This window comes from Callospermophilus lateralis, chromosome 7 (genome assembly GCF_048772815.1).
Source record: "Callospermophilus lateralis isolate mCalLat2 chromosome 7, mCalLat2.hap1, whole genome shotgun sequence".
NCBI classification, from domain to species: Eukaryota; Metazoa; Chordata; class Mammalia; order Rodentia; family Sciuridae; genus Callospermophilus; species Callospermophilus lateralis.
The window spans coordinates 9,462,749-9,527,259 of NC_135311.1; the positions used below are offsets into that span (position 1 = coordinate 9,462,749).

At 40.7% G+C, this 64,511-nt stretch overlaps 3 protein-coding genes and 1 pseudogene across 3 annotated transcripts; 3 read left to right on the plus strand and 1 right to left on the minus strand.

The window, feature by feature from the left end:
- Positions 1–11,859: 11,859 nt before the first annotated feature.
- Positions 11,860–15,715, plus strand: LOC143403466 (antigen-presenting glycoprotein CD1d-like). The gene is made up of 6 exons (XM_076861516.1): positions 11,860–11,944; positions 12,237–12,503; positions 12,773–13,051; positions 13,530–13,808; positions 14,703–14,805; positions 14,903–15,715. Exons 1-6 carry the CDS (start codon positions 11,884–11,886, stop codon positions 14,922–14,924), a joined length of 1,011 nt encoding a protein of 336 aa, XP_076717631.1. The 5' UTR covers positions 11,860–11,883; the 3' UTR covers positions 14,925–15,715.
- Positions 15,716–30,761: 15,046 nt separating this feature from the next.
- LOC143403531 (antigen-presenting glycoprotein CD1d-like) lies at positions 30,762–33,802 on the plus strand. Its single transcript, XM_076861584.1, has 6 exons — positions 30,762–30,822; positions 31,107–31,373; positions 31,642–31,911; positions 32,391–32,669; positions 33,581–33,683; positions 33,781–33,802. Exons 1-6 carry the CDS (start codon positions 30,762–30,764, stop codon positions 33,800–33,802), a joined length of 1,002 nt encoding a protein of 333 aa, XP_076717699.1.
- A 14,129-nt stretch (positions 33,803–47,931) lies between these two features.
- LOC143403532 (antigen-presenting glycoprotein CD1d-like) lies at positions 47,932–51,339 on the plus strand. The gene is made up of 6 exons (XM_076861585.1): positions 47,932–47,992; positions 48,285–48,551; positions 48,820–49,089; positions 49,916–50,194; positions 51,118–51,220; positions 51,318–51,339. Exons 1-6 carry the CDS (start codon positions 47,932–47,934, stop codon positions 51,337–51,339), a joined length of 1,002 nt encoding a protein of 333 aa, XP_076717700.1.
- Positions 51,340–57,717: 6,378 nt separating this feature from the next.
- Positions 57,718–58,836, minus strand: LOC143403810 (GPN-loop GTPase 1 pseudogene; annotated as a pseudogene).
- Positions 58,837–64,511: the final 5,675 nt, after the last annotated feature.

Consider the following 64,511-nt stretch of genomic DNA (forward strand, 5'->3'; position numbering starts at 1 on the left):
CAGAGAATTCATGACTGCTTGGAGGGACAAGCCTCTAAGAAATTAAAGTCTAGAATAATTCATGAAGAACCAAAGACAAAGAATCAGAAAAGATGGTTTTAAAGATGGATCCCTGATAGGTCCAGTCCCCACATGAGCTGGAGCTTGAAAACTAGAAAATGGCTCCTTTGGTTTATTAGCGGGGACATCAAAGGCAAGGTAAGGTTTCAGGGATGGAGTTTGCTTTATGGTGTCTTGCAGTCAGCAGGTTGATCGGCATCTTGGCAGGTCACATCCATCTCAGAGGTGATGTGTGGCTACAGCAGGTCACCCCATCTCTGGTGCTGTGTGGGACCAGGCAGAGCAGAATCGGGCTCACAATGTGACTGGGAAGTCTTTCACAGAGGAAATGTCCACTGAAGTTCCCAAACCAGGTTCTCCTATTCACTAGGCTGTGATGTGCGACAGTCCACACATAGCCCACGGACAGCTCTCAACCAGGTTAACTGATCGAAAATAAACTGATCCTTCTTGCACATTCAACTTTGGGTCTAATATTTATGTTCATTACCTGAGGGATTTTTGTGGGATTGCTGAGCATCATATTACAGTATATGACTGCATCTTGAATAAATTAAAACCCCTAATTCTGGAGCCAGTGTGTTTTGAGACAATTGCTATGTATGTGTGGGACTTATTTGAAGTCTTGAGATGGGTTTAGGATCTAATGCTGAATTCTGAAACTCCTAGGCCTCTAATAATCTCAGTTTGAGAGATGACAATAGAGGGAATTCACAGCTCAGAAGTAGACATACAGGAGTTTACAGATGGAAGAAACAGAGGATCCAGGCAGCCTTGTTAGAACTTTCTGAGATTAATTTCTGTTAGTTACAGGAAAATAACTAGAAAGGGAGGAAATGAGAAGTTAAATATTGAGCCTGTATCTATAGATTCTGCATTTCATCAATAGTACCACAGCATGGTCCAATCAGCTTGGTGAGACTAGGGCTCTGCCCTGGAGAAATTTCCACTCAGAAGTGTGAATTTGACTCCTAATGAACAGTTTTTAGTGTTTGAAAATTTACATGTTTTGTGCTGTGTTTCAGAATTGAAAGGACCAAAGCCCATAAAGGAGAAGTGGGAAGGTGAGTTGGTTTCTTACCACCATGTTCAAAGGGAACCTGACCCAGATTATGTAGTTTTTGCGGCCTAATCCTAAACAAGGTGGTGAGTGGGTATAGAAATGTGACAGTTGAAGTTTCCGTGTGACCTTGGGGATACAGGAGAAACGCCCTTGTTTTGGACTGAGAGCAGCTGCGGAGGCAGAGGGACCCACAGCCCCTCTCACCCTCACCCCCCCCCCCCGCCCCGGACTGGGAGAAGCAGAGATGAACTCAATCCTTCCACCAATGTTGTGCCTGTATGCCTAGAAAAACCACACAGACCTGTTTGAAAGAATATTTGCTAGAATTTATTAGGGTATTTATTCAAGTAGAAAAGATAAACATGTGCAAATCAAAGATATTTTCCTTTTTAACTACAACCAACTAGAACTAGAAATGGGAGTAAATAGTGCATTCAGAATTGAAAAAAGAACACTTCATAATATATTTCATATGAATAGTACAGATACATATAAAAATGATTTAGTTCTCTGAAGGATGAAAAAAATGTTTGAGTTAGTGAAAAGATGTACTCTATTCTTGGGTTAGAACACTTAATTATAATAAAATATTAATTAGCTCCCCAATTTTTCAGTTAAATGACATTTAGGCAGCATTAAAATGGCTCCAAATATGAAAAAATTTTAATGATGGGGTCAGAGTATCTGCCATTCAATATCTTAAATCCAGAGGAAACTTTATCAAAACATTTTGGTAATAAGATAGAAATGGACAAATAGAAGAATTGAGGAGTAAAATATAATACTGAGAAATAGATCTGACCCACTCATTGCCATATATCCAAAAAGATCTAAGGTCATCCCACGATAGGGACACAGCCACATCAAAGTTTACAGCAGCACAATCCACACTAGCCAGGTTGTGGAACCAGCCTAGATGCCTCTCAGCAGATGAATGGATTAAGAAAATGTGATATATGTACGCAGTGGAGCTTTACTCACGGTAAAGAGGAATGAAGTTCTGGTATTTGCCAGTAAATGAATGGAACCGGAGAGGATCAGGCTAAGTGAAATAATCCAGATCCATAGAGTCAGGGGTTAACTGTTCTCTCTCATATGCAGACCAAAATAAGGGGAAAAAGGGATGCAGATCCTATGAAAACAGAAGAAAGAAAAGTGGAGTAGAGATAGAGGATGGAGGAGAAGGAGGGAGGAGGGACGGAAACTGTGAAGTATGGTGGAATGAAACTCACCCAACTCTTCTATGTACCCGAGGGAGTATACCGGAGTGATTTTCACCTTTATGTACCCACCTATAATTCACTAATAAAAATCTATAATAGATGGAAGACCAGTAGAGTAGAGGAGGGGGAGCAGGGGATGAAGAGCAGAGGTAAAGGGGAAGTACTGGGGACTGATTTGCAGCAAATTGTACTCCATGTTTGTATAATTATGTCAAAATAAACCCCAATATTATGTATAATAGTAATGCAGTAATAAAAAGATTAGAAAATAAATGGATCTTGCCACAGTGAGAATTAATCTGTATATTAGAGGTGATTTCATATAACTGTAAAGAATAATGAACGGCTGAGCAGTATCCAGCTAGAAAATGAAATAATATTGGATACTTGGTCCACAGGGAGCTGCCTGGTATCTCCCTCCGCCATGATTTCATTGTATATTCTGAGGCCCTACAGAAAGCATCTCTGAAGAGGTCATGGCAAGGGCAGGACTTGACCTCTGGTCTTGGCCAAACCTCTATTGGCATCGCTGGACTGGGTCTACTCTTGACTTTTACAGGGAATATATTTCTTGATGATTTGGGATGACAAGCATTGTAGAAGCTGAGATGAAGGAGAACACTGTGGTTATGTCCAACTAGAGAGGTATTTGGAGCAGGTCCACCAGGAGAGCTTGGAGGAGAGAAAAGCACTGGGAAGGTGCCCTTTGCCCTCAGTACACACCACGGAATACCAGCTTCACCCAGGAGGGCAGTCGGTTCCAAGAAAGCAAATTCACTAACTTTATGGAAATGCACGTGGTCCACACTCTAAGGACAAACAAAATTATTTTCTGGGTACAGCAAGAATTTATACATGGAATAGACGCACATGTTAAGAAACTGGACTTCAAAATGACTGCCCAGAATTGAATGAAAGTTTTGCCACTTACTAGGCATATGACTTTGGATAAAGTCTTTATGTGCTAAATTCTTCACCTGTGAGTTAGGAATGATTATAGCTACTATGTCATAGAATTATAACAAGAATTAAATGTGATGATCCATGACAATGGTCACTAAGAAGCATGACTATTGATATCTAAAATTTTATGATCAAGTTAAAAAAGGCAACATTGGTTAATTCCATGTACAAGGTAAAAAATATTTTTAATAATTAGAATTTATTTTAAATGATGATTACCTAACTCATGGAAACACCTCCACCCTGTTCCTACTCCTCTCTTTGTTCCCTGGTTGGCTGGTGCTTGGGAGCAAATAATAGCTTTCACAATTCATCTGGGCAGCTCTTTTCTAAGAATGTTGATAATTGAAAGTACAGCACTTAAACCTCAGGGCTTTAATGACAAATGCCTTTATAATTCACAAGCATGGAACTTTTCTTCTGTGAAGCTGCATATATATCCTTTTCAACAACGTGTAGTAGAAATTTGTTGCAGACATAGCTAACACTGCATCTGGAGAGAAAACGTGAAGAAGACAAAGAGAAAAATCACATCCTGAAGATAACAGAAGAGAAAGGGGAAAACACTTGAACTGCTGTCCCCCACCTGCACGGGCAGCTGAACTTAGGGTGGCTCCTGTGAATTTGCAGGGACATCAAATAAAACACCGGCACAAATTACCTTTACGCGAGCTTTAGGATGGCTTCTCCACTCTCGGCCTCAGGTCCCCAAAAGGGAGAGCAAGAGAAAGTCGAGAGCCTGGAGAGAGAGGGAGCATGTTCAGAAGTGGGCTTTTATTGGGGGTAGGGGGGAATGCTTGTTCTTAGAAAGTTCTATCCCAAAAAAGGCCGGAAGGGGCAGGGTTACAAGGGAGAGGTGAGTGTAACTCAACCACAGGGGTGACACCTACACCTGAACGCTCACGAGCTGGCAACACCCCAGTCACCTCGAAATGTAATGACTGGCCAGAGCCTCCTGCTTCAGGACTGGAGGGCGTGGGTCATTCAGAGTGGCTCCCCACATTGTCCTCTTTGTGAAATGCATTGAGAACCACTTTTGAGCTACCTACAATATTTATTTTAATCTGAGGGCCAATGAAATGTATGTCTTATGAGAATGTCTTTTAACCTTTAAGTGATAGGTTAACATACTGTATTAGTTCTTGATTTACTGTAGGTAGGTTGAACATTTTGACATGCATTTATTAGCCAAAGTATTGCTTTTATGGGAACGTTTTTCTTGCCTTCTGCCATTTTCCATTGGGTTGCATGTTAGTCTTATTTATTTCAGTTGTTTCAGCTCTTTTATGTTGTTTATCCACCTTATTTTTATTCATTTTTAGTAGCTCTATACATAGTAAGGAAATCATTGCTTTTATGTAAAGAGATTTTAATGTTATGTAGTTCAAATAATGTCATGACAGTTTCTAAAATAAAAGTCAGGGCAGCATCCATATGTTGTTAAGGTCTGTAAAATAATCTTGTGTGTGTGTGTTTACTATGTATGCTTTTTTAATTAAATCATCAATATCCCCAAATAAGTACTTATACCCAACTAAAAATAGAGAAAAAATAAGTTTTATTTCCATTAAAATAATAAAAATTAAACTTTCTTTTACTTTTACAAAGTATGAAGTATGGAGACTAAACACCCACCAAACTGACATATGATTGTATACAATAATAAAATATTAATTTATAAAAAATAAAATGACCAGGAATGGTGGAAAATGCCTATAATCCCAGAGGCTTGGGAGGCTGAGACAGGAGGATCAAGAGTTCTAAGCCAGCCTCAGCAAAAGCCAGGTGCTAAGCAACTCAGTGAGACTCTGTCTCTAAATAAAATATGAAACAGGGCTGGGGATGTGGCTCAATGGTTGAGTGCCCCTGAGTTGAATCCCTGGTACCAAAACAAAACCAAACCAAAACAACATCAACAACAAGAACAACAAGAACAAAAAATGAAGCAATATAGGAACTCTTACCTTATAGTGTAAATATAAGTAATTGCAGATGTATTAAAGACTTGAAAGTTCCAAGTACACATATGATACACACATTCCAACACAGGAACTCAGAGCCTATTCTATCAAGTTTATAAATGTATTTTTAAAAATGCAAAAATGAAAAGCAATAGATGGTATAACTCAACTATAGATTGGGCAAAAATATCTATACTGGAAATGACAGTGCTAGTTAATCTTATCAGTGACATGGTTTGTCACAAACTTATAAGACACAATGCAAACTGAAAACAAGAAATGGACAAAGAATGAAAAGATAACTCATGCAGAAAAATCCCAAATGGCTAATAAACATAAGGTAAGATGATCATCCTCATTAGCAGTCATGGTATTTTGAAAATTAAAATGTTAAGTGGGATGTTCATTTTAATTTATTAAATTGACAATACTGAAGAGGGATAATACATTAATACATGGCTTTTTAAACAGGAATTCGGAAAGCTATTTGGCAAAATTCTCTGATCCCTCAGATGAAAAAATTGTATATTTGGAAACACATCATATTGAAGGTAAAGTACCAGAATTTGAGGATATATGTCCAAAGATGAATATTGCAACTCTTTGTGTATGCACGTATGCATGTGTTTTATAGTGGCAAAAATAATGGAAATAGGCATTAATTAGGACTAGGTGGTGTTTCTGCACCTAGTCCTAATTACATCAGAAACAGACCAATAACAGGATCTTAAAAATACTAAGTTTCTCTTTCATATACATAATCACATAATCGCAGTCCAGTGGTGGTACTCAAAGGCTAGTTCCATGGGCTTTCTAGGGAGCCAGGCTTCTTCAAGCTCAGTGCTCTGTTAGTTACAGTTATGCCTCAACATGAAGTTTAATCCATCATGAGGGCTTCTGCTAGCATGAAAGATCAGTCCATTTCCACTTTTAATGTGAGTTATTAGAAGCGGGACACAAACAGCGTAAACATGCTTTTGGTCTGAAATAGTCATAGGCCAATATCTATCTCAGGAGGGGCTGGGTTTATAATATTTAATTTGGTGATAATATGCGGATCCAAAAATGATGTTTTATTTATATATTTTTTTCTGTTTTAAAAATTTGTTCTAATTGGTTATACATGAAAATAGAATGCATTTTGACACATCATACATAAATGGAAAATAACTTCTCATTCTTCTGGTTGTACATGATGTGGAATCACACTCATCATGTAATCATGGTGCACATAGGTAATAATGTCTGATTCATTCTACTATCATTCCTATCCCGTACCCCTCCACTTCCTTCAGTTCTCTCTGGCTAATCAAAGTACCTCCATTTTTCCCTAGTCCATTCACCCCTTATTGTAAAGAAGCAACCACATATCAGATAAAACATTTATTCTTTGTTTTTTGGGATTTGCTTATTTAGCTTAGCGTGATATTATATGGTCCCATGCATTTACCTGAAAATGCCATAATTTCATTCTTCTTTAAGGCTGAGTAATATTCCAATGTATATACATACCACAGTTTCTTTATCCATTCACCTATTGAAGGGCATCTATGTTGGTTTCCATAGTTTACCTATTGTGAAATGAGCTGCTATTAATATTGGTGTGGCTGTGACACTGTAGTATACTGATTTTAAGTCCTTTGGGTACTAACCAGGGAGTGGGATAGCTAGGTCAAATGGTGGTTCCATTCCAAGTTTTGTGAGGAATCTCCATACTGCTTTCCATGACAGTTGCAACACTCACAGTTTGCAGTTTGCAGTTCCACCAGCAATGCATGAGTGTAACTTTCACCCAACATCCTCGCCAACATTTATTGTTACTTGTATTCTTAATATTTGCCACTGTGACTGGAGTGAGATAAAAATCTTAGTTTTGAAAAAAATGAGTTTTATAACTAATGAATTTGGGGAGGCAACTAGCAGTCTCTGTTATCAGGCAAACCACAGGACAATGGGAAGCCATTGAAAGAAAATAGTGAGATTCATTAATATTGACATGGTATTTCAGTTAAAAAAAGAACAAATGATCTTAATAGATACTCTCAAAAGAAGACATGTAAATGGTCCAAACTGTGCTCAACAACATTATCCATCAGAAAAATGCAAATAAAAATTATAACACGACCTCCTCTCAGTTAGAATGGCTACATCCAAAAATAACTAACAAATAAATAAATGCTGGCAAGGATGTTGAGAAAAACAAACTCTTATTCACTTTTGATGGGAATGTAAATTAAAGTAGCTACTAGAGAAAACAGTATGGCATTTCATCCAAGCACTAAAACAAGATCTACCATACGATTTAGTCATCCCATTCCTGGGTATATATCCAAAGGAAATAGACATACCAAAGAGTTACCTGCATACTCATGATTATTTCAGCAACACGCATGGTGGCTAACATGTGGAATTAGCCTACTTGTCCATCAGTAGAAGAAAGGATGGGAAAATGTGCTACACATACAATGGAGTATTGTTCAACCATAAATAAGAATGGGATCCTGTCATTTGCAGTGAAATGGAAGGAACTGGAGGAAGTCACATCAAGCAAAACAAGCTCAGGTATAGAAAGACAAGTAGTGCATATTCTCTTTCACAGGTGGAAAGTAAAATATGTTAACATGAAGGTAAAATAGTGATTAGTAGAGGTTGGGAATGGAGTGTGTGGGGGAAAGGGGCTAAATGGAGCTTGGATAGTCAGGGCATGCTGTTTGCATTTGTGATGGTATCATACTGAACTCCATTAATGTGTATTATTAATACAGGTTAATACAACTTTTAAAACCAGAGATTATTTCAAGGTAACAAATTACTGCATTGTTGGGAGCTGCCCTGGATGCAGACGCCTTTACGCCCTAATGTATGGGTTCTGAACAATTATTGCATTCAGTCTGGCAGGGTAGTCCCAGGATGCAGTCATGTGGGTGTTACTTCAGTTTGGATAACAGGGCGTGGCTCCAGGAGTAGACGTCACCAGTCACCCCTGGGGGTTGAGTTATACTCACCTGTTCCTTTATAATCCTACCCCTTTGCCCTTTTGAAGATAGAATGTTCCATGGACCCTCCCCTTGTGTGTCCCCTATATAAGAATAAAAAATTCCAGTGGCTCTCTCTCTTTCCACGGACCGTAAGGTCAGAGAGCCATCTTGGACTTTGAAAAGGTACTTCTGTGTGTCTGCGTGCTTTCTTTGTCAGTTTTCTTAAGTTATTGGAATAGTCAGATTTTGTGAACCCAGCATTAGCTCACCAGCTAGGATAGATGGTGATACTGCATCTCCCAGGTTTCAGAAGAAAGTTGTGGAAGTTGTTATAGCCAAAAAGTGTCTGACTCAACCTACCTTTGGAAAAAAAATTTCCATAAGTCCAAATAGCCATAACTGGATCTGAGGTTGTGCAGCTAGGAATTATTTATTAAAAAAAACCAAAAAAACCAACAAAACAAAGCAAAACAAGAACAACCAAACCAAATAAAAACAAAAACAACCCACATTCTTGTCTTTACATATAAGAGAATTTTTGCATCAAAAGTTTGACATACAGATAAATTAAAGAGAACTCTTCAAGTTTTTAAGTGGAGCTCGTAAATTTGGAGAATGAAGTTAGGTGTTGTACCATGATCCACACAACCGCTTTTCTTTTCCCGTCTCTGCCCACAGTTTCCTTCCCATCCACAATGTGGGCTATTTTGAACTTTTATTTAATCACTTAGTCCTCTATTTGTTAAACAGATAAGTTTTCTGTGTTCTTTCAAGCTGTTTTGGGACATTCCTTATAGTAAGGGAGGTGGGTTAGGGCGATCTCCGGGATCCCAGCTCAGGGTGAGGGGCAGACGCTTGTTCTCTGGGGACACAGGGGTACGGGAGGAAGGGACGTATTCATGTTGTCAGATGGGAGGAAGTGGAGCCAGGAGATGTGATCCTTACATGTGCTGTCCCTCCACTGACAAGAGCACACAGAAAGACACATGAATGTTTCTATAATGACAGGCTCTGCAGGTGCTGGGAGGAAAGGTTTGCAAAGCAAGTTAGGAGCAAGGAGTGCAGGTGGGGCTGGCCTAGTTCTCCTGCCTTTGCTCACAGTCTGGGAAGCTCAGAAGACTCCCCTGAGAAAGTGACCTCAGAGCCTGAGGTCAGAGTGGAAAAAACTAGGCCCAGGAAGTGGTGAGGGGAGCAGAGGGGACCAAGTTCCCCAAACTGAGTCAACTCTTTGTGCAGAGGCTTTTGGCAGGAAGATGCTGGGCATATGAGAAAAACTGAAAGTGTATCATCATGAAGTGAGACTGGGGTGCAAGATGATGTTCAAAGGTTGAGCAGGGGAGGGCCACGTGCTCTCGTAGGCCATGCCATTGAGTTTTGCTCTCCTACCTAAGACAGCTATTTCCAGGGACTCGGCAAAACATTAGGGTGGTGATGAAGGTGGAAGGTGGAGAAAGAGAGCTGTTTAAGAGCTATGTAAAGTGGAACCTCGCTGGTAGTGGGTGGGTCAAAAGATGGGGGAGAGGGGTGTCAGGATGCTGCTGAGGCTCTGACTGATTAAAGAAGGGATCACTGTCCAGGGGATCAGGACTCCAAGCCACTGTGTCTGTCACAATTTCTTGTTTTCACTGTGAGAAGTGGTACCTGGCCCTCCAGGTTTACAGACACATTTGAATCTTATGTCTTGTCTTTAGGACAGAGGCTCATATTAGGAGAGGGAGGGAGCAGGAAGGCAGGAGAGGAAGCCAGTAGGTAGAGAGGACAGGCAGGAGGGGTGAGAGGTGAAGGGCAAGGCAGGGGTACTGGCATGACTAGGAATATTGCTCTTTGAGTTCCAGAGCATTGTGGTCAAGTGAATAGTGCTACGAAGGGAGTCACGCACATTTTTTGGTTTCTTATCTTTATACTGCACTATAATTCATTCAGTGTGCAATATTGTGTGTCTAAAATGTACACCGATTAATTGAAATTACTTAATTGCTTAATTCTACTTATGATCATGGGAACTGATTGATCTGTGCAAGCTTGCCATAAATGTGCAATTTTTACAAAGCTGTTATCTGGGAAACACAATAAAGTGACATGCAAAAAAAAATGACATGGGATATGTGCACTCGAAAGAATCTTAGTCAACCTAATGCAATTCCCTTGATATACTCTCACAAGGATTCGGGTCCTGAGGAGGGGCCCCCCCAAAAAGTGACACAGGTCCTGAGGTTCCTTGATGTCATGGCAAAATAGAGTTGAAAGACAGCACAGATTGACTTCATTTTATTTTTATTTTTTAGTTTTCGGTGGACATAACATCTTTATTTTATTTTTATGTGGTGCTGAGGATCGAACCTAGCACTCTGCGCATGCCAGGTGAGCGCCTTACTGCTTGAGCCACACCCCCAGCCCTTGATTTTATTTTGAGAAAGAAAGCATTACACACTCTGACAGGGTAGAGTATAGGTGCTGGTGAAGAATGTGCTAGATACATCTCAGTCAGAAGTATTTATATATGAAACATCTGTAGTACAGGGACATGATCTAAGAGGGTGGTTTAGTCCTGCTTTGCGACAGTAAGTGGAAGGGTTAACAATTACCCAGTAGGGGTCATTTTCTTTTCTGATTTATTTTTGAAGAAAAATCGCTTTTTGCAATGATTCATTGTTCTGCATGTGAACTTAAATATTACTACACTGGTGTACCATTGAGGGTTTGATGCAGAGTATGTCATATAGATGACTAATCAATTCTCAATGTATGAGTGGTAAGAATATCTACTTCTTGAGCAAAGGCATTTCTCAGACCCGTTTTTTTCTTGTGGGTCCAGGTCAGGAAAGAAGTTATTTAAGGTCCTGTGGGTGAGGACTAACAACTGCTGGAGCAGTGCTGTTTGTAATCAGAGTACGTGAAAGAGACTTTGAAACCTGTACTTTTAATCCAGGGTGAAAGTGGACTTTAAATCCGAACCTTAAATCCGGGCCACTCTTGATTTTTATCCCCTGTCTCCTTTTTACGCATCCTGTCTTCTATCCTACCTCAGGACACTGAGAAAATTGGTTTTAATGTGGTAGTTTATGGACAATGTAATAGATTCACTTGTAGATTTTTTTTTTTTGAAGACTTAAAAGTGTAAAACAAATCAAAATCACCCATAGTCTCTCCACCTGGCGACCCCCACCGCTAAACCAAATTCTTTCATATATATATATATATATATATATATATATATATATATATATATATATATATATATTGGCACTGTCGCAGTGGTAAAACAGATACACCTAATGTCCTCTTTTAACAGTTAGGTAACAGTTTAAAATTTTGCAAGTGCTGTTTCAGATTCCTTCTGCATTGAGACAGATCCTGAGAGAGTGAGTTGGTTGTGAAACCAGTGAAGTGAGCCACAGCTTCGGGACTCCTCCATTCCAGCCGGGACTCCTTGCAGATGGAACCCAAAGGGACGAGGGGGACAGTCTAGCAGAAGAGTAAAACGTACCCCAGCAGGAGCGGGGCGGCTGCCTGAGCTGCACATGGGACTTGGCTGGGGTCCCCCCAAAAGCGGAGCGCAGGAGGCTGCTGGGGGCGGGGCGTGGAGGGCAGCGCCACGGGAAGGGCGGAGCCCGCAAGGTCCCAGACTCCGAGGCATGGGCTGCAGCTGGTTCCTGCTGTTGTGGGTGCTCCCCCAGGCGTGGGGAAGCTCTGAGGGTGAGTGGCCCAGGGTGCCCGGGTACTGACTCTAAAGGGCGGAGAGAGGGCGCGGGCTTGGGACTTAGGGAAAGGCTCCCCTGGACCAGGGGATGAGCCCTGGGCGGCGGAGCCCGGAGCGCACAGATGCACCAGAGATCATGGGGTCTCTGGCTCCTGATGCGGTAAGGCTCAGGGTCAGCGCACCCAGCTGACCCTCCTGGACTCACCTTCTGCTGTTGTTCCTTCCTCTCCCTGTGCTCTCAGCCCCGCGGGCAATTCGCTGTACTTACCCAGTCTTCATTGTTCCCAGTCCTGCGAAGGAGTGTCCTCTTCCGCTGTCTCCAGATCTCCTCCTTCACTAACAGCAGCTGGATGCGCACTGACGCCTTGGCCTGGTTGGGGGAGCTGCAGACGCACAGTTGGAGCAACGCCTCTGACACCATCAGCTTTGTGAAGCCCTGGGCCCAGGGCACCTTCAGCAGCCAGCAGTGGGTCCACCTGCAGAATATATTTCGGGTTTTTCGAAGCAGCTTCACCAGGGACATACAGGAATTCGCCAAAATGCTGTCCTTAGAGTGTGAGTTGAGGGCATGGGATCCTGGGCAGGCGCCACAGTGAGAGAATGGACATGGAAGTCCTGCTGGGAGAGGGGATGAGGTTGTCTGCTTTCTCTCCCTCTGAGGACTTGCACTTCTGCCTGGCCGGGCCCCAGTTTCAGGCATCAGGCCACCCACTCTCTTTTCCTTCCACTGTGGGTCCCCTGGGTAACCCCAGTACCAGTCTCTTCTCCTTCTTCCCTTTCAGTCCTTGAAACCTCATTTGAGTTTTGCACGTTTCTCTCCACAGATCCCATGGAGCTGCAGCTGTCTGGTGGCTGTGAGGTGCACCCTGGGAACGTCTCAGAACACTTTCTCCGTGTAGCATATCAAGGAGAACATATCCTGAGTTTCCAGGGAACTGCTTGGGAACCTGCCCCACAGGCCCCACAGAGGGTAGATTTGGTCATCAAAGTGCTCAACCAGGACGAAGGGACAAAGGAAACAGTGCAGTGGCTCCTCAGTGACATCTGCCCCCAATTTGTGAATGGCCTCTTAGAGACAGGGAAGTCAGAACTGGAGAAGCAAGGTCAGCCTTCTGTCCTCTCCATCTATCCTACTTTTAAGCTTCAAGTAGGTTTTGCCATCCCAGGGTTTGCTTTCATTTAAGCATCAGACAAAGAGCAGGACATAGAGGGGATGGATAAGGCATGAAGTATTTGTTCATATCACCCAGTGTCACTGGGTACCTGCTGGGTTCCATGAGTTGAATTAAATCAAGACTGTGGGTCAGAATTGATTCAGACAGTGTTTGAGACATGCTGTGTGCTCCAGCTGAGCTCAGGGTGTTAGAGTAGGGAGGTGAGGCATTTATAGGGCACTGGGATCAGGGGAGGGGAAGGAGATGAGGGATGGGTCTCCTGGGCAAGATGTCACAAAGGGATCAAAGCTACCTGGAGACTTCACCTCCAGAAGTGGACCTTGGGGAGCATGAATCTGGGAGGAGGCCTGGGACCTCTGATGCAGAGTTCTCACCTTATGGTTTCCTCATCCCTTATTGGACACAGTGAAGCCCAAGGCCTGGCTGTCCAGTGGTCCCATTCCTGGGCCTGGGCGTCTGCTGCTGGTGTGCCACGTGTCTGGCTTCTACCCAAAGCCCGTGTGGGTGATGTGGATGCGAGGTGGGCAGGAGCAGCTGGGCACTCAGAGAGGTGACATCCTGCCCAATGGTGATGAGACGTGGTATCTCCGAGCAACCCTGGATGTGGCAGCTGGGGAGGCGGCTGGCCTGGCCTGCAGGGTGAAGCACAGCAGCCTAGGAGGGCAGGACCTCGTCCTCTACTGGGGTGAGAAAGGGCTGGGGCTGTGTTGGAAATGGAGGCAGGTGGTTCTCAAGCGTAGAGGGAGCGACTGTGAAGGATGGAGTTGGCACACCAACTAGGAGGGCTAGAAGGATGGATTCTAGACACAGTAAAGAGGAAAATAGGACTGAGATCTAATGTATTAATACAAGATGAAATGGGATTGATAATCTTAGAGATCTGGAAGTTGTTGGCAATTAATGAATCCCTGGAAGCTGGGCATGACAGCACTCATCTGTATTCCCAGCTTCTGGGGAGGCTGATGCAGGAGAATTCCAAGTAGTTGGCCAGCCTCGCCAAATTAGGGAGACCTTGTCTCAAAAAGTAAAGGCTAGGGATGCAGCTCAGTGGTTTGTCCCAGACTCTAGGATTCAACCAGCAGCACTGCATATAAAATGAAAACAGAATCTGGGAAGATTCATTTCCCAGCAGAATGGGGATCAGGGACTTATGAAAAGCAGATTAACAAGGAGAGCTGTGGTTTACTGAGTGCTTCCTGCGTGGGGACCTGGCCACTCTGCATCCAGTGCTTTACCTGAGCATCACCACTCTCCTTTGAAGCAGTTACTGTTATTCTATTTTACAAATGAGGAAATTGAGGCTGAGATAGGTTAACTACCCAGAGTCTCACAGAAGGTGGAAGAGCTGGATATTGATTCAGGTCTGCCAGGCTACACAGCTTCACCTGTACCCTACGTTATTATATAGTGAAATGAACTGTAGTGGAGGTGCCTAGACCCTGTGAAAGGGTGGGGAGTCGAAACTTCTGAGGAATAGAAGTTGATGCTCTAAATGGGGGGGGGGAGGAGAAAGGCAGCGCCTGGCCCCTCACATGTGCTAGACCAGGGAACTTGATACAAGGTCCTGTGTCCCCTGCAGGTGGGAGCCACACCTCTGTTGGCTTGGTCATCCTGGCGGTACTGGCTTGCCTGGTGCTGCTCTTTCTGCTCATTCTAGGCTTCTATTGGATCAGGAGACGCCGGTGAGTCTCCCCTTCCATCTGCTCCTTCCCTCGCTCTCTCTCCTCCCTCCCCTGTTCCTGTTTTCTGAATGGTGTCTCCCTTTCTCTTCCCTCACAGCTCCTATGACGACATCTTGTGAGTCTTCTGGACACCTGCCTGTCTGAAGCCCAAGACCTCAGGTCCCCAGAACTGCAGTCTTTGCCTGCTTAGGAATGGAGGATGAATGGAGAGTTAACCTGGAGAAGTTAAAAAGAAAAGGGTCATCCACATTCTTTTAATGTTTATCTAAAGAGTTCGAGTCCTGTTTCTTGTATGACAAGTTTTTAAGCCCAAGTGATTCTGTGCAAAGAGGAACACCAACTCCTCTGATGACCTGCTGGCAATGAGCAGGTAAGGGCTGGGGTAGCAGTGCCCTGGTTGGCCATGGAGTGACAGGGTCTGTCCTGAGCTGGGAAACCGTGTTCTTTGTAAAGGTGGTAGCCGCAGTGGCCAGCTGTCAAGTACCAAGTCAAATTCAGTCTGATTGCAGCTTATGTTTCTCCCGAAAACTGGAAATCTAGATTTCTATGTGACAGGTGATTTAAAAAGTTAACTTATCTTTGGACAAAATATTCTTTGTGATAAATAAGCATTGCTGACTGGTCCCATCTCGGGTGCACACAGATCAAGTCTCCTTTCCTTCTTCAAGATCCATTTCAACACCCATTTACCAGGAAATATTTTCTGAATCATGAAGAACTGACCCATATCTGTTTTCCTGAGCACACTCCTTATAAAATCTTATTAGTGTTGCTAACAAACAAATAAACTTGAATAAAATAAACTTAAAGTGTAATTTAAATACAAGAAGGGGTTCCTATAGTTCAAGGAATTATACTAATATCTACACCCATGCAACTACTTTCCCATCTTCCCAGATTTCACAGAAACTTTTCCGTTCCCCAAAGTTTCCTTGTTAATACCAGCATGAGTTTGTGTTGATCTACATTCTACTTCTTTTTGTTTTATCAGTCTGATGTTCCGCCCATGAAAATGATCTATTGGTTATTTAAAAATACATTGTGTGTTGGACTGGGGATGTGGCTCAAGCGGTAGCGCGCTCGCCTGGCATGCGTGCTGCCCGGGTTTGATCCTCAGCACCACATACAAACAACGATGTTGTGTCCGCTGAAAACTAACAAATAAGTATTAAAATTCTCTCTCTCTCTCTCTCTCTCTCTCTCTCTCTCTCTATATATATATATATATATATATATATATATATATATACACATATACATATATAATATCTTTTTAAAAATATATTGTGTAATTATCAAATGTTTGCTGTATTTTATGGGTATTTTAGTCATTGGCTTTCTGTTTGATTCCCCAAATATATTTTGTGTGGTTTTAATCTTTTGAAATCTATTGGAAGTTGTTTGCTATCTGCAGTCTCTCTCTCTGAATATTCCATGTGCACTGCAAAAGAAAGTGTTTCTGTTGTTGAGTGGACTGCCTTATAAATGTCGGTTATATTGTTCTCTAAATCTTCTATATCCTTACTAATTTCCTGTCTACCTGTTCTGTTACTTACTGAGATATGAGAGTTGAAATCTCCAATTACATTTGCGGATGTAAATGTTTTCCCTTTCATTTCTAACTTTTTGTTCTATTTGCTCCAGTTTTTTAAAGTTCTGTTATTAATATAAAATTAGTTTTTTTTTCTGGTGGATTGACCCTTTTATCATCATTAAATGATTTCTTTTACATCTGATATTTTTTGTCCTGAATTCTACTCTGACATTAAAATAGTCACTCTTTCTTTCTTTTTAAATAGATGAACACAGTACTTTTATTTTATTCATTTATTTTTATGTGGCACTGAGAATCGAACCTAGGCAAGCGCTCTCCCACTGAGCCCCAACCCCAGTCCTCTTGCTTTCATTTATCAGGTTTTGTTAAGTGTATCTTTTGCCATCTTCTGCTTAACCTATCTTTGTTCTCTTTACTTAATTTTTCATTTATTTAATATTTCTTTACTGATATACATGACAGTAGGGTGTAATTCAACAACACACATAAAATGATTTTAACATTTTCCACTTAGGATCCCATTATTGTGGTTGTATATGATGTGGGGTTACATTGGTCATTTAATCATATATAAAGATGGGAAAGTCATGTCAGATTCATTGTACTGCTGTCTTTGTTCTTAAAGTGTGTTTTCTGTAGACTGCAGAGAGTTGTATTTTACATTTTTATTTTATATGACAATCTGATTTTTAATTGATTGTTTTCACCATTTGCATGTGATTTGTGTTATATTAAAGCAATATAATTTGGGGTATGGTTTAAGTCTGCTGTCTTGCCATTCTTTTCTTACTTGCCCCACGTTTCTTGTTCTTTTTTAGGATTTTATTTATAACCAAGAGTAGCTTTTTGGCTATGTATTTATAAGTACATCAGCGCTCCAGCATTCAATATAATTTTTTTGGTTGTATCACAGGCTACTTTTGTTATCTTAAAAATTTATTTATTTATCTTAATTTGTTATACATGACATCAGAATGAATTTCAACTCATAGTACACATATAGAGACAATTTTTCATTTACCTGGCTGTACGCAAAGTAGAGTCACACTATTCGTGTCTTCATACATGTACTTAGGGTAACGATGTCCATCTTATTCCACCATATTTCCCACCCCGAAGACTCCTTCTTTCCCCCTCTCTCCCCTTTGCCCTATCTAAAGTTCCTCCCATGGTCCCCCAACTCCCATTAGGAATCAGCATCTACATATCAGAAAAAACACTGGACCTTTGGTTTTTTGGGATTGGCTTATTTCACTTAGCATGACATTCTCCAACTCCATCCATTTACCTGCAAATGCCATAATTTTATTCTCTTTTAATGCTGAGTAATATTCCATTGTGTATATATACCACGGTTTCTTTATCCATTCATCTATTTAAGGGCATCTGCTATTTTGCTGAATTCATTTATTAGTTCTGGAAGTTTTCTGGTGGAGTTTTTTTAGATCCTCTAAATTGAGAATCATGTTGTTGGCAAATAGTGATAGTTTGAGTGCTTCTTTTCCTATTCATATTCCTTTAATTTCTTCTTCTGTCTAATTGCTCTGGCTAGAGTTTCAAGGACTATGTTGAATAGAAGTGGTGAAAGAGGGCATCCCTGTCTTGTTCCAGTTTTTAGAGGGAATCCTTTTAAATTTTTCCCATTTAAAATGATGTTGGCCTTGGACTTAGCATAAATAGCTTTTACAGTGTTGAGATATGTTCCAGTTACCCCTTGTTTTTCTACTATTTTGAACACAAAGAGGTGCTGTAGTTTGTGAAATGTGTGTCTGCATCTATTGAGATGATCGTATGATTCTTGTCTGTTGATGTGATAAATTACATTTATTGATTTCTGTATGTTGAGCCAACTTTGCATCGCTGGAATGAACCCCACTTGATCATGGTGCACTATCATTTAAATGTGTTTTCTATGAGATTAGCCAGAATTATTGAGAATTATTGAGAATTTTTGCATCTATGTTCATCAGGGCTATTGGTCTGAAGTTTTCTTTCCTTGATATGACTTTGTCTGGTTTTGGTATCAGGGTGATACTAGCCTAATAGAATGAGCTTGGAAGGGGTCCCTTCTTTGCTATTTCATAGAGTAATTTTAGGAGTATTGGAATTAACTCTTCTTTGAAGCTCTTGTAGAACTCAGCTGTGTATTTGTCTGTTCCTGGGTTTTTCTTGGTTGGCAGGCTTTTGATGGCATCTTCTGTTTCATTGCTTGAAATTGATCTGTTTAAATTGTGTATGTCTTGACTCAGTTTGTCCATACCATATGTCTCTAGAAATTTGTTGGTATCTTTGATATTTTCTATTTTCCTGGAGTGTAAATTTTCAAAATAGTTTCTAATTTATCTTCTGTATTTCAATCGTTGTATCCATGATATTTCCTTTTCCATATTTTCTTTTTCCTCATGAATTTAAGTAATTTCAGTTTTCTCTCTCTTCTTCATTAGCATGGCTCATGGTTTATCAATTTTATCTATTTTTTCAAAGAACCAATTTTTTGTTTTGTCAACTTTTTGAATTGTTTCTTTTATTTCAACTTTATTGATTTCAGTTCTGATTTTAATTATTTCCTGTCTTCTACTAATTTTGGTATTGATTTCTTCTTTTTCTAGGGCCTTGAAATGTAATGTCAGGTCATTTATTTGTTGACTTTTATTCTTTAATGAATGAGCTCAATACAATGAACTTACCTTTTAGCACTGCCTTCATAAGTCCCAGAGATTTTCTTATGTTGTATCATTGTTCTCATTTACTTCTAAGAGTTTTTTTTTTAATCTCCTTCATGATGTCTTCTGCTATCCACTTGTTATTCAAGAGTATATTATTTAGTCTCCAAGTGTTGGAGTAGTTTCTATTTTTTCATTTTAATATTGATTTCAAATTTCATTCTATTAAGAAATTTTATACAATGCAGGATAGTATCTCTATTTTTATGTATTTGCTAAGATATGCTTTGTGGCAAAACATATGTTCTGTTTTAGAGAATGATCCATGTGTTGCTGATATAAAGTGTATTTTCTTATTGATGGATGATTTCTATAGTTTCTTTGTTTAGTTTTTGTTTGGAATATCTATCTAGTGGTGAGAGAGGTGTGTTGAAGTCATCCGGGGTTATTCTGTTGTGGTCTATTTGATTCTTGAAATTGAGAAGGGTTTGTTTAATGTACATAGATGCTCCATTGCTTTAGGTATACATATTTATGATTGTTATGTTTTGTTGTTGTATTGTTCCCTTAAGCAGAGTGAAATGTCCTTATTTATCTCTTCTGATGAACTATGGATGGAAGTCCACTTTATCTGATGTGAGGATGGAAACCCCTGCTAGTTTACGCAGTCCATGTGGGTGATATGTTTTTTCCCATCCTTTCACCTTCAGTCTGTGGATATCTTTTCCTATGAGGTGAGTCTCTTGAAGGCAGCATATTGTTGGGTCTTTTTAAAAAACCCAATCTGCCAGACTATGTCTTTTGATTAATGAGTTTAGGCAATTAACATTCAGGGTTATTATTGAGCTATGATTTGTATTAATTTTGGTTTATTTCTGTTTTTTAAGGTGACTTGGTTTTTCCTTTGGTTAACTTTTCCAATGTAGTTCCACCTTCTGCTGATTTTCATTACTTCTCATGGAATATTTTGCTGAGAATATTCTGTAGTGCAGGCTTTCTAATTGTAAATTATTTTAACTTTTGATGATCATGGAAGGTTTTTATTTCATTATCAATCTGAAGTTTAATTTTGCTGGATATAAGATTCTTGGTTGGCACCCATTTTCTTTCAGAGCTTGGTATATGTTGTTCCAGGATATCCTAGCTCTGAGGTTCTGGGTTGAGAAATTTACTGAGATCCAAATTGGTTTCTTTCTATATGTGTACAATAGAAGGTACTTTTCTTTTGTGGCTTTTAAAATTCTCTCCTTATTTTGTATGCTAGGTATTTTTATTATAAATTTCTCTCCTTATTCTGTATGCTAAGTATTTTTATTATAATGTGCATTTGTGTTGATCTGTTATAATTTTGTACATTTGGTGTCATGTAAGCCTCTTGTATTTGATTTTCCATTTCATTCTACAGATTTGGGAAATTTTCTGGTATTATTTCATTGAAAAAATAGTATACTTCCTTGGTTTATATCTCTGTTCCTTTCTTTATTCCAGTAAATCTTAAATTTGGTCTTTTTGTGTTATCCTATAATTCTTAGAGTTTCTGATCATGATATCTTACCATCTTCACTGTGAGGTCAAGTTTATTTTCAACACTATATATTATGTCCTTATTGTCTGAGGTTCTATCTTCCAAGACTCTTGGTGATGATTTCTCGTGAATTTTAATTTGGTTTATTTTTTCCTTCATTTTGAGAATTTCTGTTTGGATTTCTTTCAGAATCTCTTGAAATGAAGGTTACTAGTGTTTGGAGGGTTAGTCTTGGATGTGGAACTCCTGGAGATAGGGCATAGCAATTGCTAGTCGCTGTTGTAATATTGAAGCCCAGGAATCTCCTTCGGGGTCCACTTGTGGGTTGTAGGAGCGTGGTCTTAACTTGTAGACCCCTCAATTCCTGGTCTGTAACTTAGTTTCTAAACTGTATCTCTCACCCCTATGCTTTTGACTTCCTAATCTGGAATCTGTCTCTCTGGAGGTCCTCAGGGTGAGCACCAGCATCAGTGTGCCTGCTGTGGAGAGCTGTTCTGTATTGTGCAGATGAGGACCAGGCACTGAGAGCAGCAGGCCAGCCATGTAGCTGGAAGTGCTGAGCCAGGTTGGTGGCTAGAGTGCTGGAAGACTGGTGATTGGAGAGCCAGAGGGCCCTGTTGATTGCCAAACCAGCAGGACCAGGTGATCAGTGGATGCTGGATTGGGGAGGGAGCTGGGGACTAGGCTGGTGTTGGGTTCCAGCAAGTGTTGCTGCATTTGGCCTTGAGAACCCTGTGGGAGCTGGGCTGGTTGGGTGGGTGAGCCCGGATCAAGATGTCCTCACACTCTCTTCCACCCTAGCAACCCTGTGCAAAGTCTTCATCTGACTCTACAGCAAGATGGTGGAGAGATCTCACATGTAACCAAGGCTGCAAGGACCTTGGTGGTGGTCATCCATGCCCTGGCTGTTGTCCCTAGATGGAAGTGGCTGTGTCTCTAGCTGGTGGCAGTAGCAAACCTGTAGGTGCCTTGATGTTGGGCTTCTAGGCCCCAGCTGTTATCCCAAGATGGAAGCTGCCCCAACTAAAAATGGCAATGGTGGCAGTGGAGGTAACCCAAGATGGTGGCAGAAGTGTCCCAAGATGGAGACAACAGCTTTCAGAGATGAGGCAGTGAGGGTGGGCTGTGGGATGGTGTTGGATGGTTTGTACAGAGATACAGCTCTGTGGCAGTCAGTGCTGCCCTGGGCACCTGCCTCCAGGCCCTGTCTGGTGTCTCAAGGTGGAGGTTACCATGTTGAGGGGTCTATGGGGGCTGCTTCAGTGTGCCAAGAGTAGGTGGCTGGAGGAGTCCTGTGTTGGTAGATGGGGATCCTGTGGTCTGAGCTCCTCACCCATCAGTGGGCCGGAAGATCCGCATAGGGAAGGGGCAGCCATATGTTTTCCTTTTAAATATGAAATTAATTTACAGTACTTGGTCTTCTTCTTGCTCTATATAGTTACCTTTAAAGTAAATTTTAAAAAAATAAGAAAAAATATTTAATATTTACTGATGCATTTACCATTTCTGACATTCTTCATTGTTTTTTTTTATAGATCCAAGATTTCCTCTAGCACCCTTTTCCTTCAAGTTGAATAAATTCCTTTTGAATTTCTCATGTACCTGTGTGGGCAGAAAATTCATTCAGTTTTTAGTTTTGAAATACTTTGTTTTTCACCTTAAGTTTTGATAGATATTTGCTGGATATAGAATCCTGATTTGAGAGTTTTTAAAAGCACTTTTAAGATGTTATTTGTCTAACTTCTGGCTTGCATTGTTACTTACAAACTGTTCTCATTTCCTCCCTATATATAAGGTATATTTCACCCTGAAGGCTTCAAAATTTTGCTTTTTAACACTGTTGTTTATCAAGTTAATTTCATTGTTTCTATGTGTGTTTGTGTTTGTGTGTGTGTTTGTATGGAGAGAGAGAGAGAGAGAGAGAGAGAGAGAGAGAGAGAGAGAGATTGTTGAGCTTCTTGCTTTTAGGCCCCACTTGCAAATATGGTAAACCTGTTAGACCACTTGACACTTTACCTAGCTCTCTGAGACTCTGGACTTAAATCTTTATCTCTCCAACTTAGTGAGAGTAACTAGCCCTGGCAGGGTTTCTTTGTGAGTTGATTTGAAAATTGTCCCCAAGTGGAAAGAGGAAGGAAACTTATGTGATTTTGTGGAATATGTTCCTGTATTTTGTTCACAGTCCTCACTTTCTGTTTTTCCCAGTATTTGGAAATACGAGTTTCCACATACTAGTCTTTTCAAACGTCCACAAAATTTTTTTTTTTTATTGTATGGAATGCTCCATACAAGTTGATCGTTCATGATGAGATAAAAGAAATCTCACCCATCTTTTAAAACTATATATTTCTGTTACTTCTTTACATGTGTTTTTTGTCTTATCCTGAACAACAGGCCCATTGTAGAAATCTTTTTATGGATTCAGTGTCAAATGCTCTGAGATCCTGCATATCCACGGAGATGACAATATTGATTGATTCCTAAAGTGTTTGGTGAATGAAGAGGACAATAAGAACACGTCCCCTTATTTCATTTTCCTCCTTACCTGCTAATGAGAATGAGTTTCCTTTAAGAAGCAGGCCTGGTGCTGCCAGTATTGTAATGTCCAGTGGCTTATCTTTGGAACACAGGGTGGACATTTGAATGCTTCCCTGATGTGCTTGACAGAATCAAACAGGAGGTAGCTGTGTCCTGTGTGAGGATATCCTTTAGCCCTCAGAGGGCCGAGGGCATGAGAGGGCATGAAGACGAACAACGAATTGACACCAGGGTGTCAGTGACAATAGGATGTAGAGAGCAATGGTGGAAGGCCACAAGAAAAGTTCAGGCCATGGAAACTGAGAAAAAAATCAGGTAATGTTCCCCCAGAATCTGCCAAAATACTCCAATTGGCAGATGAAAATGAAAGGCAGGAAAGTCAAGTAAGGAAGGAGCAAAGGGTACTTCACAGCCAGAAGCTACTCAAGGATTATTGAAAGCTCACAGAAAATATGTGCTTTGAAAAGTATTTGCATTTGTCAGCTTTTCATAGCTTTGATCCAAGTACCCGACCAGAGGAGGAAAGTTCATCGTGGACTTATGGCTGCAGAGGTTCCGTCCATGGTTGACTGTTTCCATGAATCTGGGCCTGAAGTGAGGCAGAGCATCATGGCCAGAGGAGGTGGTGGAGAAGAGCAGCTCAGCTCACAGACTGTCAGGAAGCAGAGAGAGGGGGGGTCAGGGGCCAAGGCAAACTCAGAGTCTTCCAGCCTCACTGCCCCACCTCCTCCAGCCATGGCACCTGCCTACAGCTACCTGGCAGTTAGCCCATTCCAACCAGGAAGGACGATTAGGCTAGAGCTCTCAGAGTCCAATCATGTCACCTTTGAATATTCCCACATTGACTCAAGAGCTTTTGAGGGACCCCTAATATACACCCATAACATTTCATCCTTGCCCATGGCAGTGCGTGTGGCCTCTCCCCAGCCCACAGCTTTCCTCCCCTGCCTCGTTCTTCTGTGGTGTCCCACTTCACCTCAAGCCCCTAAAAATGGGATCACCACAGCATGGGGGAAACCTCTGACGCCATAAGCTCAAAACAAACTCTTCTTCTTCTAAGTTGTTCTGGTTAGTTATTTTAGTCACAAAGAGCTGACCAACACAGCTTTCCAATAAATACATATACATTTTTAGAAAATACAATTCCTTCTCTGTTTCTTACTACTGTAATAAAGTAATGGATTTACTGATTCTAGACTGAATCACTAGAAGTTCCCGGATGCCCCTTCACTGTTCTTTGTCTTTTTGCAGAAACTAAATGCGATTATTTTTATTTTATGAACAGGGAAGCAGGCCAGTGTGGGCCTTGGTGCTCCCTGTTCATAGTTCTCCTGTGCTGTTTTGAGTTCAGTGGACATCAGAGATTGGCCATTCATCCAATGGATCCTGGGAAGTTGGCCATTTTCATTTTGGTTGGTTTGTGTTTATTTATTATTTAATTTTTATGCCTGCCCTTCTGGAAAATTTCTAAAGTCATGTTGCTAGATAATATTTTTGCATTTTAGCACATGCTTTTATTTCTCTCATTGCATTTTTTCTCTTTCCTTCCCTTTATTCATGAAAGTTACACATTTCTCTTTGCTTCAGGGGAAGATTGTGGCAGGAGAGAAAAGAGAGATAGCGTCCCAATCATTCTGTTATGTTTTCAAGGGCTTCTCTAAGCAGTGAACATGGGACATAAAGGCATGGACAGAAAGTGTTGTAGAATCTAGAAATGGGAAGTAATTTTTCCAGAGTTTGATTTTTGTAGTTGGGAAAGAGATGTTTTGGGTTCTAAGAGAAGAAGGAGGCTGTCTCCCTTATCTCCAAGCAGGAATCAGGAAGTTTTGAGTTAATTTCTTACCACCACGATCAAGGGAACCTGCCCCAGATAATGCAGGTTTTGTAGCATATGTAAAAGAGCCAACCACAGTCAAGTGGGGGTTCATCCCAGGGATGCAAGATTGGTTCAATATACAAAACTCAATAAACACAATTCATCACATCAATAGACTTAAAGATAAGAATCATATGATCATCTGAAGAGATGCAGAAAAAGCATTTGACAAAATTCAGCACCCCTTCATGTTCGAACATTAGAAAAACTAGGGATAGTAGGAACATACCTCAACATTGTAAAAGCTATTTATGTTAAACCTGAGGCCAAAATCAATCTAAATGGAGAAAAACAGAAAGCATTCCCTCCCTAAACTGGAACTAGACAGGGATGCCCTCTTCCACCACTTCTGTTCAAAATAGCCCTTGAAACCTATCCAGGGAAATCAGAGAAAAGAAAGAAATTAAAGGGACACAATAATAAAAGAAGAGCTCAAACTATCCCTATTTATTGACAACGTCATTTTTATATTCAGAAAACTGAAAAACTCTTTGAAAAAGCTCCCCAATGAATTCAGCAAAGTAAGAAGTATTAAAATCAATATCAGTAAATCAGTTGCATTTTTATACACCAAGGATATATCAGCTGAAAGAGAAATCAGGAAAACTATCCCCCTTACAATAGTTTCAAAAAACAATTTTTGGAATCAACTTAACAAAAGAAATGAAAGAATTTTATATGAAATTTAAGAAGACCTCATAAAATAGAAATCTCTCCCATGCTCCTGGATAGGCGGAATAAATATGATCAAACTGCCATACTACCAAAAATGTTATACAGATTCAATGCAATTCCTATAAAGATCCCAGTGACTTTCTTCACAGAAATAGAACAAGCAGTCATGAAATTCATTTGGGAAAATAAGATACCCAGAATAGCCAAAGCAATCCTTAGCGCAAAAAGTGATGCAGGAGGCTTCACAATAGCAGACATTCAATTATACTACAGAGCTATGGTAACAAATACAGCATGGTATTGGCACCAAAAATGACATGAAGACCAATGGAACAGAATAGAAGACACAGAGACACACCCACATAAGTACAGTTGTGTCATACAAGACAAAGGTGCCACAAATGTACATTGGAGAAAAGATGGCCTCTTCAACAAATGGTACTGGGAAAACTAAAATTGAACCCCTGTATCTCACCCTGAACAAAACGCAACTCTAAGTGTATCAAGGAACTAGGCATTAGACCCGAGACCCTGCACTTACTAGAAGAAAAAGTAGGCCCAACTGTCATATGTCAACCTGGGAATCAAATTCCTTCACAAGACCCCTAAAGTGCAAGTAGTGAAATAGAGAATCAATAAGTGGGATGGTATCAAACTGGAAAGATTCTTCACAGCAAAGAAAAGAATCAACAAAGTGTACAGAGATCCTACCTACTGGGATAAATCTTCACCACCAATACCTCAGATAAAGCAATAATTTCCAGGATATACAAAGAACTCACAAAAGATTAACACCAGGAAAGTAAATGACTCAATCAATCACTGGGTAAAAGAACTGAACAAATCCTTCACCAAAGAAAAGATATGAATGGCCAAAACATATGAAAAAATGTTCCACATCTCTAGCAATTAGAGAAAGGCAAATTAAAACTACACTGAGATTCCATCTCACTCCAGTCAGAAAAGGCAGTTATAAAGAACAATAAGTGTTGGGAGGATGTGGGGAACATTGTTGGTGGGATTGCAAATTGGTGAAACCATTATGTAAAGCAGTACGGAGATTCCTCAGAAAACTTGGAATGGAACCACCATTTGACCCAGTTATACCATTCCTTGGTATATACCCAAAGGACTTAAAAACAGGATACTACAGTGACACAGTGATATCCATATAGTATCTCAACTCACAATAGCTAAGCTATGGAAACAACCTAGGTGTCCTTCAAAAGATGAATCATTAAAGAACATATGATATGTATATATATACATATATAGGTGTCCTTCACCTATAGGACAACCTAGATGTCCTTCAACAGATGAATGATTAAAGAAAATGTGATTATATATATATATATATATATATATATATATATATATATATATATATAAATTATTCAGCCATAAAGAAAATGAAATTATGGCATTTTCTGGTAAATTGATGGTAATTTATTAGAGAATATCACGCTAAGTGAAATAAGCCAATCCCCTCAAACCAAAGGCTGAATGTTGTCTTTAATTTGTGGACACTAACCCACAACAAGAGAGGGTGGGGAGGAGGAGAATAAAAGTCCACTGGATTAGACAAAGGGAAATGAAGGGAAGGGAGGGGAGAGGGGAATAGGAAAGAGTAGAATTAATCAGTCATAACTTTCTTAGCCTTTTATTTGCACACTGTATATGATCACAAGAATGTAAACCTAAATAGAATACGTTATACTCTAGGTATGTGTATTCTGCCAAAATACATTCTACTGTCATGTATAACTAAAAATAGAAAAAAACACAGTTTTTGTGGCCTAATCCTAAACAAGGTCATCAGCTGGCACAGAATGTGACAGTTGAAATTTCCCTCTGACTTTGAAGTCTCTGGGGATTCAGGAGGTGCACCCTTCTGTTGGACCAAGAGCAGCTACTGAGGCAGAGGGACCCACGGGAGAAGAGATGAACTCAATCCTTTTCACCAATGATGTGACTATGTACCTAGAAACAAACAACCCTGTTTGAAAGAACATTTGCTAGAATTTATAAAGGTGTTTATTCAAGTAAAAGAGATAAACACATATAAAGAAAGCATGTGTTAACTACAACTCGAAATGGAAATGGGAATAAATGATGTATTCAAAATCCAAAAAGAGAAAGAGGATACTTAGGAATATATTTCACATGAATAGTACAGACATATCAAAAACCATATAGTTCTCTGAAGGATAAAAACCATTTTGAATTAGTGAAAAGATGTATTCCTTTCTTGGTTTAGGACACTTAGTGTAACAAAATATTAATTAGCTCCCCAATTTTTCAATTAAATAGAATTTTAAGTAGGATTAAAATCGCTCCAAAATAGGAAAAAAAAAATAATGATGGGGTCAGAGTGTCTGCCATTCAAAATACTAAACCCAGAGGCCACCATATCAAAACATTATGGTAATAAGATGGGAATGGACCAATAGACAAATTAAGGAGTATAATATAAAACTAAGAAATAGATCTCAACAGCTCCTTGGCACATATCGTAAAGATCTAAGGTCATCCTACCATCACGATACAGCCACACCGATGTTTATAGCAGTGCAATCCACACCAGTCAGGTTATAAAACAGCCCAGATGCCTGTCAGCAGATGAATGGTTAAAGAAATCATGGCATATGTACACAATGGAGCTTTACTCAACCATAAAGAAGAATGAAGTCATAGCTTTTGCCAGTAAGTGACTGGAACCAGAGAGGATCAGGCTAAGTGAAATAAGCCAGACCCATACAGTCAAGGATCAAGTGTTTTCTTTCCTATGCAGAAGCTAGACCAAAATAAGGGGGAAAAAGGGGAGGGGGAATCCCATCAGAAAAGAAGAGAGATCAATAGATTAGAGATAGGGGATGGAGGAGAGGGTGGAGAGGCAGAAAATGTGAAGAATGGTGGAATAAAACTGATCAATGGTCCTGTGTACAGGAGTGAACGTACCACAGTGAATTTCATCTTCATGTATACCTATAATGCACTAATTAAAAATTAAACAATAGATAAGACAAATAGAGTAAAGGAAGTTGAAGAAAGTAAAGTAAAAGGAAGACTGGAGGGAAGTACCAAGTCCAGTGATACCAGTAGAGGTTTGGCTCAGACCAGAGGTAAAGTCCTGCCCTTGCCATGACCTCTTCAGAGATGCTTTCTGTAGGGCCTCAGAATATACAATGAAATCATGGCGGAGGGAGATACAGGGCAGCTCCATGTGGACAGAGCTTCCAATATTGCTTCATTTTCTAGCTGGATACCCAGCTCAGCTGTTCATTATTCTTTGCAGTTATATGAAATCACCTCTAATACACAGATTAATTCTCACGGTGGCAAGATTCATTTCTTTTCTATCCCTTTTTTTTTTTACTGCATTACTGTTATACATAATATTGGGATTTATTTTGACATAATTATGCAAAAATGGAATTTAATTTGTTCCAATTCAGTCCCCAGTACTTTTCTTCTTACGTCTATGCCCAGTACTCTTCCCATCCACTATTTGGGCTATTTTAAACTCTCATTCAATCACTCAGTCCTTTATTTGTTAAACAGATAAGTTTTCTGTGTTCTTTCAAACTGTTTTGGGACATTCCTTATAGTAAGGGAGGTGGGTTAGGGCGATCTCCAGGATCCCAGCTCAGGGTGAGGGGCAGATGTTTGTTCTCTAGGGACACAGGGGGTATGGGAGGAAGGGAAGTATTCATGTTGTCAGATGGGAGGAAGTGGAGCCAGGAGATGTGATCCTTACATGTGCTGTCCCTCCAGCTGATTGACAAGAGCACACAGAAAGAGACACACACATGAATGTTTCTATAATGACAGGCTCTGCAGGTGCTGGGAGGAAAGGTTTGCAAAGCAAGTTAGTGAGCAAGGAGTGCAGGTGGGGCTGGCCCAGTTCTCCTGCCTTTGCTCACAGTCTGGGAGGCTCAGAAGACTCCCCTGAGAAAGTGACCTCAGAGCCTGAGTTCAGAGTGGTTATAACAGGAAGCTGGTGAGGGGGAGCAGAGGGGACCAAGTTCCCCCAAACTGAGTGAACTCTTTGTAGTACAGGGACATGATCTAAGAGGGTGGTTTAGTCCTGCTTTGTGACTGTGATTGGATGGGTTAACAATTACCCAGTAGGGGTCATTTCCTTTTGTGATTTATTTTTGATGAAAAATGGCTTATAATGTTCCCCTGGGGAGTTTTCATTGTTCTGCTTGTGAGTTTAAACATTACTACACTGGTGTAACATTGAGGGTTTGATGCAGAGTATCACATATAGATGACGTAATCAAAGCCTCAAAGTATGAGTCGTAAGAATACCTACTTGTTGAGCAAAGGCATTTCTCAGATCCGTTTTTTTTTATTGTGGGTCCAGGTCAGGAAAGAAGTTATTTAAGGTCCTGTGGGTGAGGACTAATAATGGTTGGAGCAGTGCTGTTTGTAATCAGAGTACGTGAAAGAGACTTTTAAACCTGCACTTTTAATCCATGTGAAATTGGATTTTTAAATCTGAACCTTAAAGCTGGACCACTCTTGATTTTTATCCCTTGTCTACTTTGTACCTATCCTATGTCTTTTATCCTACCTCAGGACACTGAGAAAATTGGTTTTAATGTGGTGGTTTATGGACAATGTAATAGATTCACTTGTAGATTTTTTTTGAAGACTTAAAAATGCAAAACAAATCAAAATCACCCATAGTCTCTCCACCTGGCGACCCCAAGGGCTAAACCAAATTCTTTCTTATTCTTTTTTTGGCACTGTCGCAGTCCTAACACAGACGCAACCAATGACCTCTTTTAACAGTTAGATAACAGTTTAAAATTTCGCATGTGCTGTTTCCTATTCCTTCTGCATTGGGACAGATCCTTAGAAAGTGAGTTGGTTGTGAAACCAGTGAAGTGAGCCACAGCTTTGGGACTCCTTGCAGATGGAATCGCTAGGGGCGAGGGGGACAGTCAAGCAGAAGAGTAAAATGCACCCCAGCAGGAGCAGGGCTGCTGCCTGAGCTGCACCTGGGACTTGGCTGGGGTCCTTGCCAAAAGCGGAGCACAAGAGCCTGCTGGGGGCAGGGCGTGGAGGGCAGCTCTTTGGGAAGGGCGCACCCAGGAAGGTCCCCAGACTCCGTGGATGGAGTGCAGGTGGTTCCTGCTGTTGTGGGTGCTCCCCCAGGCGTGGGGAAGCTCTGAGGGTGAGTGGCTCAGGGTGCCCACGTACTGGCGCTAAAGGGCAGAAACAGGGCTTGGGTCTTAGGGAAAGGCTCCCAGGGAGCTGGGATGAACCCTGGGCCACGGATCCTGGAGCACACAAATGCACCAGAGATCACGGGTCTCTGGCTCCCTGCGTGGTGTGGGTCAGGGTTGGTGCACCCAGCTGACCCTTCTGGACTCACCTTCTGCTTTGCTTCCTTCCTCTCCCTGTGCTGTCTGCTCCGTGGGCCATTAGCTGTACTTACTCAGTCTTCCTTGTCCCCAGTCCTGCAAAGGAGTTTCCTCTTCCACTATCTCCAGATCTCCTCCTTCACTAACAGCAGCTGGATGCGCACTGACGCCTTGGCCTGGTTGGGGGAGCTGCAGACGCACAGTTGGAGCAACGCCTCTGACACCATCAGCTTTGTGAAGCCCTGGGCCCAGGGCACCTTCAGCAGCCAGCAGTGGGTCCACCTGCAGAATATATTTCGGGTTTTTCGAAGCAGCTTCACCAGGGACATACAGGAATTCGCCAAAATGCTGTCCTTAGAGTGTGAGTTGAGGGGATGGGATCCTGGGCAGGTGCCACACTGAGAGAATGGGCACGGAAGTCCTGCTGGGAGAGGGGATGAGGTTGTCTGCTTTCTCCCCCTCTGAGGACTTGCACTTCTGCCTGGCCGGGCCCAGTTTCAGGCATCAGGCCACCCACTCTCTTTTCCTTCCACTGTGGGTCCCCTGGGTAACCCCAGTACCAGTCTCTTCTCCTTCTTCCCTTTCAGTCCTTGAAACCTCATTTGATTTCTGCACGTTTCTCTCCACAGATCCCATGGAGCTGCAGCTGTCTGGTGGCTGTGAGGTGCACCCTGGGAATGTCTTTCTCCATGTAGCATATCAAGGAGAATATATCCTGAGTTTCCAGGGAACTGCTTGGGAGCTGGCTCCACAGGCCCCACATTGGGTTGATTTTGTCATCAAAGTGCTTAACCAGGACGATGGGTCAAGGGAAACAGTGCAGTGGCTCCTCAGTGACATCTGCCCCCAATTTCTGAATGGCCTCCTAGAGACAGGGAAGTCAGAACTGGAGAAGCAAGGTCAGCCTTCTGTCCTCTCCATCTATCCTACTTTTAAGCTTCAAGTAGGTTTTGCCATCCCAGGGTTTGCTTTCCTTTAAGCATCAGACAAAGAGCAAGACATAGAGGGGATGGATAAGGCGTGAGGTATTTGTTCATATCACCCAGTGTCACTGGGTACCTGCTGGGTTCCATGAGTTGAATTAAATCAAGACTGTGGGTCAGATTTGATTCAGACAGTGTTTGAGACATGCTGTGTGCTCCAGCTGAGCTCAGGGTGTTAGAGTAGGGAGGCGAGGCATTTATGGGGCACTGGGATTCGGGGAGGGGAAGGAGTATCAGGGATGGGTCTCCTGGGCAAGGTGACCCAAAGGGATCAAAGCTACCTGGAGACTTCACCTCCAGAAGTGGACCTTGGGGAGCATGAACCTGGGAGGAGACCTGGGACCTCTGATGCAGAGTTCTCACCTTATGGTTTCCTCATTCTTTATTGGATACAGTGAAGCCCAAGGCCTGGCTGTCCAGTCGCCCCATTCCTGGGTCTGGCCGTCTGCTGCTGGTGTGCCACGTGTCTGGATTCTACCCTCAGCCTGTGTGGGTGATGTGGATGCGAGGTGAGCAGGAGCAGCTGGGCACTCAGAGAGGTGACTTCCTGCCCAATGGTGATGAGACATGGTATCTCCAAGCAACCCTGGATGTGGCAGCTGGGGAGGCGGCTGGCCTGGCCTGCAGGGTGAAGCACAGCAGCCTAGGAGGGCAGGACCTCGTTCTCTACTGGGGTGAGAAAGGGCTGGGGCTGTGTTGGAAATGGAGGCAGGTGGTTCTCAAGCATAGAGGGAGCGACTGTGAAGGATGGAGTTGGCACACCAACTAGGAGGGCTAGAAGGATGGATTTCAGACAGAGTAAAGAGGAAAATAGGACTGACATCTGATGTATTAATACAAGATGAAATGGGACTGATAATCTCAGAGACCTAGAAGTTGTTGGCAATTAATGAATCCCTGGAAGCTGGGCATGACAGTACTCATCTGTATTTCCAGCTGCTGGGGAGGCTGATGCAGGAGAATTCCAAGTAGGTGGCAGCCTAGCCAAATTAGGGAGACCTTGTCTCAAACAGTAAAGGCTAGTGATGCAGCTTAGTGGTTTGTCCCAGACTCTAGGATTCACCAAGCAGCACTGCATATAAAATGAAAACAGACTGTTGGACAATTCATTTCCCAGCAGAATGGGGATCAGGGACTTATGAAAAGCAGGTTAACAAGGAGAGCTGTGGTTTACTGAGTGCTTCCTGCGTGGGGACCTGGCCACTCTGCATCCAGTGCTTTACCTGAGCATCATCACTCTCCTTTGAAGCAGTTACTGTTAATCTATTTTACAAATGAGGAAAGTGAGGCTGAGATAGGTTAACCACCCAGAGTCTCATAGAAGGTGGAAGAGCTGGATATTGATTCAGGTCTGCCTGGCTACACAGCATCACCTGTACCCTACGTTATTATATAGTGAAATGAACTGTAGTGGAGGTGCCTAGACCCTGTGAAAAGGTGGGGAGTCTAAACTTCTGAGGAATAGAAGTTGATGCTCTAAATGGGGGGAGGAGAAAGGCAGCGCCTGGCCCCTCACATGTGCTAGACCAGGGAACTTGGTACAGGGTGGTGTCCTGGGCTGACACACATCCTGTGTCCCCTGCAGGTGGGAGCCACACCTCTGTGGGCTTGGTCATCCTGGCGGTACTGGCTTGCCTGGTGCTGCTCTTTGTGCTCATTCTAGGCTTCTATTGGATCAAGAGACACTGGTGAGTCTCCCCTTCCATCTGCTCCTTCCCTCGCTCTCTCTCCTCCCTCCCCTGTTCCTGTTTTCTGAATGGTGTCTCCCTTTCTCTTCCCTCACAGCTCCTATGACGACATCTTGTGAGTCTTCTGGACACCTGCCTGTCTGAAGCCCAAGACCTCAGGTCCCCAGAACTGCAGTCTTTGCCTGCTTAGGAATGGAGGATGAATGGAGAGTTAACCTGGAGAAGTTAAAAAGAAAAGGGTCATCCACATCCTTTTAATGTTTATCTAAAGCGTTTGAGTCCTTTCCCTTGTATGACAAGTTTTTAAGCCCAAGTGATTCTGTGCAAAGAGGGGCACCAACTCCTCTGATGACCTGCTGGCAATGAGCACGTATGGGCTGGGGTAGCAGTGTCCTTGTTGGCCATGGAGTGACAGAGTCTGTCCTGAGCTGGGAAAACATGTCCTTTGCAAAGGTAATAGCTGCAGTGGCCAGCTGTCAAGTGCCCAGTCAAACTCTGGCCTGATTGCAGCCTATGTTTCTCCCGAAAACTGGAAATCTAGAATTTTATGTGACAGGTGATTTAAAAAGCTAACTTGTCTTTGGACAAAATATTCTTTGTGATAAATAAGCATTGCTGACTGGTCCCATCTCGGGTGCACACAGATCATGTCTTTTTTCCCTTCTTCAAGATCCATTTTCAACACCCGTTTACCACGAAAAATTTTCTGAATCATGAAGAACTACCTATATCTGTTCTCCTGAGCACACTCTTTATAAAATCTTATTAGTGTTGCTAACAAACAAATAAACTTGAATAAAATAAACTTAAAGTATAATTTGAATACAAGAAGGGGTTCCTATAGTTCAAGGAATTATACTAATATCTACACCCATGTAACTACTTTCCCATCTTCCCAGAGTTCACAGAAACTTTTCAGTTCCCCAAAGTCTGTGATTTCTCCTTGTTAATACCAGCATGAGTTTGTGTTGATCTACATTCTACTTCTTTTTGTTTTACCAGTCTGAGAATTTTTTATAAATGAAATGGAATATTTCTGTTCTTCACTTGACACAATGTGTGTTGAGACTCATCCATGTTCCATTTATCAATAGTTCCTTCCCACATACTAATACTTATGGTTTAAAGGAATCACAAACTTTGGTGGTTTATAATGCTGGCCCATCAGGAATGAAGCTGCTCTGAACATTTATGCAGAGTCTTTGGGTGCACTTGGTTTTCCTTAAGTCAAGAAAATCCTGAGAAGTGGAACTGTAAAACTGAATAGTAAATGTCTTTCGTTTTTTTGATCTATTGGTTATTTAAAAAATATATTGTGTAATTATCAAATGTTTGCTGTATTTTATGGGTATTTTAGTCACTGGCTTTCTCTTTGATTCCTCAAATATATTTTGTGTGGTTTTCCACTTAGGATCCCATTATTATATGATGTGGGGTTCCATTGGTCATTTAATCATATATATAAAGATGGGAAAGTCATGTCAGATTCATTGTACTGCTGTCTTTGTTCTTAAAGTGTGTTTTCTGTAGACTGCAGAGAGTTGTATTTTACCTTTTTATTCTATATGACAATCTGACTTTTAAGTCATTGTTTTCACCATTTGCATGTGATTTGTGTTATATTAAAGCAATATAATTTGGGGGATGGTTTAAGTCTGCTGTCTTGCCATTCTTTTCTTACTTGCCCCACGTTTCTTGTTCTTTTTTAGGATTTTATTTATAACCAAGAGTAGCTTTTTGGCTATGTATTTATAAGTACATCAGCACTCCAGCATTCAATATAATTTTTTGGTTGTATCACAGGTTACTTTTGTTATCTTAAAAATTTATTTATTTATTTATCTTAATTTGTTATACATGACATCAGAATGCATTTCAACTCATAGTACACATATAGAGACAATTTTTCATTTACCTGTCTGTACGCAAAGTAAAGTCACCCCATTCATGTCTTCATACATGTACTTAGGGCAACGATGTCCATCTTATTCTACCATCTTTCCCATCCCGAAGACTCCTTCTTTCCCCTCTCTCCCCTTTGCCCTATCTAAAGTTCCTTCCATGTTCCCCCAACCCCCATTAGGAATCAGCATCTACATATCAGAAAAAACTTTGGACCTTTGGTTTTTTGGGTTTGACTTACTTCACTTACCATGACATTCTCCAACTCCATCCATTTACCTGCAAATGTCATAATTTTATTCTCTTTTAATGCTGAGTAATATTCCATTGTGTATATATACCACAGTTTCTTTATCCATTCATCTGTTTAAGGGCATCTGCTATTTTGCTGAATTCATTTATTAGTCCTGGAAGTTTTCTGGTGAAGTTTTTTTAGATCCTCTAAATTGAGAATCATGTTGTTGGCAAATAGTGATAGTTTGAGTGCTTCTTTTCCTATTCATATTCCTTTAATTTCTTCTTCTGTCTAATTGCTCTTGCTAGAGTTTCAAGGACTATGTTGAATAGAAGTGGTGAAAGAGGGCATCCCTGTCTTGTTCCAGTTTTTAGAGGGAATCCTTTTAAATTTTTCCCATTTAAAATGATGTTGGCCTTGGACTTAGCATAAATAGCTTTTACAGTGTTGAGATATGTTCCAGTTACCCCTTGTTTTTCTACTATTTTGAACACAAAGAGGTGCTGTAGTTTGTGAAATGTGTGTCTGCATCTATTGAGATGATCGTATGATTCTTGTCTGTTGATGTGATAAATTACATTTATTGATTTCTGAATGTTGAACCAAATTTGCATCCCTGGAATGAACCCCATTTGATCATGGTGCACTATCATTTAAATGTGTTTTCTATGAGATTAGCCAGACTTATTGAGAATTATTGAGAATTTTTGCATCTATGTTCATCAGAGCTATTGGTCTGAAGTTTTCTTTCCTTGATATGACTTTGTCTGGTTTTGGTATCAGGGTGATACTAGCCTAATTGAATGAGCTTGGAAGGGGTCCCTTCTTTGCTATTTCATAGAGTAATTTGAGGAGTATTGGAATTAACTCTTCTTTGAAGCTCTTGTAGAACTCAGCTGTGTATTTGTCTGTTCCTGGGTTTTTCTTGGTTGGAAGGCTTTTGATGGCATCTTCTGTTTCATTGCTTGAAATTGATCTGTTTAAATTGTGTATGTCTTGACTCAGTTTGTCCATACCATATGTCTCTAGAAATTTGTTGGTATCTTTGATATTTTCTATTTTCCTGGAGTGTAAATTTTCAAAATAGTTTCTAATTTATCTTCTGTATTTCAATCGTTGTATCCATGATATTTCCTTTTTCATATTTTCTTTTTCCTCATGAATTTAAGTAATTTCAGTTTTCTCTCTCTTCTTCATTAGCATGGCTCATGGTTTATCAATTTTATTTATTTTTTCAAAGAACCAATTTTTGGTTTTGTCAACTTTTTGAATTGTTTCTTTTATTTCAACTTTATTGATTTCAGTTCTGATTTTAATTATTTCCTGTCTTCTACTAATTTTGGTGTTGATTTCTTCTTTTTCTAGGGCCTTGAAATGTAATGTCAGGTCATTTATTTGTTGACTTTTATTCTTTAATGAATGAGCTCAATGCAATGAACTTACCTTTTAGCACTGCCATCATAAGTCCCAGAGATTTTCATATGTTGAATCATTGTTCTCATTTACTTCTAAGAGTTGTTTTTTTTTAAAATCTCCTTCATGATATCTTCTGCTATCCACTTGTTATTCAAGAGTGTATTATTTAGTCTCCAAGTGTTGGAGTAGTTTCTATTTTTTATTTTATCATTGATTTCAAATTTCATTCTATTATGAAATTTTATACAATGCAGGATAGTATCTCTATTTTTTTGTATTTGCTAAGATATGCTTTGTGGCATAACATATGTTCTATTTTACAGAATGATCCATGTGTTGCTGAGAATAAAGTGTATTTGCTTATTGATGGATGATTTCTATAGTTTCTTTGTTTAGTTTTTGTTTGGAAGATGTATGTAGTGGTGAGAGAGGTGTGTTGAAGTCATCCAGGGTTATTCTGTTGTGGTCTATTTGATTCTTGAAATTGAGAAGGGTTTGTTTAGTGTACATAGATGCTCCTTTGCTTTAGGTATACATATTTATGATTGTTATGTTTTGTTGATATATGTTTTTTTTAAGCAGAGTAAAATGTCCTTATTTATTTCTTCTGATGAACTATGGCTGGAAGTCCACTTTATCTGATGTGAGGATGGAAACCCCTGCTAGTTTACACAGTCCATGTGGGTGATATGTTTTTTCCCAACCTTTCACCTTTAGTCTGTGGATATCTTTTCCTATGAGGTGAGTCTCTTGAAGGCAGCATATTGTTGGGTCTTTTTAAAAAACCCAATCTGCCAGACTATGTCTTTTGATTAATGAGTTTAGGCAATTAACATTCAGGGTTATTATTGAGCTATGATTTGTATTCATTTTGGTTTATTTCTGTTTTTTTAAGGTGACTTGGTTTTTCCTTTGGTTAACTTTTCCAATGTAGTTCCACCTTCTGCTGATTTTCATTACTTCTCATGGAATATTTTGCTGAGAATATTTTGTAGTGAAGGCTTTCTAATTGTAAATTATTTTAACTTTTGATGATCATGGAAGGTTTTTATTTCATTATCAATCTGAAGTTTAATTTTGCTGGATATAAGATTCTTGGTTGGCACCCATTTTCTTTCAGAACTTGGTATATGTTGTTGGAGGATTTCCTAGCTCTGAGGGTCTGGGTTGAGAAATTTACTGAGATCCAAATTGGTTTCCTTCTATATACAATCTGGTACTTTTCTTTTGTGGCCTTTAAAATTCTCTCCTTATTGTGTATGCTAGGTATTTTTATTATAAAATTCTCTCCTTATTCTGTATGCTAGGAATTTTTATTATAATGTTCCTGGGTGTGGATCTGTTATAATTTTGTACATTTGGTGTCATGTAAACCTCTTGTATTTGATTTTCCATTTCATTCTTCAGGTTTGGGAAATTTTCTGGTATTATTTCATTGAAAAAATAGTATATTTCCTTGGATTGTATGTCTGTGCCTTTCTGTATTCCAATGAATTTTAAATTTGGTCTGTTTGTGTTATTGTATAATTCTTAGAGTTTCTGATCATAATATCTTACCATCTTCACTGTTTTGTCAAGTTTATATTCAATATTATATATTATGTCCTTATTGTCTGAGGTTCTATCTTCTAAGTCTGTTGGTGATGATTTCTATTGAATTTTCAATTTGGTTTATTGTTTCCTTCATTTTGAGCATTTCTGTTTGGGATTTCTTTCATAGTCTCTCTTTCTTGAAATGAAGGTTACTAGGGTGGAAGGGTTAGTCTTGGATGTGGAACTCCTGGAGATAGGGCATAGCAATTGCTAGTTCCTGTTGGAATACTGAAGCCCAGAAATCTACTTTGGGGTCCACTTGTGTGTTGCAGGAGCCCGGTCTTAACTTGTGGACCCCTCAATTCCTGGTCTGTAACTTAGTTTCTGAACTGTATCTCTCACCCCTATGCTTTTGACTTCCTAATCTGGAATCTGTCTCTCTGGAGGTCCTTAGGGCTGAGCACCAGCATCAGTGTGCCTGTTGTAGAGAGCTGTTCTGTATTGTACAGATGAGGACCAGGCACTGAGAGCAGCAGGCCAGCCATGTAGCTGCAAGTGCTGAGCCAGGTTGGTGGCTAGAGTGCTGGAAGACTGGGGATTGGAGAGCCAGAGGGCCCTTTTGATTGCCAAACCAGCAGGACCAGGTGATCAGTGGATGCTGGATTGGGGAGGGAGCTGGGGACTGGGCTGGTGTTGGGTCCCAGCAAGTGCTGCTGGAGTTGGCCTTGAGAACCCTGTGGGTGGTGGGCTGGTTGGGTGGGTGAGCCCGGATCAAGATGTCCTCACACTCTCTTCCACACTAACAACCCTGTGCAAAGTCTTCTTCTGACTCTGCAGCAAGATGGTGGAGAGATCTCACATGTAACCAAGGCTGCAAGGCCCTTGGTTGTGGTCATCCATGCCCTGGATGTTGTCCCTAGATGGAAGTGGCTGTGTCTCTAGCTGGTGGCAATGGAAACCTGTAGGTGCCTTGATGTTGGGCTTCTAGGCCCCAGCTGTTATCCCAAGATGGAAGCTGCCCCAACTAAAAATGGCAATGGTGGCAGTGGAGGTAACCCAAGATGGTGGCAGAAGTGTCCCAAGATGGAGGCAACAGCTTTCAGAGATGAGGCAGTGAGGGTGGGCTGTGGGATGGTGTTGGGTGGCTTGTGCAGAGATACAGCTCTGTGGCAGGCAGTGCTGCCCTGAGCACCTGCCTCCAGGCCCTGTCTGGTGTCTCAAGGTGGAGGTTACCATGTTGAGGGGTCTATGGGGGCAGCTGCAGTGTGCCAAGAGGAGGTGGCTGGTGGAGCCCTGTGTTGGTAGATGGGGATCCTGTGGTCTGAGCTCTTCACCCATCAGTGGGCCGGGAGATCCGCATAGGCAAGGGGCAGCCATATGTTTTCCTTTTAAATATGAAATTAATTTACAGTACTTGGTCTTCTTCTTGCTCTACACAGTTACCTTTAAATTAAATTTTAAAAAATAGCAAAAAATATTTAATATTTCCTGATGCATTTACCATTTCTGACACTCTTCTTTGTTTTTTATAGATCCAAGATTTCCTCTAGCACCCTTTTCGTTCAAGTTGAAGAAATTCCTTTTGAATTTCTCATGTACCTGTGTGGGAAGCAAATTCATTCAGTTTTTAGTTTTGAAATATTTTGTTTTTCACCTTAAGTTTTGATAGATATTTCCTGGATATAGAATCCTGGTTTGAGAGTTTTTAAAAGCACTTTTAAGATGTTATTTATCTAACTTCTGGCTTGCATCTTACTTACAAACTGTTCTCATTTCCTCCCTATATGTAAGGTGTATTTCACCCTGAAGGCTTCCAAAATTTTATGTTTATCCCTGTTGTTTATCAAGTTAATTTCATTGTTTCAGAGTGTTTGCATGTTTGTATGGAGAGAGAGAGAGAGAGAGAGAGAGAGAGAGAGAGAGACAGAGAGACAGAGAGAGAGAGAGATATTGTTGAGCTTCTTGCTTTAGCACCCACTTGCAAATATGGTAAACATGTTAGACCACTTGACACTATACCTCTATACCTAGCTCTCTGTGACTCTGGACTTAAATCTTTGTCTCTTCATCTTAGTGAGAGTAACTAGCCCTGGCAGGGTTTCTATGTGAGTTGATTTGAAATTGTCCCCAAGTGGAAAGAGGAAGGAAAGTTATGTGATTATCTGGAATATGTTCCTGTATTTGTTCACAGTCCTCACTTTCTGTTTTTCCCAGTAGTTGGAACCATTTGTTTCTGTGTACTAGTGTTTGCAACATCAACAAAATATTTTTTTTATTGTATGAAATACTCCATACAAGTTGATATTTCCTGATGAGATAAAAGAAATCTCACCCATCTTTTAAAATTATATATTTCTGTTACTTATTTACATGTGTTTTTTGTCTTATCCTGAACAACAGGCCCATTGTAGAAATCTTTTTATGGATTCAGTGTCAAATGCTCTGAGATCCTGCATACTCCACGGAGATGACAATATTGATTGATTCCTAAAGTGTTTGGTGAATGCAGATGACAATAAGAACACGTCCCCTTATTTCATTTTCCTCCTTACCTGCTAATGAGAATGAGTTTCCTTTAAGAAGCAGGCCTGGTGCTGCCAGTATTGTAATGTCCAGTGGCTTATCTTTGGAACACAGGGTGGACATTTGAATGCTTCCCTGATGTGCTTGACAGAGTCAAACAGGAGGTAGCTGTGTCCATGTGAGGATATCCTTTAGCCCTCAGAGGGCCAGGGCAGTGAGAGGGCATGAAGACAAACAACGAATTGACACCAGGGTGTCAGTGACAACAGGCTCTAGAGAGCAATGGTGGAAGGCCACAAGAAAATCAGTCATTGAAACTGAGAATTAAAAAATCAGGTAATGTTCCCCCAGCATCTGCCAAAATATTCCAATTGGCAGATGAAAATGAAAGGCAGGAAAGTCAAGTAAGGAAGGAGCAAAGGGTACTTCACAGCCAGAAGCTGCTCATGGATTGTTGAAAGCTCACAGAAAATATGTGCTTTGAAAAGTATTTGTGCTTGTCAGCTTTTCATAGCTTTGATCCAAGTACCCGACCAGAGGAGGAAAGTTCATTGTGGACTTATGGCTGCAGAGGTTCCGTCCATGGTTGACTGATTCCATGAATCTGGGCCTGAAGTGAGGCAGAGCATCATGGCCAGAGGAGGTGGTGGAGAAGAGCAGCTCAGCTCACAGACTGTCAGGAAGCAGAGAGAGAGGGGGTCAGGGGCCACGGCAAACTCAGAGTCTTCCAGCCTCACTGCCCCACCTCCTCCAGCCATGGCACCTGCCTACAGCTACCTGGCAGTTAGCCCATTCCAACCAGGAAGGACGATTAGGCTAGAGCTCTCAGAGTGCAATCATGTCACCTTTGAATATTCCCACATTGACTCAAGAGCTTTTGAGGGACCCCTAATATACACCCATAACATTTCATCCTTGCCCATGGCAGTGCGTGTGGCCTCTCCCCAGCCCACAGCTTTCTTCCCCTGCCTCGTTCTTCTGTGGTGTCCCACTTCACCTCAAGCCCCTAAAAATGGGATCACCACAGCATGGGGGAAACCTCTGACACCATAAGCAAAAAATAAACTCTTCTTCTTCTAAGTTGTTCTGGTTAGTTGTTTTAGTCACAAAGAGCTGACCAACACAGCTTTCCAATAAATATAAATATATATATTTAGAACATACAATTCCTTCTCTGGTTTTCTTAACACTTTAGTAACGTAATGAATTCACTGATTCTAGACTGGATCACTAGAAGTTCCCGGATGCCCCTTCACTGTTCTTTGTCTTTTTGCAGAAACTAAATGCGATTATTTTTATTTTATGAACAGGGAATCAGGCCAGTGTGGGCCTTGGTGCTCCCTGTTCATAGTTCTCCTGTGCTGTTTTGAGTTCAGTGGACATCAGAGATTGGCCATTCATCCAATGGATCCTGGGAAGTTGGCCTTTTTCATTTTGGTTGGTTTGTGTTTCCTTGGCTTATTTATTATTTAATTTTTATGCCTGCCCTTCTGGAAAATTCTAAAGTCATGTTGCTAGGTAATATTTTAGCATTTTAGCACATGCTTTTATTTCTTTCCTTGCATTTTTATTTCTTTCCTTCCCTTTATTCATGAAAGTTAACTACATGTTTCTCATTGCTTCGGGGGAAGAATGTGGCAGGAGAGAAAAGAGAGATAGCGTCCCAATCATTCTGTTATTTTTTTCTAGGGCTTCTCTAAGCAGTGAACATGAGACATAAAGGCACTGACGGAAAGTCTTGAAGAAACAAGAAGTGAGAGATGATTTTTCTAGTCTAGCTTGGTTTGTGTAGTTGGGAAAGAGATGTTTTGGGTTCTAAGAGAAGAAGCTGGCTGTCTCCCTTATCTCTAAGCAGGAAGCAGGAAGTTGAGTTAATTTCTTACCACCATGATCAAAGGGAACCTGCCCCAGATAATGCAGGTTTTGTAACATATGTAAAAGAGCCAACCACAATCAAGTGGGGGTTCATCCCAGGGATGCAAGATTGGTTCAATATACAAAACTCAATAAACACAATTCATCACATCAATAGACTTAAAGATAAGAATCATATGATCATCTGAAGAGATGCAGAAAAAGCATTTGACAAAATACAGCACCCCTTCGTGTTCAAACCCTAAAAAAAGTAGGGATAACAGGAACATATGTCAACATTGTAAAAGTTAAATATTTTAAACCTGAGGCCAAAATCAATCTAAATGGAGAAAAACTGAAATTGTTCTCTCCCTAAACTGGAACTAGACAGGGATGCCCTCTTCCACATCCCCTATTCAACATAGCCTTCAAAATATGATTATTATTTAGCCATAACGAAAATGAAATTATGGCATTTTCTGGTAAATTGATGGTAATTGATTAGAGAATACCATGCTAAGTGAAATAAGCCAATCTCCCCAAACCAAAGACTGAATGTCGTCTTTAATTTGTGGATACTAACTCACAACAAGAGAGGGTGGGAAGGAGAAGAATAAAAGTCCATTGGATTAGACAAAGGGAAATGAAGGGAAGGGAGGGGAGAGGGGAATAGGAAAGAGTAGAATTAATTGGTCATAACTTTCCTAGCCTTGTATTTGCACACTGTATATGATCACAAGAGTGTAAACCTAAATAGAATACGTTATACTCCATGTATGTATATTCTGCCAAAATATATTCTACTGTCATGTATAACTAAAAATAGAAAAAAACGCAGTTTTTGGGGCCTAATCCTAAACAAGGTCATCAGCTGGCACAGAATGTGACAGTTGAAATTTCCCTCTGACTTTGAAGTCTCTGGGGATTCAGGAGGTGCACCCTTCTGTTGGACCAACAGCAGCTGCTGAGGCAGAGGGACCCATGGGAGAAGAGATGAACTCAATCCTTTTCACCAATGATGTGACTATGTACCTAGAAACAAACAACCCTGTTTGAAAGAACATTTGCTAGAATTTATAAAGGTGTTTATTCAAGTAAAAAAGATAAACACATACAAAAGAAATCATGTGTTAACTACAACCAACTAGAAATGGAAATGGGAATAAGTGATGTATTCAAAATCCAAAAAGAGAAAGAGGATACTTAGGAATATATTTCACATGAATAGTACAGACACATATCAAAAACCGTATAGTTCTCTGAAGGATAAAAACATTTTGAATTAGTGAATAGATGTATTCCTTTCTTGGTTCAGAACACTTAATGTAACAAAATATTAATTAGCTCCCCAATTTTTCAACTAAATAAAATTTTAAGTAGCATTAAAATGGCTCCAAAAAAAAATGTAATGATGGGGTCAGAGTGTCTGCCATTCAAAATACTAAACCCAGAGGCCACCATATCAAAACATTATGGTAATAAGATGGGAATGGACCAATAGACAAATTAAGGAGTACAATATAAAACTAAGAAATAGATCTCAACAGCTCCTTGGCACATATCGTAAAGATCTAAGGTCATCCTACCATCACGATACAGCCACATCGATGTTTATAGCAGTGCAATCCACACCAGTCAGGTTATGGAACCAGCCCAGATGCCTGTCAGCAGATGAATGGTTAAAGAAAGCATGGTGTAAGTACACAATGGAGCTTTACTCAGCCATAAAGAAGAACGCAGTCATAGCTTTTGCCAGTAAATGACTAGAAACAGAGAGGATCAGGCTAAATGAAATAAGCCAGACCCATACAGTCAAGGATCAAGTGTTTTCTTTCCTATGCAGAAGCTAGACCAAAATAAGGGGGAAAAAGGGGAGGGGGAATCCCATCAGAACAGAAGAGAGATCAATAGAGTAGAGATAGGGGTTGGAGAAGAGGGAGGGAGGAGAGGCAGAAAATGTGAAGAATGGTGGAATGAAACTTATGAAGGATGCTGTGTATATGAGTGAATGTACCACAGTGAATTTCACCTTTATGTATGCTTGTAATGCACTAATAAAAAATTAAACAGTAGATAAGACAAATAGAGTAAAGGATGTTGAACAAAGTAAAGTAAAAGGAGGAATGGAGGGAAGTACCATGTGCAATGATACCAGTAGAGGGTTGGCTAATACCAGAGGGAAAGTTCTGCCCTTGCTGAGAACTCTTCAGAGATGCTTTCTGCACTGCCTCAGAATATACAATAAAATCATGGTGGAGGGAGATACAGAACAGCTCCATGTGGACAGAGCTTCCAATATTGCTTCATTTTCTAGCTGGATACCCAGCTCAGCCATTCACTATTCTTTGCAGTTATATGAAATAACCTCTAATACCCAGATTAATTCCATTTCTTTTCTAATCTTTTCATTACTGCATTACGGTTATACATACTATTGGGATTTATTTTGATATAATTATACAAGCATGGAATATAATTTGCTCCAATTCAGTCCCCAGTGCTTTTCTTCTCAAGTCTATGCCCAGTTCCCTTCCCATCCACTATTTGGGCTATTTTAAACTCTCATTTAATCACTCAGTTCTTTATTTGTTAAACAGATAAGTTTTCTGTGTTCTTTCAAACTGTTTTGGGACATTCCTTATAGTAAGGTAGGTGGGTTAGGGCGATCTCCAGGATCCCAGCTCAGGGTGAGGGGCAGATGTTTGTTCTCTGGGGACACAGGGGGTATGGGAGGAAGGGAAGTATTCCTGTTGTCAGATGGGAGGAAGTGGAGCCAGAGATGTGATCCTTACATGTGCTGTCCCTCCAGCTGATTGACAAGAGCACACAGAAAGAGACACACACATGAATGTTTCTATAATGACAGGCTCTGCAGGTGCTGGGAGGAAAGGTTTGCAAAGCAAGTTAGTGAGCAAGGAGTGCAGGTGGGGCTGGCCCAGTTCTCCTGCCTTTGCTCACAGTCTGGGAGGCTCAGAAGACTCCCCTGAGAAATTGACCTCAGAGCCTGAGGTCAGAGTGGTTATAACAGGAAGCTGGTGAGGGGAGCAAATGGGACCAAGTTCCCCAAACAAGGTGAACTCTTTGTAGTACAGGGACGTGATCTAAGAGGGTGGTTTAGTCCTGCTTTGTGACTGTGATTGGATGGGTTAACAATTACCCAGAAGAGTCATTTCCTTTTGTGATTTATTTTTGAAGAAAAATTGCTTTTTGTAACCCCCGCCCCCCCAGGGGGGCGTTTCATCGTTCTGCATGTGAACTTAAATATTACTACACTGGTGTAACATTGAGGGTTTGATGCAGAGTGACATATAGATGACTAATCAATTCTCAATGTATGAGTTGTAACAATATCTACTTCTTGAGCAAAGGCATTTCTCAGACCCGTTTTTTTCTTGTGGGTCCAGGTCAGGAAAGAAGTTATTTAAGGTCCTGTGGGTGAGGACTAATAATGGTTGGAACAGTGCTGTTTGTAATCAGAGTACGTGAAAGAGACTTTGAAACCTGCACTTTTAATCCATGTGAACGTGGATTTTAAATATGAACTTAAATCCGGGCCACTCTTGATTTTTATCCCCTGTCTCCTTTCTACCTATCCTATGTCTTTTATCCTACCTCAGGACACTGAGAAAAATTGGTTTTAATGTTGTAGTTTATGATCAATGTATAGATTCACTTGTAGATTTTTTTTAAGACTTAAAAGTGTAAAACAAATCAAAATCACCCATAGTCTCTCCACCTGGCGACCACATAACTAAACCAAATTCTTTCAAAAAAAATTTTTTTTGGCACTGTCGCAGTGGTAAAACAGATACACCTAATGTCCTCTTTTAACAGTTAGATAACAGTTGCAAAGTGTTGCATGTGCTGTTTCAGATTCCTTCTGCATTGAGACAGATCCTGAGAGAGTGAGTTGGTTGTGAAACCCAATGAAGTGAGCCACAGCTTTGGGACTCCAAGTACATGAAAAAATGCTCACCATCTCTAGCAGTCAGAGAAATGCAAATCAAAACCACCCTAAGATACCATCTCACTCCAGTAAGATTGGCAGCTATTATGAAGTTGAACAATAACAAGTGCTGGTGAGGATGTGGGGAAAAGGGTACTCTTGTACATTGCTGGTGGGACTGCAAAATGGTGAGGCCAATATGGAAAGCAGTATGGAGATTCCTGGGAAAGCTGGGAATGGAACCACCATTTGACCCAGCTATTGCCCTTCTCGGACTATTCCCTGAAGACCTCAAAAGAGCGTACTACAGGGATACTGCCACATCGATGTTCATAGCAGCACAATTCACAATAGCTAGACTGTGGAACCAACCCCGATGCCCCTCAATAGATGAATGGATAAAAAAAAATGTGGCATTTATACACAATGGAGTACTACGCAGCACTAAGAAATGACAAAATCATGGAATTTGCAGGGAAATGGATGGCATTAGAGCAGATTATGCTAAGTGAAGCTAGCCAATCCCTAAAAAACAAATGCCAAATGTCTTCTTTGATATAATGAGAGCAACCAAGAACAGAGCAGGGAGGAAGAGCAGGAGGAAAAGATTAACATTAACCAGCCAGGACTCCTTGCAGATGGAACCATTAGCGGCGAGGGGGACAGTCTAGCAGAAGAGTAAAACGCACCCCAGCAGGAGAGGGGCGGCTGCCTGAGCTGCACATGGGACTTGGCTGGGGTCCCCTTCAAAAGCGGAGCGCAGGAGGCTGCTGGGGGAGGGGCGTGGAGGGCAGCGCCAGGGGAAGGGCGTACCCAGGAAGGTCCCCAGACTCCGAGGCATGGGGTGTGGGTGGTTCCTGCTGTTGTGGGTGCTCCCCCAGGCGTGGGGAAGCTCTGAGGGTGAGTGGCCCAGGGTGCCCGGGTACTGACTCTAAAGGGCGGAGAGAGGGCGCGGGCTTAGGACTTAGGGAAAGGCTCCCCTGGACCAGGGGATGAGCCCTGGGCCTCGGAGCCCAGAGCGCACAGATGCACCAGAGATCGCGGGGTCTCTGGCTCCCTACGCGGTAAGGCTCAGGGTCAGCGCACCCAGCTGACCCTCCTGGACTCACCTTCTGGCTTTGCTTCTTCCTCTCCCTGTGCTCTCTGCCCCGTGGGCCATTCGCTGTACTTACCCAGTCTTCATTGTCCCCAGTCCTGCGAAGGAGTGTCCTCTTCCGCTGTCTCCAGATCTCCTCCTTCACTAACAGCAGCTGGATGCGCACTGACGCCTTGGCCTGGTTGGGGGAGCTGCAGACGCACAGCTGGAGCAACGCCTCTGACACCATCAGCTTTGTGAAGCCCTGGGCCCAGGGCACCTTCAGCAGCCAGCAGTGGGTCCACCTGCAGAATATATTTCGGGTTTTTCGAAGCAGCTTCACCAGGGACATACAGGGATTCGCCAAAATGCTGTCCTTAGAGTGTGAGTTGAGGGGATGGGATCCTGGGCAGGCGCCACAGTGAGAGATTGGACATGGAAGTCCTGCTGGGAGAGGGGATGAGGTTGTCTGCTTTCTCCCCCTCTGAGGACTTGCACTTCTGCCTGGCCGGGCCCAGTTTCAGGCATCAGGCCACCCACTCTCACTTCCGTCCACTGTGGGTCCCCTGGGTAACCCCAGTACCAGTCTCTTCTCCTTCTTCCCTTTCAGTCCTTGAAACCTCATTTGAGTTTTGCACGTTTCTCTCCACAGATCCCATGGAGCTGCAGCTGTCTGGTGGCTGTGAGGTGCACCCTGGGAATGTCTTTCTCTGTGTAGCATATCAAGGAGAGCATATCCTGAGTTTCCAGGGAACTGCTTGGGAGCCTGCCCCACAGGCCCCACAGAGGGTAGATTTGGTCATCAAAGTGCTCAACCAGGACCAAGGGACAAGGGAATCAGTGCAGTGGCTCCTCAATGACATCTGCCCCCAATATGTGAATGGCCTCCTAGAGACAGGGAAGTCAGAACTGGAGAAGCAAGGTCAGCCTTCTGTCCTCTCCATCTACCCTATACTCTGACTCCTCTTGGTTTTGGCATCCAAGGGTTTTCTTTCCATTTTAAAAAATTTATTTTATTTTATTATTTTTGGGGGGTTACTGGAATTGAACTCAGAGGCATTCGACCTCTGATCCACATCCCCAGCCCATTTTGTATTCATTTAGAGAACAGGGTTTCACTGAGTTGCTTAGCACCTCACTTTTTTCTGAGGATGGCTTTGAACTCCGGATCCTCCTGCCTCAGCCTCCTGAGCTGCTGGGATTACAGTTGTGCGTCTCTCCTCAGTTGGTTTGCTTTCCTTTAAGCATCAGAGAAAGAGCAGGACACAGGAAAGGATGAATAAGGCTTGAGGGTATATTTTCTGTTTATTTATTTTTGCATTACAATTCTTAATACACCATTATTCAATAATTTATCATATTTCTGGTTATATATAAGGTATGTTGACATTGAGGGTATATTTTCATATCACCCACCATCATTGAATACCTGCTGGGTTCCATGAGTTGAATTAAATCAAGTCTGTGGGTCAGAATTGATTCAGACAGTGTTTGAGACATGCTGTGTGCTCCAGCTGAGCTCAGGGTGTTAGAGTAGGGAGGTGAGGCATTTATGGGGCACTGGGATCAGGGGAGGGGAAGGAGTATCAGGGATGGGTCTCCTGGGCAAGGTGACACAAAGGGATCAAAGCTACCTGGAGACTTCACCTCCAGAAGTGGACCTTGGGGAGCATGAACCTTGGAGGAGGCCTGGGACCTCTGATGCAGAGTTCTCACCTTATGGTTTCCTCATCCCTTATTGGATACAGTGAAGCCCGAGGCTTGGCTGTCCAGACGCCCCAGCCCTGGGCCTGGGCATCTGCTGCTGGTGTGCCATGTGTCTGGATTCTACCCAAAGCCTGTGTGGGTGATGTGGATGCGAGGTGAGCAGGAGCAGCAGGGCACTCAGAGAGGTGACATCCTGCCCAATGGTGATGAGACGTGGTATCTCCGAGCAACCCTGGATGTGGCAGCTGGGGAGGCGGCTGGCCTGGCCTGCAGGGTGAAGCACAACAGCCTAGGAGAGCAGGACCTCGTCCTCCACTGGGGTGAGAAAGGGCTGGGGCTGTGTTGGAAATGAAGGCAGGTGGTTCTCAAGCATAGAGGGAGCAACTGTGAAGGATGGAGTTGGCACACCAACTAGGAGGGCTAGAAGGATGGATTCCAGACACAGAAAGGAAGAAAATGGGACTGAGATCTGATGTATTAAATACAAGATGAAATGGGATTGATAATCTTAGAGATCTGGAAGTTGTTGGCAATTAATGAATCCCTGGAAGCTGGGCACGACAGCACTCATCTGTATTCCCAGCTGCTGGGGAGGCTGATGCAGGAGAATTTCAAGGAGGTGGCCAGCCTAGCCGAATTAGGGAGACCTTGTCTCAAAATAAAAGATAAGGGCTAGGGATGCAGCTCATTGGTTTGTCCCAGACTCTAGGGTTCAAAAATCAGTACTGCATATAAAATGAAAACAGAATTCTGGGAAACTCATTTCCCAGCAGAATGGGGATCAGGGACTTATGAAAAGCAGGTTAACAAGGAGAGCTGTGGTTTACTGAGTGCTTCCTGCGTGGGGACCTGGCCACTCTGCATCCAGTGCTTTACCTGAGCATCATCACTGTCCTTTGAAGCAGTTACTGTAATTTTATTTTACAAATGAGGAAATTGAGGCTGAGATAGGTTAACTACCCAGAGTCTCATAGAAGGTGGAAGAGCTGGATATCGATTCAGGTCTGCCTAGCCACACAGCTTCACCTGTAAGTTATTATATAGTGAAATGAACTGTAGTGAAGGTGCCTAGACCCTGTGAAAAGGTGGGGAGTCTAAACTTCTGAGGAATAGCAGTTGATGCTCTAAATCCATGGTGGTGGTGAGGAATAAGCAGCACCTGGCCCCCTCACATGTGCTAGACAGGGAACTTGATACCTGGAAGGGTCCTGTGCTGACACACACCTTGTTTTTCCCCATGCAGATGGGAGCCACACCTCTGTAGGCGTGGTCCTCCTGGTGGTGACCTGTCTGGGGTTCCTCTTTATGCTCATTCTAGGCTTAACCTTCTGGATTAGGAAACGCAGGTAAGTCTCCCCTTCCATCTGCTCCTTCCCTCATTCTCTCTTCTCCATCCCCTGTTCCTGTTTTCCTAAAGGTGACTCCGTTTCTACTCCCTCACAGCTCCTACGAAGACTTCCTGTGAGTCTCCTGGCCACCTGCCTCTCTGGAGGCTGAGCATCAAGCTCCTAGGACTATAGTCTTCCCCTGCTCAGGAACTGAGGATGAAGTGAGCGTGGTCTTGGAGAAGTAACAAAAATAATCACCTCCTCTTTTAACATTTATCTAAAAGAGTTTAAGTTCTTTTTCCTTCTGTTACAAGTGACTCTGTGTTTACCTGCAGGCAATGCGGAGATACAGGGACTAGGGTGGAAGTGCATGTGTTGGCCTCTGAGTAATGGAATCTGTCTTGAGCTGGGAAGCTCATATCCTGTGCCAAGGTGGCAGCTGCGGTGGCCTGTTGTCAAGTATAAAGTCAAACTCTGGCTTGGCTGTAATCTGCGTTTCCCAACAAGACTGGAAATCTGGAATTTTATGTGACATGTCTGATTTTAAAATGTCAGCATGCTTTTGCAGAATATTCTGTGTGACATCCCAAATGAACACTGCTGACTAGTGACATCTCAGGTTCTCCCAGTTTGTGTCACTTTTATGGGAACTTTGGAAACTAAGAAATAGATCCGCATATATGGCAATTAATATATGTATTAGATAACATCACTGCAAGGAATGGATGAGATGATTCTCTATGTAGAAAATGAATTTTAGAACTCTGTCTTATAATATAAATATAAATAGTTTCATATATGCATGTTTTGGAATGTTTTGAAAAAATGTATATATATAGATATATATATATATTATATATATCATATATAATATTATAATAAATATATAATATTTACCACAAAAAGTACTCAGAAACTAGAAGGTAAAATTTACATATGTTAAAAACATAAAATGTATGACAATAGGTGTCATAAACCAACTGTAAACTGGGTAAAATGTGTACTGACAGTGCCAGTTAATATTATTAATGATAGTTTCTTACAAGTTTATAAAAAATTAATACTCTAAATAGTAACTGGACAGACTAAATTAGAATACCTCATGAAGAGAAAATCCAGAAAAGCTAATAAACATAATAAAGGATGATCATCCTCAGTAATAATCATGGGATAAAAATCAATGTATTAGTGAGATATTCATTCTGATATCAATTTGTCATCAATGAAGGTGGATAATATGTCAGTTTTTAAACAACATTTTGGAGAAAAATATCTTTACATGAAAAATTCACTGACCTCTCAATTTGTAAATCATGTTGAAACGTTTTATTAAAATAAAAGTACCGGAATTTGAGGATGTATGCCCAGTAGCGAGTGGGCTCTTTATGTATCATATGTAAGTATGCATGTATTTTGCAGTTGTAAAATACTGAAAATAGACATGAATTTAAACTAAGTGCAGTTTCTTAAAGCAGAAACAGCCCAAATAACAGGAGCTTAAAATACTTTGAAAGTCTTTCATATAATAGCTGTCCAGAGTAGGCACTCAAGTGTTAGTTCCACAGAGTGTTGCTAAGGATACGGGCTTCTTCAAGCTCATTTCTCTGTTAGAACCCTAGTGCTGTTATTTGAAATAGTCACAAGAGCACATCTACCTGCAAGAGAGGCTCCAATATGTATTTGGTCATAATGTGTCTAGCCCAAAACTAGACTTTGTAACTATTACATTGGGGGAAGCAACAACAGTCACCATTACAGGCAAGCATAGAACAATGTACAGTTCCTGAAGAGTGAGTTAGATCTCTTAAATTTGACTTGCAGGAATTACAATTATTTTATGAATTTTTAAATTTATCTTAAAATTTTCTTTTGTTTATCAGCAAGAATTATATGTGCTAAATATCTATCTCTGAATATGTTTAAAAGAACACTTAAAGATAAAAATGGAGTGGATGTGGTAGATGCCTTTGATCCCAGCTGCTTGGGAGATGAAGCTGGAGGATTGTAAGTTTGAGGTCAGACTGCACAATTTATCAAGAACTTGTTTAAAAAAAAAAAAGTGATGCACTCTGGGAATTCAGCCAATGGTAGATTAGATCCCTGAATTAGATCCCCAGTCCAAAACACACACACACACACACACACACACACACACACACACAAACTAAAGCTAAAATAAAGGTTATTAAAAATATGTGTCATGGTTCATTTGGCAGTTTTTTATGCCACATACAATATTTGTGCATTTAACCATTGATGGCACTTTAATGTGATGCAATGCAATAATAATGTTATGATAATTAACACTAAATATTATGAAATGACATTAAAAAAACAGATGGCATATGAATCTGATTAATACCTCCATATGCTTTCCTCTGATTTTGTAAAAGTTTGACTCTTGATCATCACCCCAAATTACAGCCAAGAGCTTACCCCATGGGTGATAATAGCTAAAGGGTTACTACCATTGCACAGCTCCCTGACTCTTGATCCCTAACTCCTTGAAGACCTTTCAGGGAGTTCCACACGTCAGCATATAGGGATTTATTGATTTATTGCTAGGTCTTCTGATCAGTGTTCTGACTCCCTTGCTCCAGCATCTGTTGATCAGTCAGGCAGGGTGGTGCACACCTCCTATCCTTGGGGAGGCTGAGACAGGAGAATCACAAGTTCGACCCTAGCCTGGGCAACTTAGTGAGGCCCTCTCTCAACGTAAAAAGAGTTGAGGATGTAACTCAGGGGTAGAGATTCCCTGTGTTTGATCCCCAGTACTGAATAAAACAAAAACAAACAAAAATCTTAAATGAATTGCAAGTCACTCAAGAGCTTTTAAAAATGGAGTAGAAGCATATATATATATATATATATATATATATATATATATATATATATATATATATATATTTTTTTTTTTTTGTTTAGAAGCATCATCTTTTGTTTTTCAAATTATTTTTCTCTAGGAAAAAGAAAAACAGCATTTTACCCCAAATGCAATATGGAGGATAATACAGATTGGCTTTCCTAATCTGGAAAGATTTCTGAGATTCTTTTGCAGCCAGTGTTTAGGATGTAAATTTGGTTTAAACAATGTCATGGGACATCTTTAGATAAGTTGTAAATGACAAATTCAGCTTCTATAATGGACATAGGGGTTTTTCAGGTTATCTATTTTTTTTTTTTTGAGTGAACTTCGGTGGCCTGTGTTTTTCAAGGAGTTTATTTCATCAAAGTGCTGATTTTGGGGGATGAAGTCATCAAATACACCTTTATTAGTCCTCTAATATCTGTGGGATCTGTAGTTATGTCACATTCCTCATTTTCAATATGAAAAATTGTGGGTTCTTTTTGTTTTCACAGATCACTCAAGCGAGAGGTTGATCAATTTTATTAATCTTTCCTTTTCTATTTACTTTGAGTTTAACTTATTGTTTTCCTAGCTTTTGAAGATACAATCTGCGGTTACTGATTTGAGTTCATTATTTCTAATACAGGCATGTCAGTGGTACAAATTTCTCTTGAAATTCTGCATTTTTGTTGTTGAGTTGTGAGAGTTCTTCAAGTATTTTGGATCCTAAGAATTTACGGAGTTTTAACTTTTTGCATATCTGACAATTTTGATTGTGTGCCAGACATTGTGGATTTACGTGATTAGATGGTAAGTAACTATGTATTTCGGGATACAATTTAGTAATGGATCATTAGAGGCTTGCTTTTGAGCATTGTTAGTGCTATGTTTTGAACAAGCTCTGTCCAAAATTCTGGAGTTGCTATTACAATGGTAAGAGGTGGGTCTTTTAAGAGATAATTAGGCCTGGGGAACTTCTCTCTTTGGAATGAGATTCAGGCCCTTATAAAAGAGGCTGCGTGCAATATTTGGTTATCTCACTTTTCTTCTCTTATGTCACGTGAAGACACAGTGTTCAACCTTGATCTTGAAATTCCCAGCTTCCAGAAACAGTGATAAGATAAATTTCTATTCTTTATAAACTTCCCAGTCTGAAGTATTTTGTTATGGCAGCACAAGTGGATGAAGCAGACAGTATTAGAGTAGATTTTAATCTTGGATTACCTGGTCATGGAATATTGACAATAATGCTCACCAAAGGGTGAGCTTGGGTCCAGGGGCTCTGATAGGATAGTATTTCATCTTCTGGATTAAGATCACCAATATTTACCCTGAAGACTTTTAAAGTGTTTTCAAGAGTAACAGTGATGCCTAGTATTCAAGTTGGGCCAGTGTAATGTGTATTATGACTAAATCCTGAAAGTTTTTGATGTCATAGAATCTATCACAGATATTCATATTCATAGAATCTATCACAGATATTCTGGTGAAATCCAGCAATCTTTGCTTGACATTCAAAAATGCTGGGAGTAAAGATAATACTGTAGTAGTATTAAGAAAACACAACACCTGTTTCTACATACCATATAGTTTTATTCATAGCCAAATGGTCCTGGATCCATTTAGACTCAGAGCAAATGTAAGAAGGCTAGATTCGAGTCTTGTCTATCTTGAATCAAAATATAAAAATCAATAGCATTTCCAGCCATGAGTAGAGTATATCCTGGACAGCTGCTCCCCACCCCCATGGCATATAGATTTTTAGCTGGAATTTCTGTAAACATCCCATCAGCAAGTGTTCCTCTACTTCCGTCTAGAAGAGGGCCCATTTTGTGGCCATAGATATTGATTGGCTTCTGCACTGAATAAGGTCACAGGATTTTAGGCAGGACTGTAGCATAGGAAAATGTTGGAGATGATTAAGATTATAAATCAGGGTGAAGACTGGCAAATTTTTCTTAAGAGCCAGATAGTAACTATTTTGGGTGATATGATCCTTGTTACTACTACTGCTCAGCTTTATAGCCCCAAAGCGGTTTTCGACAATATGTAAATAAGTGAACATGGCTCTGTTCCTGTGAAACTTTATTTTTGGATGCTGAAATTTGAATTTCCTATTTTATCTGTTCATTTTTGCAGTGCTGGAGATTGAACCTATGACCTTGCTCATGCTAGGCAAGAGCTCTATCATTGAGCTATACTCCTAGCCCCCAACATTTTAAAAATACACAACCCATTTTTATCTTAAGGGAGTTTCAAAAAGGTAGTAGGCTAGATTTAAAACTTAAAATAGGGAATCTATCTGATGGTTGTAGCTAACCAGTGTATGAATGATCCAGAATCATGAGGATGAAATAACACTCCTCCTTATATCCTTTTTGGGGTCACACATTCCCAGAGATTTGCAGTTGCTCTGGGCTATGATGGTTGGATGATAGAGTCTTAGGGAGCTGAGTCTCTCTGAGGTGGTATACAGACAGACTTGTGAGCTTTCTCATTTATTTTGGTATTAAGTTCATGATGAAATCAGAATTCATATTGTTCTTTTTTTAAACCAATAAATAAAAATCAGTGGGATCAGCAAATTTAGAAATATTTCAGACAATATTGAAAAGACAAATCATGCTTTACAGAAGGATATAATTTTAAAACAAGAACAATTTGTTATTCCTTTATCAACTTGTGTGAAAATTTTTAGTGATATATATCAAGTTGTTGAGTTTCTGGGTCTTGGTAATGCGTTCAACTAGACTGCTGTCCTCTCTACATTCCTGAAAGCAGTGCAAGAGTCCTCCTGTATTCCCGTATCTCCAGGACTTGGGACACATTTGCAGTCTAACTTGTTTCTAGATGAATACATTAAATTCACTGTTGCTTTACCTTTTATTTTCTTCTGAAATAAGAACTTGAATGTCTCTTCATGTGCCTATTAGCTTTGTGGGGGATTCTTCTCCTTTTTTTTTTCTAATCACATGAATTCAAGGAATTTTAATTTTGTTATAAGCAAAATCAAGTGCCTTCAGGAAATGATGAAATTTTTTTTAAAGTTATAATTAGAAACTCTTTATCCAAGTTACCATTTAAGCAGGATTCTTATTCAGAAATCTTACGTTCTGCCCACTTTCTTCAACAAACTTGGTGTCCTCTAATGAGCTTCTAGTGTGAGACATATTTCATAACAACACTGACTTGCCAAGGAGACGCCACTGCTACCCTGGACAAGCTTATGTGTCCCCTCTCCCTTTCTACTAAAAGAACAACTCCGGTTATAAGTTGAGGACATGGTGCTGGGGAAGTTGAGGCTAAGATCTGAAGTGGTCGCCAGGATGATAAGTTCTCTCTGTATTCTATCGCCAGCAGAAGTATGTAAGTTCAAATGATAAAACTTAGGCTTGAAGGCATGTCAGCTTCCAAAATCAGTCAGTACATCCTTCCTTGCATAAATGTAAGTGAAAGGCCAAGGCAGACTTGACATGTCTACCTGCCAGCTCCAAGAACCATCTCCCTGACTTCTTCTGAGTCATAAGATTCTCTCAAAAGAAAAATTCTGCTATTTTGAGGAAAATTGTTCTTCATCCTAGGCCTGAATCAGCGATAAGAATAGTTTCTTCATATGGAGACCCAGAATCTGGGACTTGTAGAATCAATTGAAATTTCCTAAAACCTCCTATTTGTTGTTTCTCTTCCAGTACTGTGCCATTGATTCTTGCATAAAATTCTGAAATGCTGGCTCTTGGTGACTTTCCTCTGTAGCTCTGTGGTCAGTGTCATCAGTATCACTGTCAGCTTCCTCATCCTCTTCATCCAAGGTTCCTCGAGTCAGGATTAAGTCAGAGGGGTCCAACACAGGAGATCCGCTCTCTTTGGCAGTCCCTGTGTCCAAGGCTACAGAGCCCATATCTTTCCGAAGGCGATGCAGTTGTTCTTTCTGCTGTTCACTCTGTGCACTGGCCAACGATTTCTTCAGATGTTCATATTCAGGACGATACTCCCTTTCATATTCTTCTGCAGCACTGGTGATTTGCACAAAGAGTTCATCGAAGCCAGTGCCCACAACAGCAGAGACACCCACCACCCTGAGTGAACTGTAAAACTCATCTGATACCAGGCTCATTGAACGGGTCAGGTTACTGACATATGTAGTTTCTTGATTCAAGGCATCTTGGAAAGCCTCAAAATCCTTCATCCATTCCACTGCAAAGCTGTGATCAATGATGTCAGTTTTGTTCATAACCGTAATGAAAGGCAGCTTGGTTTTGTGCAAGATGCTGCAGGCATACAGCATATTGGACATATGGGTTAGTACTTCTCGATGTGTCCATTACATAGATGACAACTGTTGGGAATGAGGATGCCAGGGCCTCAGTGATGCTTGTGCCAGAAGCTGAACAGATTGAATACCTCAATCTGCCCAGGTGTGTCAATCAAGACATATTTAGATGTGTTCTGGGCCTTCTCAATAAATTTCATCACCTGATCAAATCTGGTAGCAAAGAGATTGAGAGAGGTTACTATGCCACCGTTGGGCCCAAGGCCATATTGTTTCATGACTTCTTTATACTTCACAGTGTCACGAATATCAATATTGGCAGGAAAGGGGACTTCGTGCATAGCTAGGTCCAAGTTGATCACGTAAGGTGGACGGCTTTGCCTATGCAGGTGCCTCTTTAGCCTCTGTAAAAAAGTGTTGTTTTCTGGAACCTGCCATTCCCAACACCAACAGACACACTGGGAGATGAGGAGTTCCCGAAGCCCCGGAATCCGCTGCTGACGCGGGGGCTGCCATCTTTCCCCTTGAAATGATGAAATTTTTAAATTGTGAAGCTTTTGCATATTCTGATTTTTTAAAAAAATTATTTATTTTTTACATGTACTTTTTTTGCATTATAATTCTTAATACACACATATACCACAGTTTTTCATATCCCTGTATGTTGACACCCAATTCAAGTCTTCATACATGTACTTTGTATAATGATGACCATCACATTCCACCATCCTTGCTAATCCCCTGCCCCCTCCCATTCCCTCCCACTCCTCTTCCCTATCTAGAATTAATCTAATTCTTCTTTAAATTGACTGTTACTATCTTTTACCAGATTTTCTGGGATGATTGCTTTCTTCTTCATTTGCTGGAATTCATTCTGTAATTTATATTTATATTTCATCAGGGTTTGAAATTGCAAATATCTTCTTTCCATCTTCTATCTATTGACTTTGTTTATTGTCTTTGTCTCCTTTATTGACTAGAAGATCTTACTTTTTTTTGTAGCTATGTTTATAGTTTGTTTGAATTTTATGTTTAGTCCTTTGAACTTTATTCTTATCTCTAGGTTCATTCATCCTTCTAAACTTTTATAATTTTTTCATATTATATTTAGATACCTAACGTATCTAGAATCTATACTTAGGTGAAGCGTTTAGAAGGCTTTCAGTGTCACACACGTCTATATGTGAGGCAGTTTGCATTAGTGATTAATATCAAAGTTTCCTTTCTTGCTTATGTTCCCTGTAGGACATGGGTTTGCTGTGGCTAGGCTCCAGGGTAAGGCTTGAGTTTGAGTCTGGTCCTCCACATAGTTATCCATTCCATGGTCGAGGTAAAGGAGATCTGATGTGGGACATGCCTAATGTGGAGGAAGACGGAAACAACAAGAGAGGTTGAACTATGCAATCATCCAAAGTTTCTGCTTGCATATGGCATGTGCCATGACCACTCCCATTTTCTTCCTAAAGTCAGGTGGCCGAGCCCAGCAGGATCGCATTCACCTCTCATGGGTGGGAGGAAAGAAAGAGGGAGAGTAATTATTTACAAACAATGCCATCTAGCAACTTCTCAACACACACGCACATCCTTACATATATAATACATTCATACATGTATATGAATATATACACACATTATATAAATAATCTATTACAAATATATATTACTATGGTTTTCATATCTTTTACCTGGTAGGAAAATTTCCCTTGCCCCTCTCTTATAAATTATACATATTTTATATCATTTCCCCCTTTCTCCTTCCATTCTCTATGACTACTTCCTTAGTCAGATCTTCATTATTTCCTATCTGTCTATAGCTCTTGATACTTCTCCCCATATCTAGTTTTGGTTACATTTAGCCTATTACACACATTGCTACCAGAGTAGTATTTCTAAAATAAATATCGGATTATTTTTAATCCAATTAGCATTGCCCTGACGGTTTATGATGTTGAACATCACTTTATGTATTATTATTTACATGTATTTTTCTTGTAAAATGCCTGTTTCTATTTTTGACTTGAACCCAGGGGCACTTAACCACTGAGCCACATCTCCAGCCCCTTTCTTCTTAAAAATTAAAATTTTCCTAAATTGGTAAGTTGCTGAGGCTGGCTTTGAACTTGTGATTCTTCTATCTCAGCCTCCTGGGTCACTGTGATTAGAGGCATGAGTCATCATGCCCAGATTGACCTTTTGGATATTAAAAAATTTCCATGTCATTTTCATTTAAAATTTAACAGCATAGAGTTTTTCATCTTATCTTTTTGATCTGTGATGAATATGTAAATCATCTTATTTTAAATTTATAATATTTATTTGACCACTGTTTTCTTGCTTATTCTTTCATAATAATGAAATAAATAAAGAAATCATGTTGATTTCTTTTCCTCCAAGAATCAGCTTTTGGCTTGTGTTTGTCTTTGTTTTTAGTTGTATTGAATTCTTCTCCTCTTTGTAGTTCCCCTGCTATTAATCCTTTGTTTTTTAGTTTTCAGGGTTTCTTTGTTCTACTGTAAGTAAACATTTAAAATTTTCTTGAAATACCACTTCATGCAAAAATGGAGGGAACTACTGTAAAGAAAGCCAAAGGAGACAGAAGCAAGGTGCAGAGGCACAGTGGCAGGATGGCAGGAAGGCAGAAAGCCCCAGTCCAAGCTGCCAGCTTTATTTATACAGTAGGTTACACAAGGTCACTGGCATCAGTAGTACATTATTGTTCATTGTGTCCTTAGGCAGGTTACAAAGATAGCAACATTATGTAGCTTATTCCTCAGTTACTATAGTTGCAATGTACAATGTTAGGATCTTTGTGCAGCTCTCAAGAAAGTCCATTGTTTAAAGTTACTGTTCTGTGGATAGGCTCAGGCTCAGCAGAGCTTGGTGAAACACTGGTTGTCTACCAAGAGAGTTCCTTTATTCCTATGAGCTCAGGGTCTGAGATCAAGGTCAAGGCTGATAAGACTCTCATACAGAGCCTCCTCATGCAGAGCATTGCCATAGCAGCTAGGCATTGCACATGTATTAGTTACCTTGCTAGTTCCTGGGGGAAACTGCACAATATTCCAAGTGTGGAAAAATGAGTGCCTGTTACCCCTCAAGAGTTTGCTCATCAGAGGAACGCTGTCCTGTATATTCCCACAGCCAAAATACTTACAAACACAATTCTTACTATTATTAGTTAAGTACAGCTGTCAAACAAATCTGCTTCAATATAAAAAATTTGAGCAACAAAATAAAAAAAAATTAGCTTGGTGAAACTGTACAGAATTCCGCATCCAAAAGATGTATAGTACAAGTGTACATCACACAGGTTTTAATATGTAATGTTTTGTTACATTATTAATTATTAACCAGCACCCTTTATTGAAGTTTTCAACACTTCTATTTTTGTGGTGCTGGGGATTGAACCTAGGGCCTGTGCATGTGAGGCAAGGACTCATCCAACTGAGCTATATCCCCAGCACCCTGCAATATGTTTTGAAATCAGGGAGTGTGAGGCTTCCAGATTTGTTTTTCTTTCTTAGAATTGTTTTGACTATTTGGGGCCCTTTGAGATTCCATTATGGAATTTAGGATGGAAGATCATAATTGTTTTTATTTAGGTAAAGTCATTGGGCCTACTTTGGGAAATATCTTCTCCTAAGACTATTTGCTTTTGTTTTCTTACCTTTTCAGAGGGTTCAGGTTCAGCCTGGTGATTTAGGACTTAGCTCTCACTTTCTTGCTGTTTCAAGGATGAATATGATTTCCTAGGGGAATTCATTGCAGGGTATCCATGCTTTCTTTTCATTTTGCACATGGAGACTGGCTCCCTGAAACTCTCAGGTGCTGGCTGCTCTATTTCCTGCTGTTTTTGCCTTGGAGGTCTACTGTTTTTGGATTGAGCTCTATGCCTTCAAAGCCCGCGTCTCTCCTCTGCTGTGCAGCTCCAGGCTCAGCTCTTGTTTATGTTTTCATTTGTTCCTTAGTTATGTCTCTGTTTGCTTTTTTTTTAAAAAGTATTTTTATAGATGGACATAATACATTTATCTTATTTATTTATTTGTATGTGGATAGAACCCAGTGCCTCCCATGGGCTAGGCAAGTGTTCTACCACTGAGCTATAAACCCAGCCCTCTGTGTTTGCTTTGGAAGGAGTGTAGTTGGAGATCTCCCATTTGGAGTCAAACAGAGCCCCAGAGAACCTGTCCCATCTGTGTTCTGTGTGTGCAGTAGTAGGAGCTCCAAGGTTCCCGGCAGAAAAACAAAATCCTAGATTCCAGAGTTTTAAACATAACTACACTTCAAAACACCCCTGCTACCCAGCAGGAGAGATTATTATAAGGAAAGCCAGATCAGTTATAGACAAAATAAGGAAAGTATTATTATTTTTTTTTACAACCTGGCTACAATTGAAACACAAACAGCTTTGTGACTGTGATGTGGAAAAAAGTGGAAGATATTCACTCTTATGGCAATGCACAAAATAAAAACAAGAACACAACCCCTTAAGATGTTATAAAACTCAAACTTGGCCATGAAACACTGAAGGGTGGTGGATGCAAAGTTCAGAAAATGAAGTCATTGAGAAGTGACAGGTTCTGGAGGCACAGGTGGAGGAGAAAGCTTGCCAGACTGACAGAGAGGTACTGGCAATATTGGTGGCAGGGTAGGGAGAATGGAATGTAGAAGCCTCCCAAATGAGCAGAAATGTACTTGACCTAGTCGGGCATGGTGGTCCATGCCTGTGATCTCAGTGGCTAAAAAGAAGAAAACTCTCTAGTCTTATTTATTCTTGAGGCGATTGGAAATGAGGGGCTCTTCTATGTCTGATTCAAAATGTGAAGCTGAGTGCCAACCCACACCAAACTCCAGGGTCACACATTGAAAAAAATGAAGGAAATTAGACTTGGGCAGGAACAGCTGTGGCATTACGAGGAAAGACTAACCAGCAGTAAATTCAATCTTAAACATGGCTTCCTTGTCCAAGATGAACTAGATAGTTGGTGAAATCCAAATGGTCACCTCCCCACTTTAGCAATGATACAGAAGGAGATTGTATAAGTCTGGTAATAAAAACAGAGCAAAAACTTTGTGTAACTCAGTCTCCACTATCATCTATATACAAAAGGTCTCTGACTTACCATGGTTTGACTTATGATCTTACAACTTTACAATGATGTGACAATGATACACATTCAGAAGGAGCTGTACTTTGAATTTCGATCTCTTTCCAGGCTGGTGATATGCAGCACAATACCTTCTCTAGACGCTGGGCAGCAGCTGTGAGCTGTCCTTCCCAGGCAGCCACATGACCACAAGGGTGAACAGCTGACACTCTGCAGTGTACTGTGTGGCTAAGCTGTAAAGTTCAGTAGGTTTGTTGCATTAAATGCATTCTTGACTTAAGTTATTTTCAACTTATGATGGGTTTATTGCGTTGTAAGCCCATCCTAAGTTGCTTAGCATCTAAATTGTACATCATTGGAGTATGATGTTCAGTATACCAGGAAATGCTTCTAAATTCATTTATGTGGAAATGAGACCCATTCAAAATACAAAAATCAACCAATAAAAAAATCATAGACAACCCAGAAACCAGAACTGGCAGAAAATGATATAGATAAATTCTAGATAGGGAAGAGGGGTGGGAGGGAAAGGGAGGGGGCAGGGGACAAGCAAGGATGGTGGAATGTGATGGACATCATTATCCAAAGTACATGTATGAAGACCCCAATTGGTGTCAACATACTTTGTATACAACCAGAGATATGAAAAATCGTGCTGTATACGTGTAATAAGAATTGTAATGCATTCTACTGTCATTTTAAAAAAATCAATAAAACATAAAAAATCCACTTGGAAAGTTATAAGCAGAGATGAAACAAGCAGGTAAATATGGGGAATCTCATAAAATGAAAGGAAACTTAAAAAACAAAAAACTAACCTAATAGAATGAATCCAAAAAGCAAAAGCAGTTGACCTTAACAATGGAACAAACACTGTGAAAGAAGAGTCAAGGATCTTGAAGAAAGGTCAATAGAAATTATTCAAAAGAGAACATTGAGGAAAAAATGCTGACAGATTAAAACATCATCTATGACTTGTGTTATAATAATTGTACTGGAAATTCATCTGGGGGGTGCTTTAGCACTGAGCTACATCCCCCAACCTTCTATTTTATTTTATTTTATTTTATTTTTGAGATGGGG

Bases quoted from the DNA above. Each gene is read 5' to 3' on its own strand.
- LOC143403466 (XM_076861516.1), top strand. From the start codon at position 11,884: ATGGGCTGCAGCTGGTTCCTGCTGTTGTGGGTGCTCCCCCAGGCGTGG. The intron at 12,504-12,772 runs GTGAGTTGAGGG...TTCTCTCCACAG, and splicing joins CAAAATGCTGTCCTTAGAGT to ATCCCATGGAGCTGCAGCTG. The intron at 13,809-14,702 runs GTGAGAAAGGGC...TGTCCCCTGCAG, and splicing joins GGACCTCGTCCTCTACTGGG to GTGGGAGCCACACCTCTGTT.
- LOC143403531 (XM_076861584.1), top strand. From the start codon at position 30,762: ATGGAGTGCAGGTGGTTCCTGCTGTTGTGGGTGCTCCCCCAGGCGTGG. The intron at 30,823-31,106 runs GTGAGTGGCTCA...CCTTGTCCCCAG, and splicing joins GGCGTGGGGAAGCTCTGAGG to TCCTGCAAAGGAGTTTCCTC. The intron at 32,670-33,580 runs GTGAGAAAGGGC...TGTCCCCTGCAG, and splicing joins GGACCTCGTTCTCTACTGGG to GTGGGAGCCACACCTCTGTG.
- LOC143403532 (XM_076861585.1), top strand. From the start codon at position 47,932: ATGGGGTGTGGGTGGTTCCTGCTGTTGTGGGTGCTCCCCCAGGCGTGG. The intron at 48,552-48,819 runs GTGAGTTGAGGG...TTCTCTCCACAG, and splicing joins CAAAATGCTGTCCTTAGAGT to ATCCCATGGAGCTGCAGCTG. The intron at 49,090-49,915 runs GTCAGCCTTCTG...TATTGGATACAG, and splicing joins GTCAGAACTGGAGAAGCAAG to TGAAGCCCGAGGCTTGGCTG.